This window comes from Cannabis sativa, chromosome 5 (genome assembly GCF_029168945.1).
Source record: "Cannabis sativa cultivar Pink pepper isolate KNU-18-1 chromosome 5, ASM2916894v1, whole genome shotgun sequence".
NCBI lineage: Eukaryota > Viridiplantae > Streptophyta > Magnoliopsida > Rosales > Cannabaceae > Cannabis > Cannabis sativa.
The window spans coordinates 71,292,368-71,364,456 of NC_083605.1; the positions used below are offsets into that span (position 1 = coordinate 71,292,368).

At 29.1% G+C, this 72,089-nt stretch overlaps 7 protein-coding genes, 1 long non-coding RNA gene and 1 pseudogene across 9 annotated transcripts in view; 6 read left to right on the forward strand and 3 right to left on the reverse strand.

Annotated features, from left to right (window-relative positions):
• The window catches only part of LOC115718053 (phosphoglycerate mutase-like protein 1), a 9,137-nt gene extending 7,048 nt beyond the window's left edge, over positions 1–2,089 (reverse strand). The window contains exons 1-4 of the mRNA XM_061116650.1: positions 1,899–2,089; positions 1,661–1,743; positions 1,471–1,566; positions 1,216–1,295 (exon numbers count right to left, since the gene is read on the reverse strand). Of these exons, the coding sequence (XP_060972633.1) occupies positions 1,216–1,295; positions 1,471–1,566; positions 1,661–1,732 (248 nt within the window). The 5' untranslated portion in view covers positions 1,733–1,743; positions 1,899–2,089. The remainder of the gene's footprint in view (positions 1–1,215; positions 1,296–1,470; positions 1,567–1,660; positions 1,744–1,898) is intronic.
• A 1,756-nt stretch (positions 2,090–3,845) lies between these two features.
• Positions 3,846–9,666, forward strand: LOC115716887 (NAD-capped RNA hydrolase DXO1-like). Its single transcript, XM_061115928.1, has 13 exons — positions 3,846–4,365; positions 4,835–5,127; positions 5,577–5,642; positions 5,779–5,857; positions 6,076–6,155; positions 6,259–6,282; positions 7,195–7,319; positions 7,642–7,858; positions 7,969–8,022; positions 8,124–8,170; positions 8,592–8,676; positions 8,910–8,973; positions 9,089–9,666. The coding sequence occupies exons 1-13, from the start codon at positions 3,993–3,995 to the stop codon at positions 9,190–9,192; spliced, it is 1,611 nt and encodes a 536-aa protein (XP_060971911.1). The 5' UTR covers positions 3,846–3,992; the 3' UTR covers positions 9,193–9,666.
• Positions 9,667–10,256: 590 nt separating this feature from the next.
• Positions 10,257–11,731, reverse strand: LOC133038011 (phosphoglycerate mutase-like protein). The gene is made up of 4 exons (XM_061115929.1): positions 11,441–11,731; positions 10,989–11,059; positions 10,604–10,711; positions 10,257–10,376 (listed from the first exon to the last, which is right to left on the reverse strand). Exons 1-4 carry the CDS (start codon positions 11,604–11,606, stop codon positions 10,287–10,289), a joined length of 435 nt encoding a protein of 144 aa, XP_060971912.1. The 5' UTR covers positions 11,607–11,731; the 3' UTR covers positions 10,257–10,286.
• Positions 11,732–17,913: 6,182 nt separating this feature from the next.
• LOC133038484 (uncharacterized) lies at positions 17,914–18,519 on the forward strand. Its single transcript, XM_061116651.1, has one exon. The coding sequence runs from the start codon at positions 17,914–17,916 to the stop codon at positions 18,517–18,519; it is 606 nt and encodes a 201-aa protein (XP_060972634.1).
• A 2,443-nt stretch (positions 18,520–20,962) lies between these two features.
• LOC115718051 (phosphoglycerate mutase-like protein 1) lies at positions 20,963–26,540 on the reverse strand (annotated as a pseudogene).
• A 1,748-nt stretch (positions 26,541–28,288) lies between these two features.
• Positions 28,289–34,005, forward strand: LOC115715817 (NAD-capped RNA hydrolase DXO1). The gene is made up of 13 exons (XM_030644488.2): positions 28,289–28,808; positions 29,278–29,570; positions 30,020–30,085; positions 30,222–30,300; positions 30,519–30,598; positions 30,702–30,725; positions 31,639–31,763; positions 32,086–32,302; positions 32,413–32,466; positions 32,568–32,614; positions 33,039–33,123; positions 33,343–33,406; positions 33,524–34,005. Exons 1-13 carry the CDS (start codon positions 28,436–28,438, stop codon positions 33,625–33,627), a joined length of 1,611 nt encoding a protein of 536 aa, XP_030500348.2. The 5' UTR covers positions 28,289–28,435; the 3' UTR covers positions 33,628–34,005.
• Positions 34,006–40,159: 6,154 nt separating this feature from the next.
• On the forward strand, positions 40,160–42,391 carry LOC115715818 (uncharacterized). Of its 2 annotated transcripts, XM_061115931.1 has the most exons (4): positions 40,160–40,474; positions 40,634–41,079; positions 41,113–41,175; positions 41,940–42,391. In XM_061115931.1, the coding sequence occupies exons 1-4, from the start codon at positions 40,336–40,338 to the stop codon at positions 42,195–42,197; spliced, it is 906 nt and encodes a 301-aa protein (XP_060971914.1). In that variant the 5' UTR covers positions 40,160–40,335; the 3' UTR covers positions 42,198–42,391. The 2 variants fall into 2 exon arrangements, with proteins under 2 accessions (XP_060971914.1, XP_030500349.2); XM_030644489.2 differs by having other exon boundaries at positions 40,634–41,175.
• A 1,950-nt stretch (positions 42,392–44,341) lies between these two features.
• LOC115715879 (casein kinase II subunit beta-2-like) lies at positions 44,342–48,467 on the forward strand. Its single transcript, XM_030644552.2, has 5 exons — positions 44,342–44,871; positions 46,134–46,355; positions 47,093–47,202; positions 47,299–47,464; positions 48,072–48,467. Exons 1-5 carry the CDS (start codon positions 44,646–44,648, stop codon positions 48,200–48,202), a joined length of 855 nt encoding a protein of 284 aa, XP_030500412.2. The 5' UTR covers positions 44,342–44,645; the 3' UTR covers positions 48,203–48,467.
• A 9,708-nt stretch (positions 48,468–58,175) lies between these two features.
• LOC115717177 (uncharacterized) lies at positions 58,176–59,756 on the forward strand. The gene is made up of 3 exons (XR_004011700.2): positions 58,176–58,655; positions 58,896–59,020; positions 59,169–59,756. It is a non-coding gene; the product is annotated as an uncharacterized LOC115717177 (long non-coding RNA).
• The last annotated feature ends 12,333 nt before the right edge of the window (positions 59,757–72,089 follow it).

Consider the following 72,089-nt stretch of genomic DNA (forward strand, 5'->3'; position numbering starts at 1 on the left):
AATTTGATTAATTAGAATAATAAAATAGAGAATGTTATTGTCAGGGCCGGTTTTCAGAGTAAGCGAACTAGGCGTGCGCTTCGGCCCTCGAACGCTAAAAATATTATTAATAATAGATAAAATATTAAATAAGTAAAAAAATATAACAAAAATTACTTAGTATAGTAGTAAAGGTCTTATTTTAAGCTAAGAGATTAAGGATCAATTCTCAACTTTTATTTTTCAATTTTTTTAAAAGAATATTTAATGAGTAGTTTTGAAGGATTGAACTTTGAAACTCTTAAGAATTTTTACCATTACACTAAATTACTAGAACTATCATTTTAATAATATATAGTTAAACTATAAATATAAGAGATCTAAAATTTAATTTCTTAGGTTCCATATACCTTAAGATCGGCTTTAGTTATTGTCTGAAAACTTATAATTGTTTTTTTTTTTTGACGTGGTGAAACAAAGTCACACATAATTAACAATACTGCAAACCACAATCAGCAGTAGAAGCTCATCGAACCAGGATAACTTATCCTGTATTTAGTTATACATAGTAATATCTAGTTATACATTAATTACATTATTTTGTTTAGTTAAATGTAGAAATTTAGTAAAATATTGTAAAATGTTGTATAAAAATATTAATATATTAAATTAGCTAATTAGTAATTTCTCCCTTGAACTTTGACATGTACTAAATCGTGCCCCTTAAACTTTTTTGGCCGTTAAAAATTCTCCCCGAACTATTGAGATTGTTAAATTTAAGGACTTTTGTCTAATTTTAGTAAAAAAATTCTAACATGGATGAAAGTTCAAGAGGCATGATTTAGTACATATCAAAGTTTGAGGGGCATGATTTGGTAGATATCAAAGTCTGAGGTGCATGATTTAGTACATAAACAATCACTGAAACAGTAAAATTGAATGAAATAATACAAAATTCCTTAAATTGAACAATCTCAATAGTTCGATGAGGATTTTTAACGGCCAAAAAAGTTCAGAGAGCACGATTTACTACATGTCAAAGTTCAGGGAGAAAAATTACTAATTAACCTATTAAATTTATGGCATTAAATTTATTTCTACAGTAATAATATTTCTATCTTTTGAGGAAAAATATTTCTATCCTTAAGAGAATCAAAAATCTCGTACTAAACACGAAAAATGTAAAAGATTTTCACATTAACTCAGACCAAACAACAAGTAGATTTGTAGTAGTACCTCATCAAAGGAGAAGTGACCACTAATTGAATTTTCTTGGAAAGTCCGCTCTTTTCAATTTGGTTTCGCAAATTTTCAACCTATAACAACACATATTTCCATTCCATGTATATAATAAACCAACTTTATTACAAACATAATTATGATTATATAAGCCTTAGTGGCAAAGAATATGTACTCAAGAAAGACAATACAAATAAAAATGAGTTAATAAGTTAAAAGATTTTACTACAAACAAAGCCTAAAATAAAATACCTGTTTCCAACCAAGAGGGGTAAGTTGTGCATCAAAATATTGCTTAGGATCTTTTCTTCTTATTGCCTCATTATGAACCCCTTCACCATGCCTCACCTTCATAACACCACACCACATATAATTTGGTAAGTAATAATTACTAATTAAAATTTATTTATATATTTAGGTATATATAATATAAAGTACAAACCAGATGAAGAGTTTTAGTACGGTGCAGTGGGTAGACACTTAGACCAATTCTGGCGGTGCTGCCTTCATCCATAACTGAATACTCTGTAATTAATTGTATTATCAAAAATTAAAATAAAAATGCACAAATTATAAGGGAAGAGATCTATTGACAAATATGGTCTTATTACATAACTTATATGGATCACAAATAAGAATATAATATGAGAAAATTAACCAATGAAATTAGTAATTCTTACTTTCAATGAAGGAATCTTCGACGAAACAATAAAAGGAAAGAAAGAGAAAGAAAACTTTGAGTTTTGGTGATTGACTTCTCTCTGTATTTTAATGGGGCTGTTGAACTTTATTATTTTTGTAGGAATATTAATTAACAATGACTTTAAGCTTTTCTCTGTCTTCAAAATTAGGTTGTATTGGAAAATTAAAAGTTTAATTGTATTATTGAAACTTTAAATTTTTGTTGTATTGTTTGGATTTAATGTTGTTTATGTTTCGTTATAATAATAATAATAATAATAATAATAATAATAAGAGCATTGTTATGGGGCACCAGTAATGTTAACACTTTTTATATGTGTCTTTTTATCATTATCATTGGTTGGGATATTTCTTAAAATTTATTTTTTTAAGTCATGTGAGATTGACTATTTAATTATACTAATAACGGTATGACACTAAAGAATGTGCTAGACACCAATAGTACTCTTTAGTAATTCTCTAATAATAATAATAATAATAATAATAATAATAAAAAATTATGTTGTTGGTAGTGTCATGAATATTACTAAAACATTTGACATTAGTTGTAAAGTAACCACATTGTGTATTATTATGCGATTTGAGGTCATATGTAGATGCAAATTGAAGTATGGCTCAAACTCCACATGTTAAAAATCACATTAAATTCAGCACAAAATATAACATAATTAAATTTAACACAAAATATATTATAATCAAATTTTACACTATAATAAATATTATTTTTATTATTATTTACCTTTTGCCATTGATGTATTATATTTTTAATTATATATTTAATATAGTTTTTATATACCTCAAATAAAAATTTAATATTTTTATTGACTTTTTTACACTTTTCTATCAAAATAAAATTTATTTTACTCTTAGTGTATTGAAACACAATTATAAAATTTGAGCCCAACATAATATTTATTCATTTTTTGAAGCAAATTTAGTACAAAATTTACCCAATCTATTAGAGATGGTGTAACACCACATAAAGAAAAGAGAGGAATTTTCAAACATTTTTTTTAGATAACATGTTAAACTCTTTCAATAGTGTTGTTTTTGTAATTCAATTTTTTTTTTTTTTTTTTTTTTTTTTTTTTTTTTATATATATATATATAATGGGCCTTTTTGGATTGGGGACAACGGGCCAGCCTTGTTAACTCTTGCAAAATGAAAAGGGATAATTATATATAAAGTACAATTTTTTTATCAAAAATTTATATTGTTACATTTAAAGATTTTTTTATATATTTTTACAGTTTTCTATAGACACAATACGAAAGCAACAAGAAAACTACATAAAAATAGCAGGAAAATAATATCCAAACAATATCAAAACAACAATAAAAAATTACTTACAAATAACAAAAAATAGCAACAAATTAATAAGAGTACAACATAAAAAAGACCGTATTTCAGTAAATAAAATCATAAAAATAGTAAAAAAATATTTAAAATCCCGTACAACCGTATTTTTGTATTTTTTTTGCTATTTTTGTGTATGTGAAATAATCCCAAATGAAAATTGGGGTAATTTGAAAAATACCCCTTTTATTAATCAATTAATCAAATTTACCTCTAATTTTATATTTATTTGAAACATACCTCTTTATATATGTATTGTACCCAAAATATTCTGACATAAGAGAGTCACATGGAGAGTATCTTGAAGTGATAAGGGCAAAATTGGTATAATGTTTTAAAAAAAAGGTAAAAATAATAGACTTTAAAAAAGAGGGTAAAAATAAAAGAGAACAATATAAAAAAGGTATAGAGTATAATTTCCTCAATTTTGAAAATTCGTCATTCCCCTCCAGTCGATAACCATTGGGTCATACATAAAGCCCATTAGAAAGAAGCGAGTTGGGCCGAATAAGAAACTCTGTTGGGCCTGATGATTAAAGAATAAAGATACTCTCAGATATGCTGCTCTTGGTTTCAAAAGCTTGAGAAACACATGGAAATGGAAGGAACATAAATATTCTGTGTTAAACTTTGTAGCCTCATTCACTGCTAATCATCACAAACCCAAGAACTCGAACCAAAACTCAGGGGAGGATTACAGATTACTCCTCCTCTAATGGATTTCTCAGAACAAGAGTTAGAAATCTTCGGAGAAGACGTAGAAGAAGAAGAAGAAGACCCTGACAAAGATACCCAACACCAGGGGAACCGATCCTCTTCACCTTCTTCACCGTCATCGTCATCCTCCTCTTCCTCTTCATCTTCAGCGGCTTCTTCGTCTTCTAACGCTACCGACGGAGGTGAGAGCAGTAGCGCCGCTAGCGGAAGCGCCAGCAGTGGCGGAGGAGGTGACGGTGAAGAGGAGAATGGCGAAGAGGCTGATAACCGTAGTAGTAGGGCATACTTTGGGGATGAAGATAAGGATCTGTTTGGGTCTGATAATGAAGAGTATATCAAAACCCCTGCCATTAGTGCTTTCTCAATTCCTGGTACGGATGCGCAAGTTTAATTATTATTTTTTTTATTTTTTTTCGATATTGGGTTTTATTTAATAGGTTTTAGTTTGTGCTTTTGAAAAATCTTATGTCTGTATCGATGAATTACTTGGTGGGATTTGACGTTTTGTTTTACTTAGCATCTTTCTGTTTTTGGCCGGATTTACTTTTTGAGCTAATGTATCTGTTAATATATGATGATAGTTGTGGTTTGCTTGCTTGGGTTTTATAGAATTGAAGGTATATATATGGATATATATATGTATGTATTCTTATTAACTGAATTAAGGAAGATGAACTACTGGGCTATTCCTGTTGAGATGACCTTAGTGATTGAAATGTTATGTTTGTATATTGATGGATTCTGCTCTGAAATTGCTTGCAAATTCCCATTTGAGCTGATTTTATTTTGTTTCTGGGTACTTGCAATACATTGACAAATGCATTTTCTGCATACTTGCAGTACTGCCGCCTTTGATACGTAATACAAACACAAACAATAACAACAACAGCAACAACAACCACCACCACCACCAGGGTGGTAGAGGGGGTTTCGGTCGCGGTCGATGGCAAGCTGGACATCATAATGATAGAGGAGCTGGCATACTGCCCCGACCTGGGCCTTATCCTCATAGACAGAACTTTGGTTACGGTCCCAAATTCTCCAATGGTCGTAACGATGAACGCTTTGTTTCGGATCTGAAGCTTTCAAAAAGTGAAGAAACACTATCAAGAAAATGTATCACTTTTCAAGAAGTAAGGCAAATGTTGCCGTATTTTATTTTGCTTTGATCAATTTTTTTATTTTCTTTGGTTTAGTTAATACAGTTTGATATAACTTGCTTTTCTAGTTATGGAGAAATATATGACTAAGTATTTACTCATTTAGTCTCCATATAGTTTTGCCTAAACAATTCGATGTTATAGCTGATGTTTACATTCTATTGTCTATAATTCAATGGCCATCGATGACTGATGCAAAGTATATTAGTATTCTGTGTGGGTAGTTCTATGTTGTATTTACATGGTTTGGTCAGGACCTTCTTTCTATGAAAGTTGCGTTGTCAAACCACCATAGTCACCCACATTTGTATTTTCTGTTTGGACACGATTTTTGTAAATTCAACATTTGCCTTGTGAACTTAGGATTGTTCCCTCGTTATTTACCTGAATCCTTTGCTGATAATGCTAATTTTGTCCAATAGCCATGTGAACTTGCCAACTATAGTCGCGTTGAAGGTGGAGAGGTTTTCTTTGATGATCGCAGCTTGGTAGGCTTATTCTTTCTTTGGTTCTTAATGAGGAACAGATAGAAAAAGAATATTTATTTAATTTACATTTACTGTGGGCCTGAAATTCTGTGTCGATTTGATCCCTTCTCCATGGTTGTTGGTTTCTTCATTTCAGAGGCTTTTCAAGCGGCTTATTTCCGAAGACATTGGAGCTGATCTTAATGATGGTTTTGATACTTTTATTGAGAAAAAAGGTAAAAGACTGAGAGTATTACAATGACCAATTAGATTGCTGACCACTTTAGTCTAGCTCAAGTGGCAAGATGTGTGTGTTGAGGGCTGGGGTTCGAATCCCATGTGTAACAGTTAAAAAAAATACTGAGAAGAATACTTACTCTTTATCAATATGTATGCATTTCTTTGGAGTTATACCCATGAGGCATTGATAGTCACAGGTCTGTTTTTTTAACAGATTTGGGATCTCAAGGCTTTGGTGACCTTCTTGGCTGCATACGAGACAAAAGTATACCACTCCAAAACATTCATTTTGTGGTGGGAAACCAATAAACTTTTATTTCTACCTTCCTTTAGTACTTAAATACATTTTATTGCTTAGTAGTGACTTCAAATTTCTGTCTGTGTTGTTTGTCTGCAGACATACCGTAACAACCTTAATAAGGTAACTGCTGGTTCCTTTGTCAGTGTAATTTTTTAGCATATTGTGGATAAATCATGAATATATTACTGCTAAAATTTCTCTGTTCTGCTATTAATGTAACTTAAACTGCAAGTTTTATTTCTTTTTCTTTTAATTTACTTTTAACTCTAAATCTAGTTCAATAATGGATCTTTGATTAGTTTATGGTTAGCGATATTACTTGAGTTATTTGTTAAAATGGTTAGCCATTTTTTCATGTTCGTGTTTTGCCAAGTTAGTGACTATAGGAGTAAAAAATAAATACAAATAAAGCAGATATAGCAGATTTTCTCTTTATAAAAATCTCTGAAAATGAGACACTAATAAGATGATACTCAGAACAATTCCTTGAGTGACTATTGTAAAACCTTAACACTGTTTTGTAGAGGAGAATGGGAAGAATGGAAAATGAGAGAGAAGTGGAGAAAAAAGGAAAGATCGTTTGGTAAGGAAGAAAATGAAAAAGAAAGGAAAAGGGAGTGGAACTTTTTTGGTGGATCCAAGCAAAATTTACTTCACTTGAAAATGGATAGAAGATAAGGAGAAACTCTCACTTTTTGAATTTACAAAACTAGCTGTAGTAATAAATAACATATAAATAGTTCAAAATTACTAATATAAGGATAAATAGTAAACTTATAATATCAGTGCATTCTTTCCACCACCAAAACATAGGAAAGGAAACATGTTCTCATTCGATTTTACAGAACTAGTATAAACTATAAACTACAAAGAAAAATGATTTCCTTTCCATCCAACACTTTTTTCTTTCTTCTCAAGTTTTTACGTCCTATTTTCTTTCCTCTCTGCCAAACCTAAAACTAGACTGTCCATTTATCTTTACAGATATAGTTAACAGCTCGTACTGAGCATCAACTTCTCCCTTTTCTGTAGATAATGGCTACTGCCTATATTCGGCATGAGCCTTGGGAAATGGGAGTGCACAAAAGGAATGGAGTTGTATATCTTGATGTTCATAAACTTCCAGAAAGGCCACAAAGTGATTTTGAACGTCGAAGGTACTAAACATTAATATCTTCTCAAGAATGGTTGCTATATCTTATGCTTTTGTTACTTAATAAACCTTTAAACTAAATAGTTCAGTATTTAGTTCCCATTAAATATTGTATCTTATAATCAGTTATGTTCCCGTTAAAAGATTGAAAGGAAAAGAAAAGTAATAGCTGAAGGAATTTTGATTGCTATATCTTAAAATCACTAAGTACTAGATGTTAAAGATGCAGCTTTTATTAAGCAAACGTTTTAGGAACTTTTAAGATTTCTACAGGTATCTAGTTAGAGATAAGTGATGAACTTTGTAATTTTGTCTTCTCGCTGCAGATGTTATTGGGGATATTGTTTTGAGAGCCTTGCCACTGAAGATCCAAGACGAACCGATGGAGAAGGAATTCATCATGTCGATGCCAATGTCGAATATTGTTCTGTGATTAAAACAAAGTTAGGGGCTCATCGAATTTTGATGGGTGCTGAAATGGATTGCTGTGATTCAACTGATGATGGAAGAAGGTTTTATGTGGAGCTAAAGACAAATCGTGAGGTTGTGATACATTTCTATTTTGTTTAACTTATTCGTTCCACATTTTGCTCTCTCATTTACGTCTCCAATCTCTTGACCATGTCGCAATCGCTCACTTACTTTCTTTGCAGTTGGATTATCAAACTGAGGAAAGATATGAGAGAGAAAAACTTTTGAAAGTCTGGGTATGTTCTCTTTTTTGGTGCTATGAATCCTTGCGCTTTGTGGACAACTTTTCAGACATTCCACCATGCAATAACTTAATATTTTGTATTTTTGTTAACAGATTCAATCATTTTTAGCTGGAGTCCCTTATATTGTCATTGGATTTAGGTATGTTTCAATTTCTTGATGGAGAGGCTAAATTCTGTACAGTTTGTATAGAGTGCATTGTATATGTTACATTCATTTCTCTTTTGTTTGTTACTAAGCTAATTGCAATACCTTTTTTTTTTATAAAAAAGCTAATTGCAACTTGCAATACAATATGATGGACTGTAACAAAGTTGAGGGAAAAGATAAGAACAAACAGTTACGTAGTTAAATAGTTTACAATGGAGATGGGGAAAATATATGTAATCTTAATATTGATTTTTGAAGTTGGCTATTAAATGAGTGCATTGGCCAATGTTATGGCTTACCCGGCCATGTTCTACCACACTGAAAAGCATATCCTTACTGAAGTGGCCTGGGTTTTTGTGAATTTGTTCCTTAATTTTAATTGTTAATTTGACATGTCTTTCTTACTGTACAGAGACGACAGAGGCAAACTTGTCCGCACAGAGAGACTTAGAACCAAAGACATAACACAGCGAGTGAAAATGAAGAACTACTGGCAGGTAATTTTCTGGCTGCCAAATTTATATGCTTTTCTTCAAAGTTAGATTTAGGATTATCAGCACACCCTATCCCAGATGTGATAGCAATTACAGATGATTGTGACAATCTCTCTTTGTAATCTTGATATTTTCTCAAATTGTAGAATCAGACTATTCTGTTGATGGTAAAATTTTTTTTGAAGTTCATGACTTGTATTGTAATGGCGAGTGAGTTCTGATAAACTGGTTTGCAGGGAGGAGTATGCCTAGCATTTGCCGACGAGGTGCTGTGCTGGCTCTATGGAACAGTTAAAGAAAGTAAGTTGTTTTAACCTCTAGAATCATACAACAGGACATGTTGAAAAACCTTTAAAGTGATTTAGAAGCGAAATTGGATTTCTTTTGATTACTGATTATGATTGTGTGGCCACAGATGAAGATTACATATTACAATTTGCTCATCCTTTCACCCGTTTAGAGCTTCTTCAAGCTCAATCTTGCCCTGAAGAGATCACTAACCATGTTGCACAATTGTAGAGTAGTGGCTCTCATACTTTTCTTTTTATACCTCAAATTGATTATGGATAAGAGGGGTTTTTGGTTATTTAATTTAAACCCCCTTTCTTTTATTTTCATAAAAAATTCTATAGCTAATAGCACCACTTTTAATTAGGTGATCGATCTTATCGAATAATGGAAATTTATATTGTAATTTCTTTTTTAGAGTACTCTACTTCTTTTTCAATAAAATGATGAAGAAAATAGTATAGGATTAATAGACAAAAATGTCAATGCCCACAAATGGAGAATGTTATTAGTTCAAGATTAACTCTCAATGCTCTTTACAAATTTATTTGTTTATTTATTAAATGGACTTAACAAATTCATTTGAATGTTAATGTAATTGGCATGTAATACGGTTGTACTTGTGTGATTTTAATTTTCGTTTCATTTGTATATTTTTTTAAACTATTAAATGAATCATTCTTAATTAATTAAATTGTTGGTGTATATTTTGTGTGATTTGTTATGGTTGGTTTGGTGTAATCGTAATCATAATGGAATTACCATTACAATTTTGCCGTTTTATTTTCAAAATATTGTAAGACTTTCACAGTGTAATCACTATTACACCTTTTTTAAATGATGAATATGGATTACAAGTGGACTATAATCACTATTACACTATTTGCATTAAAATGAATGGCTAATCAGAGTTTTTTCTTTTGGAATTTAGATATGCAAAGTGCTTTCTAAATTTTTAGGCCGTAAAATTATATTTTCGAACGGTTGAATTTAAAATTTTTTTGTTCAATTTTAAGTTTGATATAAATAGAAATTGAGAAGATACATTAGTATATGTCAAAAATAATGATTTTAAAAACAAATACAAATTACATATATATTTCAAAGCTATGTGTATAATAATGAATATATATTCTCTTAGCTTCATAGAGCTCTTATATTTTTGGTGGTGCTTTCTCAAGTTATTTTTTCAAAAATAATGAAATACATATTCTAAAATTAAACAATCGTGAAAACTTTAAGGTGGCGTTTGGTTGGGAGGAATAAAAACATAGAAATGGGAATGAGAATAGGATTAGGAAATTAAGAGCACTTGAACATAAGTATTAAGCATACCTTAACAAAGGAGAGACGATTACTAGTTCAACTTTCTTGTGAAGTCCACATGCTTGAACATGTTTGTTAAGATTATCAACCTGTTAATATCATACCACAAAACCAATCAGTAACATTAGCAGTTTAATGAGAAAAATTATTTCACTTCCCAATCTTGTAATTTCAACAAAGTCTCCCCTGAATTTTTCAACAAAATTCGTAAATTTTTCCCTCAAATGTTACACATTTCCCGGAAATTAGGAAACTCTGTCAGTGAACAATGATGAATAATTTATTAGTTTTAATGCAGAGTGACTAATATTTTTACCTGATTCCAGCCAAGAGGGGTAAGTTGCGCATCAAAATAGTCATAAGACATATAGTTGCTGTGATCTTTATCGCCTGCAACATTGTGAACTCCTTGAGCATGTCTTACCTAAATACATTGCCCAGTTAAGACCATATGAAGAAATTACAAAAATAATTTCAATTTTCTCTTGCTTAAGAATATTTTCTTAGATTAAGATTTAGAAGTTAAAACACTAAAAATATATTCAAGAAAAGATTTTTAAAAAAAAACCTTCTAAAGTTAAAAGAAAGAGATATTTTCCTCCCTATTCTTTCCCTCATAAAATCCACAACATATAAGACCCAAATCACTATAACCACAATTATATAAGTATATATAGATCCCTTAAAAAGTACCCACATACCAGATGAATAGTTTTGGAACGATGCAAAGGGTAAAGACTTTGACCAACTGTGGTGGCATCCATATCTGGCTCTGCAATTATCATAAACCATAACCCAAATATACATTATTAACAAATATAGACACACACACAGATATTATTATAGCCAAGTAAATCTCGTGTTAAGAAAAGTCGCATCAAACCAAAAATATTCTCTTTTAAGAATATACCAAAGCATATTGTTAAGAAAATCTGTTCAATAATTATTATCATGTTCAAAAAAAAAAAAAACTGCATTAAAAGAAAGAACAGAAAAACCGTTGCAGTTCAATATTTCATAAAAAAAAAAATAAGTAGAGATTTGACTCATTGATCTTCACAGGAACACAAAACAAGATAATAAGATCCACAGAAAGAAAGGAAGGAAAATGTGAAAAGACGGTTGGAGGAATTAATTGGAGAGACAAATTAACCTGAGATGAGAGTATTAGAGGAAGAAGATGATGATGATTTTGGGAGAGATATTTTGGACGTGGGAAACTTAATAGGGGCAAAATGGTAATTAAAAGGAAGAGATGTGGTGGTACTACTGGTATTGGTATATATAGTACTAGCAAGGCCAGGGGAAAGGGTAATCATTTCGGCTTTTCAATGGCGCCAGATCCAAAACAACACCTAAGCTAAGCTAAGCTAATCTCTCTCCACTTACGTACGCGCATGGTGTATTTTAGACCACCCTCTCTCCACCTGCCGCCTACCACTAATATGTTTTTTTTTAGCATTGCTATTATACACCGGTAGTACCTAGCACTTTCTTGACATGTCGCGTTGCGATTGGTTAGCTATACTCGCTAAAAGTTATTATATTAAATTATATAGAACCGATACTTAGTTGGACCAATATTGATATTAACACATAAGAGAATACTAGGCACCACTGGTGACCTTTAACATTTCTCCCTTTTTTTTAGCTTTTAACAGGAAAAAGGTTAAAAGTGACCATTGGTCTTTAATTGGTTAGCGGTTTTTTATAATTTTTATTAAAGTAAAGAGAAATGCTAAAAGGCACCAGGTGGTGTCTAGCACCCTCCTATGTGTCAGTATCGCTATTGGTCTAACTATGTATCGGGTCCCACATAGTTTAATATAATAATTTTTAGGGAGTATCGCTAGCCAATCGCAACGTAGCATGTCGAAAAGGTATTAGGCACCATTGGCGCCTAATAGCAATGCTCTAAAGTAAAATAAATAGAATGCGAATTAAATTATACTAATAGTAATATTACACTTCAGAAAAGTGTTTGGTACTATGGGTGCCCTTAAAATATGTGAAACTTATCCCATATTGGAATGAACGATTGCTGTGCTTTAGACACCTTAAGGTGCTTCTTTAAAAGTAAATATTTCATTTATTGTTTATGGGTAAGTTTATAGTACACTCCAAAAGAGATATTTTAGTAGATCTTTTATCTATTTCGGCATTCAGGATATTTCTTTAGTCTAATTTTTTTCATGGTCGTCTACGTTATAGTAATTTAGGACTACTTGTAAATTTTTATAAAATTCCAAATAGTTTACAATATCGAAAATATAGTTTAAATATTTTATTAAACCCACAACTATTTTTTTCTTATACGAATGGTAAGTAACTATAAATTATTTAGAATTTTTTGAAATTTACAAAATATCTTAAATAACTATAATATACGCAATTAAAAAAATTAAAGTAAAATTTTTTCTAGATACCAAAATAATTAGAAGATTTACTAGGACACCCCTTTTAAAAGGTGTATGTACTTTAAAAAAATTAGAATATCTTTAAAATTACATTTTTTTTATACATTTAATTGTATAAAAGTAGTATGTATCTACTTATCACAATTCTATTATGAAATAATGTAGTACAAAACACACACAATTTTTTTTTTTTAAAAAAAAAAACAAAATATTATCATAAAAAATTATAGAAATTGTGCACCTTAGACTCTAGTATATTTGGATTTTTAAAATTAAAAAAAAAAATAGATATAAATTTGTAAGATCTCACGTATATTTATAAAAGTAATTTTTAATATTTTATAATAATTATTAAATTAAAATATATAAGATCTGATATTTTATTGCACTAATACTTGTTGACGTAGAAATTTGACGCTAATGAAGCTAAGTCTACTTCAAATTTTTATTTCTTATGAGAATTACAAGAAATTGGCTGAGGCAAGACCTTCAATTTCTAGAGAGAGAAAGTAGAGAGACATGATCTAACCTTATGGGGACTTAGAAAAATGTGAAAAATAAACTAGAGGGCTCTCCTTTTATAGGGAGTGAGGTCTTATTAAAATATTAATAAACTATTACAAAAAATATGAAAAAATCACTTTGGGCAGATCTTTGCCATGGATGATGATCTAATGGTGAAAATTATCAATTTTCAGAGATTGAATCTCGTCCGTCAGATCATTCTCCGGTAATTTATGGAAAAAATTGTAACTATCTTAAGCACGAATTTTAGACTTAAAATCTTCAGAATTGCGATATGGATGTGAGACATGACTTGATAGATCTTTAAAATAGCTTCGAAAGACAAGTTCGATTACATCAATTAGATCAATATTGAGGGAGTTATGGTCATTTTTCTAAAGGTTGTTCAGCACTTAATGCCCAGGTTGACATCCTGGCGTCAACCTGAACGTTGGGTAAGTGAAAAAAGGTCTCAAACTTGTAATTTTTGATGCCTAAGTGATATCTTGACTTCACTTAGTTAGATTCTTTGTCCTGGTAAAGTTATTCTCCAATTCGCGAAGATGTCGCTTTTTGGTGAAATAGGGTAGACTCGAAACTTCCTGATTTTATTGATATTCCACCTTGTTGAAAATGTAAAATATTAAAGTGTAAATTTGACCTGTCACAAGTCGTAGCTCTCGTTTACTAAAAAAATAGTCAAATGGTCGAAACAAAATCAAATTCTGATAAGCAAAACCCAACACACCAGGTCACGCGTCAACCTGGGCATTGGGTGCTTCCCGGGGCTCGTTTTGATACTTCTAGGGCATTCAAGATTGTGAACGAGGTCTCCTACCCCATTTTTTTTTTACCAAAATAAGAAGGATACTCGGAGCAAAATTTGCGTTTGAGGAGCGAAAACATGTGAACCAAGTTGCATGTCAATCTGGGCGTTGGGTCAATGCCCATGTCAACCTAGGCGCTGGGTCCCTGTTTCGACCCCCAAAAATCTCGTTTGCTCCCCAAGATCACTTGTATCTTCATTATTCTTGAAGACAAAAAGGATGCCTATAACACATTTCATGAAAAATGACTGAAAATATCCTAGGTTGACAAAATGTCAACCTGGGTGCTGGGCCCAACTCCAGTGTCAAACTGGACGTTGGGTCTAACTTTTTACCACCAAATGGTTCTGTTTGATTTTTGGAAAATCTTGTATCTCAATTATTCACAAAAACAGAGAATATACCCAGTAGACTTCTTAGAAAAGTTTATTGAAAATGGCCCAAATTGACAATATGTAAACCTAGACGCTGGACCCAATGCCTAGGTCAACTTGGGCATTGGGTCCCAGCTCTATCTCCTACATGACTCTGCTTGTTTCCCGAAAATACCAAAATCCTAGTTGATGACAAAGGAGAATATTCTCGGAAGACTTCTTTTGAATTGTTGTTGGAAATGACCCAAATTGACAAAGTGTCAATTTAGGCGTTGGGCCCAACGCATAGGTCAACCTGGACACTAGGTCCTTGCTTTGCCTTCCATGGCGATCTGTTTCTTTCCCAAAAGTACTTGATTTTTTGTTTTGAATAGAGACGAATAAAATGCTCAGGATACTTCTTCAATATTGTGGTTGGAAATGCCCAATGTTGATAGTATGTCAACCTGGGCGCTGGGTGCCCTGAGCACCTAGTGTCTCGGGTGCTCAAAATTAAAAGTGTTTCGACTCTAATTTTGTCGCCTCAAATATGTTCGTGACATGTCTTATTTATGCCAAAGTACAAAGTTTGAGCCATTTGCACTAAGACGGACGCAAACACTAAAACCCTTGTTGGGATGTCAATCTGGGCGCTTGGTGAAAACTCTCGGCACCCGAGTTGACTTTCGGGGTGTTGTTTTGTCTCTTTTCAGTTTCCAGACATTGGACTTGAATTCTTTTTATTTTCTTGATTTAGAATACTGAAATATGGTGAATTGAAAACAACTTGACGGGATCCAAACACCCATTCCGGAGTTCTCGAAGGCAATCTGGGCGCAGGGTTATAGACCCCTCCTAATTCGATTGCTATGATACGAAACTACTCAAATCCGAGATTTTTTTTTTCTTGTCACGTGTTAAATATTGATGTCCACGTCACCATAGTCAATTTTCGGGTAAACAACATACTTATTAGAATAAATTATGAATATAGTTTTGGTTATTTAACTCATAATAAAAAATGCCAAGGGATACTTTAAAATGCCAAGTATCACAAAAGATGATATATTAATATTGATGAAATTTAATATTGAATTTTACATATTTTAATTTAATAAATAATATAAAAAATTATTAATTCACCAACAACTTACAACGTGCTATATTAATATAGTGTTAAATTAATATAGCGTTAAAAATTTTAAGTTGCCTTTATATATGTAGTTTTTTTTTTATATATTATATATATTTTGAAATGATATTTGTAGTTTCAAACACAACACAATTTAGCTTTGATAATGTTCCATTTTTTGGCTTAATAGGCGGTGAGCGTACGATTCGATTGGCCATTGGGGTTGGAAGTAGACTTTTTGGACCGATTGATGAGTTTGTTGGACTGTATTACGATTTACACCGAACACACGTGCTAAACTAAACCTTCACGTGTATAAGTCCTTCTCCTTCACTTTCCATTTTTTATAATAAAACTTTCACTTTCCATTTCATTTTTTCTTGAATGAATAGACGTCTATTAATAAGAAAAGAAATTAAATTTCATGGTTATTACAAAACAAATGTTTCGAAATTTGAGATACTAAAAAAAAGTTTGGCATATCATTTATTTGTTTCGGTAATTAAAGGATTTTTTTTTTTTTTTAATAATTATGCATGTTTTATTTATAATCGTCTAAAAATTTGAAAGTTTATAATTACATATTTTATTGCACATGTAATTATTTTTTTATACTTATAGTAAATAATTGTTTGGATATTATTTTTTAATATTTTAAACTATTTAGGATTTTTTTAAAAAATTACATATAGTCATGAATAGCTACAACATACACAATTATAAAAAAAATAAGATGAAAAAATTCTTCTAGACACTAAAATAGATTGAAGCATATTATAAACTAACCTTAAAGTTTTATTATTATTTTTGGAGTAATTTGCGGCATAAATACTTAAATTTAACTCTCATTTATAAATAAATATCTAGATTTAATTTTTGGTGGGTAGTATTACCTAAGTTATATTTCTAGAACTCTGTAAGTAGTTGACCGTTACATATCAAATCATTATGCACGCGTCATTTTTATATTGATATATTTAAATTAATTTTTTTAAAAGAATAAAAATTTAATGACATGGACCAATTAATGATTGTTATATAGTAATTTACTTAACACTTAGCAATCATGTACCTACAGAAGTTACAAAAATATAACTTAAATATTATTACCGTAAAGAAATAAACTTAAATATTTATCTACAACTGAGAGTTAAACTTAAATACTTATACTGCAAATTACTCTTATTTTTTTTTTATCTTTCATCATTATTTTATAATAATAATTTTACATAATTTTTTTTTTTTTTGATAATTAAGCAATGTTATATAAAGTTAAATGTTACAAGAGCACTACCCATAGAGTGTTTGAGAGGTTAGAAGAGTCAAAGGAAATAAGAGAAATAAACAAGTGATGAGTATGTGATAATAGATGTGAGAAATACTCACTAACCCGACTTCCTACCGCAGCCTCATTGGAAAATTGATATACCTCACAATCACGAGGCTTGATATTTCATACGCAGTTAACCACCTTAGTCAATTCTTATCTTGTCCACGGGTTCCCCATATGCATGCCACTCATAGAGTCCTACAATATCTTAAAAAGACTCCAGGTCAAGGCATTTTTTCCCTTAAAAAACTATCCCTAGCATCACTGCCTTTGCTGAAACTAGCTTGTCTTCAGCCAATGTTCAGTTTTCGTTTTTTACTGATGCATGATGCAGACTGGGGCAACTGCCAAGATACAAGGAGATCCGTTTCAAGTTACTGTATCTTCCTTGACAACTTTCTATCCTTGCTAAAAAACAAGTTGTCTCTCGATCCTCTGCTAAAGCTGAATACCGAGCCATGGAAAATGCAACATTTGAACTTACTTGAATCCTTGCTCTCCTTAAAGACTTTGGTGTATCTCCGATCACTCCTGCAAAGATGTATTGTGACAATATTACTGCCATCCACATTAGTAAAAACCATGTTTATCATGAGCGTACCAAACATGTAGAAATTGATTGCCATTTCATAAGAGAGAAGATCCAACAAGGCTTGCTACAATTGATGCACGTCTCCTCACAGCAGAATCTGGCTGATATATTTACCAAAGCCCTTCTACCTACTCATTTTTCTAATATTGTATTCAAGATGGGTGTACTCAATATTTATACTCCATCTTGAGGAAAGCTATTAGAATTAGTTTCTTTGGTTATACAATTAGGATTTTGTTATGTTAGTTTGTTAGCTTCTCTCCCTAAACTGACTATATCCAATTGCCTATACATAAGGCTCATGTAACTTTCAACAATTCAATTGGATCAATAAAACTTTATCTTCTCCATTCAATCACTCTGTTTCTCTCATATAGGGGTATTTGATATGGGCTTTCAATGAGAAATGTAAATTAAATTTAAATTTGGTATAATTTATATTTGTGTGGTCCCTCTTACTATCTCCCTACAATGGTCATGCTAATAACCAAGAGAGTAGATGTTAGTAGTCTATGCCCGATTTGTGAATCACATGATGAAACCATTCTCCATGCTCTTGTCACATGTTCTGTGGCAGCGACTTGCTGGGCAAAGGCTGGTGTGAACACAACTATCGCGACTGGTATGGATTTCTTAGACTGGTGTGCTACCACTTTCGATTCTGCTTCTAATGAAACCCAATGCTTGGTTGCTGTTCTTTGTTGGGCCATTTGGAAAGCTCAGAACGATAAGGTGTGGAATAACAAGCTGCCTAATGTTTATTCGACTATTGCTTTTGCTATTACTTACCTTGGCCAATGGAAGACCACTCAAACTCCTTTTGAGTCATCTCAGCTGGCTGCTGGTTATGGAGCCGAGCGGTGGAGCTCCCCTGTTTCAAATGGTGTCAAGGTTAATGTTGATGTTGTAGTTTTTGAAGGGTCACAAGGCTATGGCTTTGGTGTTGTTGCTAGGAATGAATTCGATTATCTAATTGAGGGTGTTGCACGCTCTTATTTGGGGGTGGTTAGACCTGAGTTAGCGGAGGCGATTGGGGTTCGTGAGGCAAGTTGGATCAAAGCCAATGGCTGGTACTAGCAGGTAACACTAGAATCTGACTGCTTGTTGGTCATACAAGCAATCCGAAGACCCTTGACCATGATTTCTAGCTTTGGTTGTAAAGCTTTACTTATGGAATTGGGTAATGTTTTAATTTATTTTGTAAAACGTTCAGCAAACTCAGTAGCTCATTCATTTGCAAGAGCTTTTAGTTTTTATCCTGATCGTACTTTCAGTACGGGGGATGTCTAACTGATTTGTTGCCTTGCTTGGTAGCAGAGTTTAAAATTTAATAAAGTTTTTGATTATTTTCTTAAAAAAAAAAAATATTGTGTGGTCCCATATTTAAATTTATTTGTGAGATAATTTCATACTCTTACATTAATCTCAATACCTCTAAATTAATGTCCATTAAATAAAACTCTTACATTACATTTAACACCCCATTAAATTTTGAATCCTATCTTTAATTTATTCTGCGTATAGAATTATATATTTGTTTGTCCTATTTAAAGTTTGATACCAGAATTTATGAAAATTTTGAATTAATTATAGAAATGGTTAGCTTAAATTTAGGTTCACCTTTTTGTGCATATTTTTCATCAAATTGACTTGGAAGATGAAGCTTCTGAGAAATTTCCTTAGGATTATTAGTAGTTGATGAGTAGAACGACCCTCTCAAGCTGCAAAATAATAATAATAATAAAAAAAACTTAGTATATGAAAGACTAAAATGCCAACTGTCTCCAATATAATATCTAAATATAGTACTAAGTTTAACAAACAAAAAAAAAAAAAAAGAAGACAAAATGTTATATTTCATTTCACACACATTGTGTTCTAATACTTGATAAAATATTATCATTTAATTAAAAAAAAATCATTAATAATTAATCAATTATATATATATTTAATTATTTTGCTGCGCTAGCACATGCCATTTTGTTTTTTTTTTTTGAACAAAGTGCATGTCATATTTAATTTATACCAAATTTAACTTAATTTTTAGCACATTATTAGAATATTCTTCTAAATATTAAACTACAACAGTACATTTTATTAAAGAGTGTACTATACACCTAACAAAAAAAATGAAAAGGTAAATTATAAAGTATTTTTGGACGTGAAATTATAAAGTATTAAATAAACATCATAAAAAATATAAAATACTAAATCTGCATTTTCAAAAAACACAAAATACCAAAAAAAAAAAATATATATTTTGGAGAATGCTTGATGAGGTGGAAAGCGCAAAATATAAAGATGTTATACCACTGGAGATAAATGAATGCTATTCTTAAAATTTGCATTGATGCCACACAATGACATTGGTGCTATGTCTTTTTTATACAATAAAATATTAAAAGTGCAATATATATATATATATAATAGTTTAATAAAGAAAAAAACTTATATATATAATAATATGTGATATCATAATTATAGCATTTTTAAAATGCATTATACTATTAGAGTGTTTTTAAAAGTAAATGTGCCAAAAATGATGTGGAAGAAAAATAAAATATAATATTATATTTTGGATGATGTGGAGATATAAAACATCTTCAAAGAATACTACCATTAGAGATGCTCTTAAACACTATATAAAAAATGCATTAAGAATATATTAATATACCTATATAAGGTCTCCTAAAGTAACATTCTCTTGTGACTCCCATAATTTTAAATCATTACCATAATAAGTCACACATTAATAATTATAACATGGCATGATTCTATAAAAAAGGAATTAAAATGATAAGTAATTAATTAGTTCAAGAATTTGGAGACAATAATCTCACCTCTTATCAACAATAATTAATGAACGAAGCTCACAGTTGTTGAACCTACAACCAGTATTTCATTTCATTATGAATTAGAAATCTCAATATGTTAAAAAATGTACTTTTGTGCCAGAAATTCACATCAAAATAGTTACTGTAAAGGCAGAGCAACCTAAGTTAATTTGGACTTTAGAAAAAATAAATTTTTTTAATCTTTTTTATAAAAATAAATAATATTTTTAAAAATTATTAAAAAAATATTAATATTTATTAAATATTTTTTTATTTGGACCTTGGGAAAAAAGCAAATAGTTGATTTAAGTATACATGTATATTTTTTTAAGGGAGAATCTTTTTACTTTTTGCTGTGATGATTCTACTTTTCTTTTCCCAATCTATTCTAGTGTATAAGTTATTTAAAAAATATCATATATATATTTTTTTTTATTTTGAGAAAACATATCATATTATCTAATCAAGCTGAAAAAAATATATCACTTCTCATTAATTAAGCTGAAAAAATATATCACTTCAAAGTTCAAACAAAATTTGCAGCATTAGGCAAATATTCAACATATTCATGTATAAAGTTATATTCACAATTAATTTGGAGTTGTAATTGTTTATAGAATTATGATTTGGATATTGAAAAGTATATTGTTTTTACATTAATTAGAATAAGTTTTTTTAAGAGGTTATTAAGAGTAATTTAAAGAAGTATACCTTGCACATGTTTCGGTTGTGACTAAAGGATGGCAGTGATGATTGGAAGTAAAGGCCTTTAAATTCTCAAACAAGAATATAAAGTGGGTAACAATTGCAATATGCTCCTCCTTTCTACTCCATAACCTGAATCAATTCAAGAATCTATCATCTTATTTTATATTAATTTTTTGTATAATAACTCATTATTGCAAAATAGATGTATATATATTTTCAATTCATAATTTTGAATGACTCACTATTAATTAGTGGAATCTTTGTAAAAAATTGTGTTATCAAATTATAACTATAAGAGTCAAATGAAGTATTAATTTATAACGTTGTTATTGAGTATTAGTAGTGTCTAACACCTTCTAGGTGATACCTTACGATTAATTATTGATATATTTTCTAAAAATTATTTTATTGACAAATGCTAAAGGGCACACATGGTGTCTAGTATCTTTGTTAGGTGTAATATCGCAGTTGGTATAACTTAATATCGGGTGAGCATTGCTACTCCCATCACCTTTCATAGATGACGCTCCATGATTGGTTAGCGATATTGCTTAAAAGCTATTTTCTTAAGTTATATGAGACCCGATACATAATTACACCAATAGCGGTATGACACCAAAGAGGGTGTTAGGCACCAATAGTGTCTTTTAGCGATTCTCATATCTAGTCACACTTGTTTTACTTCAATACATATTATAGAAAATCACTAACTAATTATAGGACAATATTTCATTGTGGTGTTAGGCACCATGGGTGCCTCATAGTAGTGCTCTATTTTCTTAAGTTATATGAGATTCGTTACTTAATTACACTAATAACAGTATGATATTAAAGAGATTACTAAGTACCAATAATAGTTTTTAGCAATTCTCATTAATTAAACCCTAAAATAAGCTAAATTCCTAAGTTAAAAAAAAAGGGAAACTCGTGATTAGCATGTAAATGTTGTGTATTTGCTTGATCTATTGGCTTGAAAATTGTTAAAATTTGGAAGCTAATAAATGTAAGGGTAAATATTATTTTGGATCTTGTGTTTTGCAAAAGTTATTAATTTGACATTTTGTTTTGTTAAATGACAAAATGGACCCTATATTTTTTTAAATGGTAAAAATAGGACTCTGAGTTTAATTTTTAACAATTTAATTTTTTTAATATAACCAACTTTAAGACAATTTCTAATACGAATAGATACAGAAAATATAACCAGTTTTGTGCTAACATCTCTATATCGGATTATTATATTAAGTTTTATTTTGACAAAAGATCAGTTCAGGGTCCTATTTGTACAGTTTTAGAAAATACATGATCCAGTTTGTCATTTAACAAAACAGATGGTCTAATTGGTAACTTTTGCAAAACACAATATTCAAAATAGTATATATCCTAAATGTAATATAAATTCCATAAATTATTTATACATGAACAATGTAATATATGACAATATATACACATTTTTTTTTTCTTTTTTAAATTAATCATACCAAAAGTATCTTTTAATATTTTTAAGGGTAACCATTACCTTGTACAATTTTTCTATATTTTTTTAATTTATTTCAAAAAAATCTATAAAATAACTTTTTTTTTTATTAAAAAAAAGCATGTTTTCCTAAACTTTTGCTTTGAAAACCATAAAATTAAAGATTTTCCAAACATTATTCATTGTCTAAATTTATTTTATTTTTCAATCTTTCACTCTCATACTCATTTATTTAAATAAACAAATAAATAAATAAATAATATATTTTTTTAAAAAAAAAGTATAAGATTTAAATAATATAAATAAAAAGTATGAAAAAATTTAAGGTCTAATATAATAATAATAAAATTTTGATGATGTATTTAAAAAATAAGATAGAAAAATTAATAATTACCAGTTAAAAAATTGTTGACCTCTGACTAATATTTCATCTTTAGTCTCTCTAATATCAGGCTTCCACAATATATCTTCATCACTTTCTACCTAAAAAAAGTTGATTAAATAGTAAGTTATGGTTTTAATTATTAGAGAAAATTACAACAAAAATGTCTATGCAATCATGTTTGTAATTTGTTAATAATGTCTATGTAATTACATAAACATTCAAATTGAAAAGAAAAACATATTTCATAAGAATTTTCTCCCTAATTATTATAATTATTATATTGATGTCTACTCATAATAATAAATATTGGAGAGGAATGAAAAATCAATTAGGACTTACTTACGAGTGAAAAATCAATAGTAGGAAAAAGAGATTGATACTCACTAACACTTCTTCTTTTCTCATGTAACTTAACTCCCTGTCCACATAATAATAAAGGGATTAACATCATTGCATTCATTTTCTTTAGAACCCATATTGTAATATATATTAGTATAATTAATTTTTAAAAATATGAGCATGGATATTATATATATATATATTTATAGAAATGGTTTTTTAAAGACCTACTAAAAGTTCTCGGCAAAGCTCTACAGCAATAAATGGTGGCCTATTTTGATTTTCAATTGTAGACCAATCACCTGATCCGAACACTCCCATTGCTGTTTGCATAGTCCTACAAATTATTATTACATAAACAAACATGCATGGTATATTCACATGGTAAATAATTAATCTTTACTTGGATAATTTTACTCCAAGCCATGAATATCTTTTGTGTTTTTGAATTGAATAGAATGTACTACAAATATATAAGAAAATTAGATTGATGAAGTATTTAGTACGATGTGTTCAAAATATATATATATATAATTTAATTAATTAGAATAATAAATTAGAGAATGTTATTGTTTGAAAACTTATAACTGTATTTAATTGGTTATGCATAGTACTATTAATTGAATTATATTGTTTTATTTAATTAAATGTAGAAAGTTGATAAATTGTTATAAAAAGTTATGTAAAAATATTAATCCATTAAATTTATGGCATTAAAATTCAAAATATTTGAAACCCACCTTATTTCTATCTCGTACTAAACATGAAAAATGTAAAAGATTTTCACATTATCTCACATACCAAACAACAAGTAGATTATTAGTAGTAGTACCTCATCAAAGGAGAAGTGACCACTAATTGAATTTTCTTGAAAGTCCGCTCTTTTCAATATCGTTTCGCAAATTTTCAACCTATAACAACACGTATTTTTTATGTTTACATTTAGTTAAAAAAAAAATTCTAAACAAATAATAACTAATATTTGTAAGATATGACAATTTTTATGATATCCCTAAAATACCCCTATTTACATCATCCCATTTACACTATCGGACCACCCATCGGGCCACCCCCATCGGACTACATCGGACCAAATCTGCTACCAATTTTTTTTTTATGTTTTTTACATACAAAAGTAGCATCAGGTGACCATCGGACCACCATCGGACCCCATCGGACTACTAATTTTTTTTTATTTATTTTTTTTATGTTTTTGCACTAAAAAAAAGTATGAAAAATTTGAGAAGGGTATTTTTGGGTTTTAGATAAAGTGGTCATATATTTTCAATAGTGATATGTATTAGTTTAAAAATAAAATATTAAATAGATATAAATATAGAAAATCAAATTTCCCTTTCCATTTCATGTATATAATAAACCAACTTTATTACAAACACAATTATGATTATATTATATAAGCCTTAGTGGCAAGGAATATAATCAAGAAATACAATACAGATAAAAAATGAGTTAAAAGTTAAAAGATTTTACTATAAACAAAGCCTAAAATAAAATACCTGTTTCCAACCAAGAGGCAGGGCCGGCCCTGAAAATTTATGGGCCCAAGACGAATTAAATTTTGGAGCCTTCAAAAATATATAAAAAAAATAATCAAAAGAAGAGTGTTATGGGATTAGAACCCATGACCTTAGACATTATGCCATCCACCTCAACCAACTAAGCTATGAATATTTGTTGCTTGTAATACACTTAGGTAGCGTTTGGTTGGAGGTAATGAAATGGAATGGAATGGAAAGGAAACAATTTTCATTCCATTCCTTTGTCTGGTTGCATTTTAAAGTATTGGAATGGCATTCCAATGGAATGCTCTTTCCACCATTTTGGTGGAATGGCTATTCCATTTTAAAAAGGAAGGAATGACCATTCCAATGTAACAAGAAAAAAAATTTAATTATTTTTTTATCAATTTTTTTTTATGCATTTTAAATTTTATTCCATTCCATTCCTATTCCCATTCCCATTCCCATTCCTATTCCTATATTTTCATTCCTCTCAACCAAACGCCTCCGGAAAGTGTGGGCCCTAGGCGCGGGCCTAGCCCGCCTATGCCTAGGGCCGGCCCTGCCAAGAGGGGTAAGTTGTGCATCAAAATATTGCTTAGGATCTTTTCTTCTTATTGCCTCATTATGAACCCCTTCAGCATGCCTCACCTTCATAACACCACACCACATATAATTTGGTAAGTAATAATTACTAATTAAAATTTATTTATATATTTAGGTATATCTTTATATATTAAAAGTACCTATCTAACGGCATTTCTTGGTTTAACAGAATATACTTAAATTTTTAAAAGAATATCCTGTTAAATTTAACGATTAGGTTTGATCTACCGTTAACAAATAAACCCAATAATTAAACCAAAAAATTAAACAATCTTTTAAATATTAATAATCTTTTTTTAAATTAAAAAAATCATCTTAGCCACATATCTCTCTAACAAACCTATTTGGGAGAATATTAATAATTTTTTTTATTTATTTTTTAAAAAAGAAAAATCTTTATATATTAAAGTTAAACTCACTTTATCTAATGTTTTCTCTGGATAAGCATAGGAAGCAGAAATACCACTTCTATCTTTGTGTGATTGCAGATATACCAATTCTGTCATTGACCCATTTTTTAGCTTTATAAATAGAGATGTTCATATAATATTAATACTTTACAGAATATTTATAGATATAAACTTACATCACAATGCTATGTTAAAAAAAGAACTAAATAAAATAATCTACTACTCCAATAATAAATTTATTTACAATTTTATAATTACACTAATATTATTTTTAATACATTATTAAATAATATTTTAAATATAAATATTTAATTTTTTCAAACAAAAAATTTGTAATCTTTAAAAATAAAATACATTCAAAATCTTAAAAAGACCAAAATCTTAAATGAAACTAGCAATACGTGGCTCGACACGTACATTCACCTAGTATAATATAAAGTACAAACCAGATGAAGAGTTTTAGTACGGTGCAGTGGGTAGACACTTAGACCAATTCTGGCGGTGCTGCCTTCATCCATAACTGAATACTCTGTAATTAATTGTATTATCAAAAATAAAAAAATGCACAAATTATAAGGGAAGAGATCTATTGACAAACTGGGTCTTATATAACTTATTGGATCATAAATAAGAATATAATTTGAGAAAATCAACCAATGAAATTAGTAATTCTTACTTTCAATGAAGGAAGAATCAATAGAAGGAAAGAAACAAAGAAAGCTTTGAGTTTTGATGATTGACTTCTCTCTCTGTATTTTAATGGGGCTGTTGAACTTTATTATTTTTTGTAGGAATATTAATTAACAATGACTTTAAGCTTTTCTCTGTTTTCAAAATTAGGTTGTATTGGAAAATTAAAAGTTTAATTGTATTATTGAAACTTTAAATTTTTGTTGTATTGTTTGGATTTAATGTTGTTTATGTTTTATAATAATAATAATAATAATAATAATAATAATAATAATAATAATAATAAGAGCATTGTTATGGGGTACCAGTAATGTTCAATACTTTTTATATGTATCTTCTTATCATTATCATTGGTTGGCGATATTTCTTAAAATTTATTTTTTTTAAGTCATATGAAATTGGCTATTTAATTATACTAATAACGTTATGACACTAAAGAATGTGACACAATAGAACTCTTTAGTAATTCTCTAATAATAATAATAAATTATGTTGTTTATGTTTAAATATTGTTGGTAGTGTCATGAATATTACTAAAACATTTGACATTAGTTGTAAAGTAACCACATTGTGTATTATTATGCGATTTGAGGTCATATGTAGATGCAAATTGAAGTATGGCTCAAACTCCACATGTTAAAAATCGCATTAATATAACATAATTAAATTTAATACAAAATATATTATAATTAAATTTTACACTATAATAATTTTTTTTTTTTTTATTTACCTTTTGCCATTGATGTATTATATTTTTAATTATATATTTAATATAGTTTTTATATACCTCAAATAAAAATTTAATATTTTTATTGACTTTTTTACACTTTTCTATCAAAATAAAATTTATTTTACTCTTAGTGTATTGAAACACAATTATAAAATTTGAGCCCAACATAATATTTATTCATTTTTTGAAACAAATTTAGTACAAAATTTACCCAATCTATTAGAGATGGTGTAACACCACATAAAGAAAAGAGAGGAATTTTCAAACATTTTTTTTTAGATAACATGTTAAACTCTTTCAGTAGTGTTGTTTTTGTAATTCAATTTTCTTTTTTTTTTATATATATAATGGGCCTTTTTGGATTGGGGACAACGGGCCAGCCTTGTTAACTCTTGCAAAATGAAAAGGGTTTTTTATCAAAAATTTATATTGTTACATTTAAAGATTTTTTTTATATATTTTTACAGTTTTCTATAGAAACAATACGAAAGCAACAAGAAAACTACATAAAAATAAAAATAGCAGGAAAATAATATCTAAACAATATCAAAACAACAATAAAAAATTACATACAAATAACAAAAAATAGCAACAAATTAATAAGAGTACAACATAAAAAAGACCGTATTTCAGTAAATAAAATCATAAAAATAGTAAAAAAATATTTAAAATCCCGTACAACCGTATTTTTGTATTTTTTTTGCTATTTTTGTGTATGTGAAATAATCCCAAATGAAAATTGGGGTAAGTTGAAAAATACCCCTTTTATTAATCAATTAATCAAATTTACCTCTAATCTTATATTTATTTGAAACATACCTCTTTTTATATGTATTGTATCCAAAATATCCTGACATAAGAGAGTCACATAGAGAGTATCTTGAAGTGACAAGGGCAAAATTGGTATAATGTTTTAAAAAAAAGGTAAAAATAATAGACTTTAAAAAAGAGGGTAAAAATAAAAGAGAACAATATAAAAAAGGTATAGAGTATAATTTCCTCAATTTTGAAAATTCGTCATTCCCCTCCAGTCCATAACCATTGGGTCATACATAAAGCCCATTAGAAAAAAGCGAGTTGGGCCGAATAAGAAACTCTGTTGGGCCTGATGATTAAAGAATAAAGATACTCTCAGATATGCTGCTCTTGGTTTCAAAAGCTTGAGAAACACACGGAAATGGAAGGAACATAAATATTCTGTGTTAAACTTTGTAGCCTCATTCACTACTAATCATCACAAACCCAAGAACTCGAACCAAAACTCAGGGGAGGATTACAGATTACTCCTCCTCTAATGGATTTCTCAGAACAAGAGTTAGAAATCTTCGGAGAAGACGTAGAAGAAGAAGAAGAAGACCCTGACAAAGATACCCAACACCAGGGGAACCGATCCTCTTCACCTTCTTCACCGTCATCGTCATCCTCCTCTTCCTCTTCATCTTCAGCGGCTTCTTCGTCTTCTAACGCTACCGACGGAGGTGAGAGCAGTAGCGCCGCTAGCGGAAGCGCCAGCAGTGGCGGAGGAGGTGACGGTGAAGAGGAGAATGGCGAAGAGGCTGATAACCGTAGTAGTAGGGCATACTTTGGGGATGAAGATAAGGATCTGTTTGGGTCTGATAATGAAGAGTATATCAAAACCCCTGCTATTAGTGCTTTCTCAATTCCTGGTACGGATGCGCAAGTTTAATTATTATTTTTTTTATTTTTTTTCGATATTGGGTTTTATTTAATAGGTTTTAGTTTGTGCTTTTGAAAAATCTTATGTCTGTATCGATGAATTACTTGGTGGGATTTGACGTTTTGTTTTACTTAGCATCTTTCTGTTTTTGGCCGGATTTACTTTTTGAGCTAATGTATCTGTTAATATATGATGATAGTTGTGGTTTGCTTGCTTGGGTTTTATAGAATTGAAGGTATATATATGTATATATATATGTATGTATTCTTATTAACTGAATTAAGGAAGATGAACTACTGGGCTATTCCTGTTGAGATGACCTTAGTGATTGAAATGTTATGTTTGTATATTGATGGATTCTGCTCTGAAATTGCTTGCAAATTCCCATTTGAGCTGATTTTATTTTGTTTCTGGGTACTTGCAATACATTGACAAATGCATTTTCTGCATACTTGCAGTACTGCCGCCTTTGATACGTAATACAAACACAAACAATAACAACAACAGCAACAACAACCACCACCACCACCAGGGTGGTAGAGGGGGTTTCGGTCGCGGTCGATGGCAAGCTGGACATCATAATGATAGAGGAGCTGGCATACTGCCCCGACCTGGGCCTTATCCTCATAGACAGAACTTTGGTTACGGTCCCAAATTCTCCAATGGTCGTAACGATGAACGCTTTGTTTCGGATCTGAAGCTTTCAAAAAGTGAAGAAACACTATCAAGAAAATGTATCACTTTTCAAGAAGTAAGGCAAATGTTGCCGTATTTTATTTTGCTTTGATCAATTTTTTTATTTTCTTTGGTTTAGTTAATACAGTTTGATATAACTTGCTTTTCTAGTTATGGAGAAATATATGACTAAGTATTTACTCATTTAGTCTCCATATAGTTTTGCCTAAACAATTCGATGTTATAGCTGATGTTTACATTCTATTGTCTATAATTCAATGGCCATCGATGACTGATGCAAAGTATATTAGTATTCTGTGTGGGTAGTTCTATGTTGTATTTACATGGTTTGGTCAGGACCTTCTTTCTATGAAAGTTGCGTTGTCAAACCACCATAGTCACCCACATTTGTATTTTCTGTTTGGACACGATTTTTGTAAATTCAACATTTGCCTTGTGAACTTAGGATTGTTCCCTCGTTATTTACCTGAATCCTTTGCTGATAATGCTAATTTTGTCCAATAGCCATGTGAACTTGCCAACTATAGTCGCGTTGAAGGTGGAGAGGTTTTCTTTGATGATCGCAGCTTGGTAGGCTTATTCTTTCTTTGGTTCTTAATGAGGAACAGATAGAAAAAGAATATTTATTTAATTTACATTTACTGTGGGCCTGAAATTCTGTGTCGATTTGATCCCTTCTCCATGGTTGTTGGTTTCTTCATTTCAGAGGCTTTTCAAGCGGCTTATTTCCGAAGACATTGGAGCTGATCTTAATGATGGTTTTGATACTTTTATTGAGAAAAAAGGTAAAAGACTGAGAGTATTACAATGACCAATTAGATTGCTGACCACTTTAGTCTAGCTCAAGTGGCAAGATGTGTGTGTTGAGGGCTGGGGTTCGAATCCCATGTGTAACAGTTAAAAAAAATACTGAGAAGAATACTTACTCTTTATCAATATGTATGCATTTCTTTGGAGTTATACCCATGAGGCATTGATAGTCACAGGTCTGTTTTTTTAACAGATTTGGGATCTCAAGGCTTTGGTGACCTTCTTGGCTGCATACGAGACAAAAGTATACCACTCCAAAACATTCATTTTGTGGTGGGAAACCAATAAACTTTTATTTCTACCTTCCTTTAGTACTTAAATACATTTTATTGCTTAGTAGTGACTTCAAATTTCTGTCTGTGTTGTTTGTCTGCAGACATACCGTAACAACCTTAATAAGGTAACTGCTGGTTCCTTTGTCAGTGTAATTTTTTTAGCATATTGTGGATAAATCATGAATATATTACTGCTAAAATTTCTCTGTTCTGCTATTAATGTAACTTAAACTGCAAGTTTTATTTCTTTTTCTTTTAATTTACTTTTAACTCTAAATCTAGTTCAATAATGGATCTTTGATTAGTTTATGGTTAGCGATATTACTTGAGTTATTTGTTAAAATGGTTAGCCATTTTTTCATGTTCGTGTTTTGCCAAGTTAGTGACTATAGGAGTAAAAAATAAATACAAATAAAGCAGATATAGCAGATTTTCTCTTTATAAAAATCTCTGAAAATGAGACACTAATAAGATGATACTCAGAACAATTCCTTGAGTGACTATTGTAAAACCTTAACACTGTTTTGTAGAGGAGAATGGGAAGAATGGAAAATGAGAGAGAAGTGGAGAAAAAAGGAAAGATCGTTTGGTAAGGAAGAAAATGAAAAAGAAAGGAAAAGGGAGTGGAACTTTTTTGGTGGATCCAAGCAAAATTTACTTCACTTGAAAATGGATAGAAGATAAGGAGAAACTCTCACTTTTTGAATTTACAAAACTAGCTGTAGTAATAAATAACATATAAATAGTTCAAAATTACTAATATAAGGATAAATAGTAAACTTATAATATCAGTGCATTCTTTCCACCACCAAAACATAGGAAAGGAAACATGTTCTCATTCGATTTTACAGAACTAGTATAAACTATAAACTACAAAGAAAAATGATTTCCTTTCCATCCAACACTTTTTTCTTTCTTCTCAAGTTTTTACGTCCTATTTTCTTTCCTCTCTGCCAAACCTAAAACTAGACTGTCCATTTATCTTTACAGATATAGTTAACAGCTCGTACTGAGCATCAACTTCTCCCTTTTCTGTAGATAATGGCTACTGCCTATATTCGGCATGAGCCTTGGGAAATGGGAGTGCACAAAAGGAATGGAGTTGTATATCTTGATGTTCATAAACTTCCAGAAAGGCCACAAAGTGATTTTGAACGTCGAAGGTACTAAACATTAATATCTTCTCAAGAATGGTTGCTATATCTTATGCTTTTGTTACTTAATAAACCTTTAAACTAAATAGTTCAGTATTTAGTTCCCATTAAATATTGTATCTTATAATCAGTTATGTTCCCGTTAAAAGATTGAAAGGAAAAGAAAAGTAATAGCTGAAGGAATTTTGATTGCTATATCTTAAAATCACTAAGTACTAGATGTTAAAGATGCAGCTTTTATTAAGCAAACGTTTTAGGAACTTTTAAGATTTCTACAGGTATCTAGTTAGAGATAAGTGATGAACTTTGTAATTTTGTCTTCTCGCTGCAGATGTTATTGGGGATATTGTTTTGAGAGCCTTGCCACTGAAGATCCAAGACGAACCGATGGAGAAGGAATTCATCATGTCGATGCCAATGTCGAATATTGTTCTGTGATTAAAACAAAGTTAGGGGCTCATCGAATTTTGATGGGTGCTGAAATGGATTGCTGTGATTCAACTGATGATGGAAGAAGGTTTTATGTGGAGCTAAAGACAAATCGTGAGGTTGTGATACATTTCTATTTTGTTTAACTTATTCGTTCCACATTTTGCTCTCTCATTTACGTCTCCAATCTCTTGACCATGTCGCAATCGCTCACTTACTTTCTTTGCAGTTGGATTATCAAACTGAGGAAAGATATGAGAGAGAAAAACTTTTGAAAGTCTGGGTATGTTCTCTTTTTTGGTGCTATGAATCCTTGCGCTTTGTGGACAACTTTTCAGACATTCCACCATGCAATAACTTAATATTTTGTATTTTTGGTAACAGATTCAATCATTTTTAGCTGGAGTCCCTTATATTGTCATTGGATTTAGGTATGTTTCAATTTCTTGATGGAGAGGCTAAATTCTGTACAGTTTGTATAGAGTGCATTGTATATGTTACATTCATTTCTCTTTTGTTTGTTACTAAGCTAATTGCAATACCTTTTTTTTTATATATAAAAAAGCTAATTGCAACTTGCAATACAATATGATGGACTGTAACAAAGTTGAGGGAAAAGATAAGAACAAACAGTTACGTAGTTAAATAGTTTACAATGGAGATGGCGAAAATATATGTAATCTTAATATTGATTTTTGAAGTTGGCTATAAAATGAGTGCATTGGCCAATGTAATGGCTTACCCGGCCATGTTCTACCACACTGAAAAGCATATCCTTACTGAAGTGGCCTGGGTTTTGGTGAATTTGTTCCTTAATTTTAATTGTTAATTTGACATGTCTTTCTTACTGTACAGAGACGACAGAGGCAAACTTGTCCGCACAGAGAGACTTAGAACCAAAGACATAACACAGCGAGTGAAAATGAAGAACTACTGGCAGGTAATTTTCTGGCTGCCAAATTTATTTGCTTTTCTTCAATTTTAGATTCAGGATTATCAGCACATCCTTTTGCAGATGTGATGGCAAATGCAGATAATTCTTGATATTTTCTCATATTATAGAATGTGACTTTTCTGTTAATAGAGTAAAAAAGTTTTTGAAGTTCATCACTTGTATTATATTGTAATGGCGAGTGAGTACCGATAAACTGGTTTGCAGGGAGGAGTGTGCCTAGCATTTGCCGACGAGGTGCTGTGCTGGCTCTATGGAACAGTTAAAGAAAGTAAGTTGTTTTAACCTCTAGAATCATACAACAGGACATGTTGAAAAACCTTTAAAAAGTGATTTAGAAGCGAAATTGGATTTCTTTTGATTACTGATTATGATTGTGTGGCCACAGATGAAGATTACATATTACAATTTGCTCATCCTTTCACCCGTTTAGAGCTTCTTCAAGCTCAATCTTGCCCTGAAGAGATCACTAACCATGTTGCACAATTGTAGAGTAGTGGCTCTCATACTTTTCTTTTTATACCTCAAATTGATTATGGATAAGAGGGGTTTTTGGTTATTTAATTTAAACCCCCTTTCTTTTATTTTGATAAAAAATTCTATAGCTAATAGCACCACTTTTAATTAGGTGATCGATCTTATCGAATAATGGAAATTTATATTGTAATTTCTTTTTTAGAGTACTCTACTTCTTTTTCAATAAAATGATGAAGAAAATAGTATAGGATTAATAGACAAAAATGTCAATGCCCACAAATGGAGAATGTTATTAGTTCAAGATTAACTCTCAATGCTCTTTACAAATTTATTTGTTTATTTATTAAATGGACTTAACAAATTCATTTGAATGTTAATGTAATTGGCATGTAATACGGTTGTACTTGTGTGATTTTAATTTTCGTTTCATTTGTATATTTTTTTAAACTATTAAATGAATCATTCTTAATTAATTAAATTGTTGGTGTATATTTTGTGTGATTTGTTATGGTTGGTTTGGTGTAATCGTGATCATAATGGAATTATTATTACAATTTTGCAGTTTCGTTTTATTTTGAAAATATTGCAAGACTTTCATAGTGCATTCACTATTACACCTTTTTTAAATGAATATGGATTTTTTTAAATGAATATGGATTACAAGTGGACTATAATCACTATTACACTATTTGCATTAAAATGAATGGCTAATCAGAGTTTTTTCTTTTGGAATTTAGATATGCATAGTGCTTTCTAAATTTTTAGGCTGTAAAATTATATTTTCGAACGGTTGAATTTAAAAAAATTTTGTTCAATTTTAAGTTTGATATAAATAGAAATTGAGAAGATACATTAGTATATGTCAAAAATAATGATTTTAAAAACAAAATCAAATTACATATACATTTCAAAGCTATGTGTATAATAATGAATATATATTCTCTTAGCTCCATAGAGCTCTTTTATTTTTGGTGGTGCTTTCTCAAGTTATTTTTTCAAAAATAATGAAATACATATTCTAAAATTAAACAATCGTGAAAACTTTAAGGTGGCGTTTGGTTGGGAGGAATAAAAACATAGAAATGGGAATGAGAATAGGATTAGGAATGGAATAAAATTTAAAATACATAAAAAAATAAATGATAAAAAAGTTATTAAATTTTTTCTTTATTGGAATAGTCTTTCCTTCTATTTCAAAATGAAATTGTCATTCCACCAAAATGATGCAATGGTCATTCCATAATTTCTATTAGAATAACATTTCAACACTTTAATATACAACCAAACAAAAGAATGGAATTGAGATTGTTTCATTTCCATTCCATTGTATTTCATTACTGTGAAGAAATGAAGGATACTGCAGCAATTGCTCTGCAATATCTTGTGGTCCATTCAATCTGCCATGTGTCAATCGGCTGCTATAGGAAAATCATGAGAGTATAAAGGTTGTTATTTTGTAATGATTAGTGTATCATTGTTGAGGGAATATTCATTGATTCTGTTAGGATTTGCCAGCTGTAATTGAGCATGTGCTCTTTGTATGTAACGGCTCCTTTGAGCCTTTCTCTCTATAAATAGAAAACCTGAATCTCAGCATTGATTGAGCTGAGTTTTACAATTGCATTTACACCTAAAATTTGACTTGGTATCAGAGCCATTACTGCCCCACAAATGTCGACTGACAACCAATCATCTCCACAAGATCCAGCCGCAGATGGAGGAAACACTACTGCACCAGCAAATCTTATCCCTGTCGTCGCGCAAGATTTCTTATCGCAAAGAAGCTCCGCAATACCGCCTTCACCAACCCATATCTCACCACTTCAGTACACTAAATCAACCCTTCTCCCTCAAACTCGACAGAAACAACTATGGTCTGTGGAAAACAATGGTTTCAACCATTGTTAGAGGCCATCGGCTTGATGGATTAAATGGAACCACTATCTGTCCTCCAGAGTTTATCATTGCAGAAAACTCATCCGAAGTCACCAGATCTACAAATCCAGATTATGAAAACTGGGTCATCAATGACCAGCTCCTCATGGGGTGGTTGTACAGCTCCATGACAGAAACCATAGCCTTGGAAGTCATGGGAGTTGCTACTGCTGCCAGCTTATGGCAAGCACTTGAACAACTTTATGGTGCTCACTCAAAATCTAAGATGGATGAGACTAGAACATTGATTCAAGTCACTCAAAAAGGAAATACTCCTATGACTGAATATCTCAGACAAAAGAAAAATTGGTCTGACCTTCTCTCTCTTGCAGGAGAACCCTATTCCGAGTCACAACTGGTTACTAATGTTCTGTCTGGTTTAGATTTCAGTTATCTCTCTATTGTGCTGCAGATAGAGGCTAGACCAAAAACTACATGGCAGGAGCTCCAGAAATTGCTGCTGAGTTTTGACAGCAAGATTGAGAGACTCCATGCTCGATCCAACATCAACACCAAAAAGTAACAGCAGCCTCACAGATCCATAAGCTAATCTAGCTCAAACACCTCAAACTGGAGGACATGGGAGAGGTTCCAATCACTATCCCCAACATCCAGGAGGAAGAAATCCCAACAGAGGAGGAGGAAACAGAGGGAGTCGTGGAAGAGGCAGATTTGGTGGTAGGTCAACTGGATCTAAACCAACATGTCAGGTATGTGGCAAATATGGCCACTCAGCTGCCATTTGTTACAATAGATTTGATGAAAACTACATGGGAACAGACCCGAATGGTGGTGGTGGTGGCACTCAGAACAAACACACTCCATCTGCCTATGTTGCTGCACCAGAAACTTTGGAGAGTGATGCTTGGTTTGCTGACAGTGGGGCCAACAACCATATCACTTTTGACTCCTCTTCAATGACACAAAAGCAAGAATATGGTGGTAACGAAAAGGTCACAGTTGGAAATGGTAATAAATTGTTAATTTCTCATCTTGGAAATGGAGTTTTACATACTGTTACTGGTCAAAATCTGGTGCTAAAAGAAATGTTATTAGTGCCTGAAATTGCCAAAAATTTACTAAGTATTTCCAAGTTGACTCATGACAATAATGTTCTTATTGAATTTTATTCTGATTGTTGTGTTGTGAAGGACAAAGCAACAAGGAAGGTTCTTCTTCAAGGGATGCTTAAGGATGGCCTCTATCAACTTCAAGCACCATACTCCAAACCCGATCCTAGAAGCTCCAAGAAAATCGAGTCAATAAAAACCAGTATGTTTTCTGGTGTTGCTGTCAAGTCTAAATCCAGTAGTAGTCAGTCCAATGTCTCTAAATGTGATGTTTGGCATAGGAGATTAGGCCATCCATCACTTAAAGTATTGAGTCAAGTCTTAAATTCATGTCAAATTAAACTATCAAAGAATGAAATTAATCATTTTTGTGATGCTTGTCAGTTTGGAAAATCTCATTCTTTACCATTTAAAAACTCCACCAGCAAAGCTAATCACGTTCTTGACTTAATTCATAGTGACTTATGGGGGGCCTCACCAATCATGGCTAATAATGGTTATAGGTTTTACATACATTTTATTGATGATTGCACTAGGTTTACATGGATTTATCCATTAAAAACAAAAGCTGAAGCCAATGATGCTTTCATCCAATTTAAAACCTTTGCTGAAACACAATTTGACAGAAAAATTAAAAGCCTTAGAACTGATTGGGGAGGTGAATATCAAGCCTTCAAAGAAACAGTTATTACACATGGGATTGATTTTCACCATTCTTGTCCTCACACCTCAGCTCAAAATGGTAGAGCTGAGAGAAAGCATAGACACATAGTTGAAATGGGTCTCACTCTCCTAGCTCAAGCTCACATGCCTCTAAAATATTGGTGGGAAGCTTTTCAAACTGCTGTCTATCTCATAAATAGACTTCCTACACCAATTTTAAATAATAAGTCACCTTTTGAAGCTTTGTACACAAAGAAACCCGATTATGCCTTTTTAAAAGTTTTTGGTGTCGCTTGCTTTCCTTGTCTAAGGCCTTACCAAGTCCATAAATTTCAATTTCACTCTCTCAAGTGTGTTAATTTAGGATATAGTGAGTCTCATAAGGGTTATAGATGTCTCACACCAACTGGAAAAATTTACATATCAAGAAATGTGGTCTTCAATGAACTAGAATTTCCCTTTGAATCTGGTTTCTTGAATAATTATCAAGCTGAAAAACCAGTTATCATCAATAGCTCATCATGGTCTGTTTACCCTTCTGTCTCTCTACCTATTGGCCATGTTGCTGTTGCTGATATACCATCTTTAAGCACTCATGAAGAACAACCATCCTCACCAACACACTCTCAGGTAAGTTCTTATGAACCTGTCACCCCGGTACACTCACCTGTTGCTTCAGCACCTATTTCAGCTCCAGGCAGTGAGAGGGGAACTCATAGCTCTTCTAGCTCTTCTTCTCATAGCTCTTCTTCAATAGGGTCTGCTACTTCTATTGATGCACACACGGGTAACCCTGTAACTGATCCTCCTATTATTGAAATTCCTCGAACCAGTGGGCATCCAATGATAACTCGTGCCAAAGCTGGTATTTTTAAACCCAAGGTCTTTATGGGACAAGCCAAGTGGGCATCTATTTTCTCTGAACCAGCCACTATTGAAGAAGCTCTTGCACACCCCGGCTGGAACAAGGCAATGAACACAGAATACCATGCTCTCACACGCAACAACACATGGGTTCTTGTCCCTGCTGCTTCAAATCAAAACTTAATAGGCAATAAGTGGGTGCTTCGAATCAAGTACAATCCTGATGGGACAGTTCAACGACTCAAAGCACGCCTAGTTGCTAAAGGATTCCATCAAAGGCCTGGGATCGACTTTGGTGAGACATACAGCCCATTGATCAAAGCCACGACTGTTAGAATCGTTCTAACTATTGCCGTATCTCGGGGTTGGGATATTTGACAATTGGACATAAACAATGCTTTCTTGAATGCAACACTGGAAGAGGATGTATACATGGTACATCCACAAGGTTTTGAGGAGAAAGGCAAGGAGAATTTTGTTTGCAAATTAAACAAATCTTTGTATGGACTTAAGCAAGCCCCGAGGGCCTGGTTTGACAAGGTTAAAAGTACTCTAATCAGCTGGAATTTCAAGAACTCCAAGTCAGATTCATCCTTGTTCTTCTATCAACAAGGTACGGTTATCATTTTGGTGTTGATTTATGTAGACGATATCATAATAACTGGGAATGACAGCAGCAAAGTACAAAGTTTCATTGCTGAATTAAACAAGAAATTCACTCTAAAAGATCTTGGTCCATTACACTACTTTCTTGGTATAGAAGTGTATAGGGATCACACGGGATTGTACCTAACACAAAGCAAATACATCGAAGATCTACTCAAAAGAACAGGTTTTGAAAATCTGAAACCATGTCCCACACCAGCAACTGCAGGGAAACCCATGTCCTTGACTGATGGAGAATTTTTAATAAATCCCACGACATACAGAAGCATTATTGGAGGACTCCAATACCTATGCCATACACGACCTGACATTTCATATGCCGTTAACAAGCTTAGGCAATTCCTAAAGGCTCCAACAACAACTCATTGGAGTGGTGCAAAAAGGGTCTTAAGGTATCTAAAAGGCACTATTACCAAAGGATTACACATCAGCTGTGATGACAGATTAACCATTAGTGGGTACTCTGATGCGGACTGGGCATGTTGCCCCGATGACAGACGTTCTATAGCAGGTTACTGTGTATACTTCGGCAACACCTTGGTGCCTTGGTCATCGAAGAAGCAAGTTGTTGTTGCTAGATCAAGTACCGAGTCTGAATACAGAGCCTTAGCGCAAGTGGCAGCAGAGATTACATGGATAGAATCACTCTTGAAGGAGCTTAATTTTCCAATTCCCACAGCAGTAACTTGGTGTGACAACATGGGAGCGAATGCACTAGCCACAAACCCTGTATTCCACGCTCGTACCAAACATATAGAAGTGGACGTTCATTTCATCAGAGACAGAGTATTAAATAAGCAGCTGGAGGTCAGGTATATACCATCATCGGATCAAGTAGCAGATTGTCTAACAAAAGGCTTGTCTAGCTCAAGATTTTATTTCTTAATTGACAAACTTGGGATGGCTGAATCACCCCTGCGTTTGAGAGGGGATGTGAAGAAATGAAGGATACTGCAGCAATTGCTCTGTAATATCTTGTGGTCCATTCAATCTGCCATGTGTCAATCAGCTGCTATAGGAAAATCATGAGAGTATAAAGGTTGTTATTTTGTAATGATTAGTGTATCATTGTTAAGGGAATATTCATTGATTCTGTTAGGATTTTCCAGCTGTAATTGAGCATGTGCTCTTTGTATGTAACGGCTCCTTTGAGCCTTTCTCTCTATAAATAGAAAACCTGAATCTCAGCATTGATTGAGCTGAGTTTTACAATTGCATTTACACCTAAAATTTGACTATTACCTCCAATCAAACACCACCTAAAAGAAATACAATATTCTAAAAAAAAAAATTGCCCCACGATTAAAAAAAAAAAAAAAATTTAAAAATATATAAACAAATTTTAATGAGCAAATAAGAATGGAGAATAAGCGAGCAAGTAACAATGGAGGTGGAGGGTGAATGATTGGTAAAAGCATAGGTCGGTGCAGTGCAGGTCTTCCATTCTAATATATTTATTCACTATAGAAAGAAACCATAGATTTGTTAGTTTGAGGAGAGTAGCGGGGAATGAATTGTAAGCGCCATGGAAAGCATAGCGGACAGACTATCAGCAATGGACGACCTTTACTTCCCTCGTGCTATTCAACCCACCGCCATTAATCCTTCTCAGCGAAAGCTCATCCTCCTCGACCTTCTCTCTCGCGACGTCCCCGTTTTCTTAGGTAAATTTTATAACCATAAATAAACCCTTTTTCGTTCTGATTTGATGATCAGAAAATTGAGACTGAATTCTAAATTAGAGCGAAAACTTGAAAATACGATTTCTTTTTGTTACGAAACTTAGTGTTTGTTTTGTTTCTGCTTTGGCTTGATTTAATTAGAACGCTATGGACCAAAACTAACACATGAAGAGCTTCGACAATTTGATGCTTTGAAAAACAATTATGAGATCAATTGGCACTTAAATCATCTTAGGAGCGTAATGAATCCAACATCAGATGAGTTGAGGTCGAAATCTGTTACAGTGAAGAACAGAAGGCGTGCTTATCTGGATAAACTGATTTGTGATGGGCACTACTTTTCTGAGGATTCAATGAGGGAGAGAGAACCTTACTTGCATCATGAGTATTTGGGTAAGTTTCAGGATCTAAGTGGTAGGAGCATGGCACGACCCGGGGAGAGGTGGTCAGAAACTTTGTTAAGAAGGGCGGAGGAAGCGATTTTGGTTGCAAAGATTAGAGGGGAGCAGCAGAGATTGGGTGTGGCTGAGAGAGATTGGGTTGGTGTTGAAAGAAATCTACAGGAGGAAGAAGAAGAAGAAGAAGAAGAGGAAGAGGAAGAGGAGGAGGAGGAGGAGGAGGAGGAAGAGGAAGAGGAAGACGAAGAGGAGGCGAAAGAGAAAAGAGGTGCAGATTCTGCAGAGGTACATTTCTTTATTAATACACTAAACTTGTGTTGAATATCTCTACTTATCAGTGTCAAGACTTTATAGGTACATGGGGATGAGAATCCCATGCTCTTTGAATGTATGGGAATCTAGTCTGTTCGTTTAAATTCAAGTGTTCTTATTTACCAAATAGAATCTAAGAACCAGAACAAAGTAGTGACCCTGTACAAGAACAGAAAATCATGGAAACCGAACACACATGATTTTACTATAACGTCTACATGCACCAGCAAGACCAGGAGAAGATATTTCACTATGAAAATTAGACTTCTTTTCTCAAATGCAGAACATAGATTTTACCTAGAACAAACTCTCCAAGACTCGCTTAACTATTCTCTATTCTTTATGGAGTCCCTAATGCCTTCTAGAATCCAATCTTGCAAACCCAATCAGTAGCTGACATAACTGTTTCAATTAACTTGAAGGAAGGTTTCAGTAGTCTTAAAAAATGGCATTCATTTGTTCCTATACAGCCAGGAACATTGCTATAGCTAGATCTTGATTTTTCTGTACAAAAGTAGATGGACATAATTCAGTAGCTATATTAAGTTTGTGGGTTGTGGCATTCGTTTATCTGCGGTACTTTATGAACTTATTTTTGCTGCTTGTGTGATTTATCAGATCTCTAACTATGCATGATTCTCTTTAAATGCTTTTTATTTTTCAATTTTATGTTATGATATAGATATTCCCTCCTTAGAGCCAGGTCTAACATATCAAAATTTGACAATCACTGGCAGATTCCTGTGGATAATCACAAATCAACAAACGGTGCTCAAACCACCACAGTAGGGCATAGTGAGCGGCCCTCTTTATTGCCTGCTGAGATGCAAGATCAGATGGAGCAATTTACTTTCATCATGCAGCAAAAGTTTCTCTTAGGGGAAGATCACGAGTACTTAGACTACACAAAGATAGACAACGATGAAACGTTGGATGATCATTGGCAGAGGGAAGCCAATCATGATGCCGAGGAGAAGTACTTTGCTGAAGTTTAAAATGCACCAAAGCTACCCTTTTCATACATGTACTATTAACTCTTACTCCTCTATGTTTTCGCCTTAGTTTATGACTGTAGTTACACTTAGTTAGCCTCTCTGTACATGCCATCATCCAGCACTTTGTTTTAGTTTTCCTGCTGTGAACAAGTTGATCAATATGAACTACACTAATCTATTTCTTCTTTTTCTGATTTCGAACCGATTATGCTTTCTATAATCTGTGAAAAATCTTCACCCCGAATAAGAAGAATTTGGGATGATAAGTGTGATGATCTATTTGTGGTATATGATTTGCTTATAAAACATGTAGGTGACTTTTCATGGAGTTTTGTTTGCCTGTTAATGGCTTTATTTCATTTCTTTTCTCATTTTTTTCTTTAATTGTAATTATAACAAGTTGCACTGAAGTGGTCTCACAGTTTCAATCTTGTTTTTTCTTTTTTCTTTTGTAAATAATCTCAATTCTCAAATCTGAAATAAAATTTAGTTGATGATGGGCCTTTATTGAGATTGTTTTCTTTAAATTACCTCATCGCATTTTTTAAGAGAGTTTAAATTATTTATTTATATCTACTTTTTGTGTGCACGTTTTAACATTCTCACACAAATTCTAATTGCATTTGTCTGTGATTATTGTTGCTTTTTTGTGGTTGTGTTTGGTACTTTTCATTGCAAGTTGTTCTGTTCTGATACTATTTCCTTTCATTAATGTACTGAAAAACGTGTTGTTGTTAGAATTTTTAATGCAGGAACTTCCATAATCGTTTAAAGTGTTTCTTTTTATATGTACTATATGGAAATAATTCAATAAAAAAAAGGGTCAATGAAAACCTTGTTAAATTCTTTTAACTATAATTAGGTTAGAAATTATCTTTATTCTTGTTTTTTTTAATGAAGTCATGATTATTTCATAGATATAAAATATATAATTAGTTTGAATATGATTTATATATATTTTTTAAGAGGGTTATTGTTAATTTTACATGTAGAAATATATTTTTTATGACAATATTTATTATAGTTACAATATTAAGTTTATGAATTTAAATTTTTTTTCAAATAATTTACAATATCTTACACCAAAATTCATAATATTTTAATTTATTAATTTATTTTTTGTACGATAAATTATTTAGAATTATTATGGCTTTTCTATATCATTTATTAAGAATTTTGTATATTAGAATATCTTTAATGGTAAAAAATTTTTATATCACTTAAAATATATTATTTTATTTTATCTTTTTTTCACATTATTTTTAGGATTTTTTGTTCTAAAATAATCTAAAATATCTCTAAAAATTATTAAAATAATATTATATTATTATTTAATATATATTAAATAAACAAATTTTTTTACTTTATGATAATAATAATATAAAAAATGTTATGTTATAACATTTTTTTTTTCGTATTCTAATACTAAGTATTGATTAAAAAAATACTAAAAATTTATCTATATCTATCCTTCGTAGCATCACGTTCAAGTAAATTTAGCCCCAAAAATCAAAATTGGCAAAAACTTAAAACTTCAAATTGAAAAGATAACTTTCAAATCTACAATTTCAACTACAAGTCTACTCATACGACGACAATCCCACTGCCCAAGTATAAAACTAACAAATATTAAATATTAAAAAAATATAATAGATCAATCAACACACATGCTTGCTTGCCACGTGTCATCATATGGTGACGTGGATGGACCCCACTTTCAGAAGAGAATGTAGTGAAGCACTATTATCGTGGTGTGGTCCCACCCTCTTTCCTTTAATTTTAATTCATTATTGTACTTTCAAAATTTCACTCTCATAAATTCTCTTTGGATTTCTTTTCGCCTACATCATAAACTCTCATAAGATTTTTTTTTTTAATTTACTTTTTTCCTATATACACAAATAAAATGAAATAATAATAATAATTAAAAAAAAAAAAACTTAGGAAAATAAGGCATTAATTTTATCCTTAACAAAAAAGACACGAATTTTAGGTGTTAATAAGTTAAAATATTTAATTGTAAAAAAAGAAAAATATTATTATTGTGGAAGTACCGAAAGGTGTGTGATCACGTGCCAGCCAAGAACCTCTGTCTCCTGTCCAACCAATAAGAAGTTGCCACGTCAGCACAAGCTCACTGCAGAAAAATACGATCGACTACAGGCAAGTCAATTGGAGAAACTTAAAATGAAATGTCTTCCTTCTTCTGTTTAGTTTTGTTTTTTTTTTTAGGCTAAGCCAAAAAAAAAAAAATCGATTTTTTAGAGAAAGAGAGAATGAGTTAAACTTAGTTATATAGCTCTCTGTACATCAAAACCCTCTGTTAGGGTTTCATATTTACAGTATTTTTCATAAAGGTTGAGTCTTTTAGGGGAAGAAGAAGAAGAAGAAGAGGTTACGGTGGTTGGTTGTGGTGGTGTTGGTGGTTTTGGTTAAAAAGGGGGGAAAATGTACAGAGAGCGAGGGTTTAAGTCGGAGGTGAACTCGGTTGATCGGAAGCAGCGAATCAACGAAGTCTTGGATAAGCAGTTGGAGAGATCGTCGCCGTCTACGTCTTCTAGGGCTGTGGGAATGAACGAGAGGGTACAGTCTATACTTATGGGGAAGACTGTTACTCCATCTGATCAGAGGGACTCTCGCTCTGCTTCTCTCTCTAAAACTAATTGCTCCGATGGTTCGTCTCCTCTTCCATCCTTTTCTTTATACCTAACTCATTCATTTCTTTATTGTTATTGATAATCTTTTTGAGATTACAAAAGGGTCGTAGAAATGCAAAATGTTAAGTTATTGTATGAAGCGAATCTGTGATTTTTGTTTTGATATTAGAGGATTTCATTAAATATTTGATTCGTGGGTCCTTTGAATCTGTTTCATTTCTCCTCTTTCATTCTCATAATTGAAGTTTTAATTCTTTTTAATGGTATGTTGAGAATGTGTAACGGAAAGATCTGTTTTCTGTTTTAAAGTTCCGAACTTGCATATGAAAAGTGAAGTGAAGGAAAAAAGTAAATACATTTCTTGGAGTAGTCAGAAGATATTATTTCCTTTTATTGGAGACCCTTTGTCCTAAAATAATTGACTTTCAAAGCCTCATTAAATTGTATATTTATGATTAAGCTTCTGGGGTTTGACCGATTGTGTTATAAAATATACTTTTTCGTTCATTGATGATTTTCCTTAAACGAATATATATGCTTAGTCATAGTATTCTCGTGTTTAAATCCTTATGCCTGAGAAAATTAAACCTGGGCTTAACGAATTTTCAGAGTGAGTCAGGTACACTAGTTCATCTGATCAATGGGTGTCTGTGAAGTACACTAGAATTTTGTAAAAGATATAGTTAATGCATTTTTATGCAAGAGCATTAAAGTGTCCTTAAATGGTTGGATAGTTATATAAATATTTGGAATGCTATAAGCATGTAATTTCTGTCTGCACTATCTTTTCTAATCACATAATTCATAACTATGATTTGATTTACAGGTGGTGAAATTTTTTGCCTGTGTATCTCTAAACAAATGAACATGGTCCCAAAAACAATCAAGGGATAAGATAGTACTATAGGATGTTAAATTGTGTTGACTTGAAGCAACTAATATGTGCTCATTTTAAATCAAAATATCATTTCCTCTTGAAGGAAAATAGTGGGGTTTCAGTTTATAATTTCAATTTTCACTTGTTCATCTTTTGTTGCATAACGAATGACCTAGTGAAATTGCGGAGTTCTTTTTATCTATCACTTTATTGATTTCTGTTTCGAAGTTAAAGTGCGAATGTAAAAAAAATATACATATGAATATAACAGCTGGATTTTACCTGCTTGATTTTACTTTGTTGTCTTTGCAAAATAGAATGGTTGTACTTTATTTAGTGTATAAATTTCTTCTTAGTGCTATCTGTTTGCCTACTCATAAACTTAATTTATGACACCAACAGTTGAGGAATCTGAAACAGACAGTGAAGAATCTGATGTCAGTGGTTCTGATGTGGAAGACACTTCTTGGATTTCATGGTTTTGCAACCTTCGAGGAAATGAGTTTTTTTGTGAAGTTGATGATGACTACATTCAAGATGATTTTAACCTCTGTGGCTTAAGCAGCCAAGTTCCTTATTATGATTATGCTCTTGATTTGATCTTGGATGTCGAGTCTTCTCATGGTAAGTTTGTATGTTTGTTACTTCATTTCATATCCTTGTGTTAATTGTGCATAGAATTTTTCTAATATTATCTCTTGGAATATTTATGCTATCTTCTTGGGAGTTACTTGTGACACCTTTTTTAAGGTTTCAAGTCATATGTTGGAATGTTCGTTATTATTCTCTTCTGTACAATATTACGTAAACAGTGTTTGAAAATGTTCCCACTTCCCGTACTCACTCTAGTTGAAAGCTTTTTCGAGAGAAGCATGGATCCTGTACTAGTTTTTCAAGGAAGTCAGGCTGTTTTTAAGTTCTAATGAAATCTTAATATTTTCTCTGGCGAAAGATTTCTTATTTTCTACTTCTATTCATTTAAAATATTCATTTTCTTCCTTATTTGTTTCATTTTATGGTATTCACACCTCTAATTATAATATATTTTTTCACCTGAATTTTATTGTTAAGGATTAAGAAATAAAAGAAAAGGAAGCTTATGGAATGATATATTTGTTATCAAAATGAATTTCAAAACAAATATATTCTTACAATAATATCTTTTTTTAAAAAAATTCTCCAAATTATTTACAATAAGAAATTAATTAAAATGAAAAACTCATTTGAAATAGACATATACTGTCCTTGCATTAAAAGTAGACTTTTGCCTCTTATTCTACTGTCTGGAAATAAAAGCAAAAGCTATCTAAAATAACAGCACATTAGGTCACTCAGTTGAATACTCATACCAAAATGTGCAGGCGACATGTTTACCGAGGAACAAAATGAATTAGTCGAGTCAGCAGCAGAGATGCTTTATGGTCTAATTCACGCTCGATACATTTTGACCAGCAAAGGCATGGCTGCTATGGTAAGGTTTAATTCTTTATTCTGTAATTAAAGGTTCTTGTGTCTTCCCTTTTTTTTGGTGGAGCGGGTAGAATGACATTGTTGTAAACTTATTCAGTTAGACAAGTACAAAAACTATGATTTTGGGAGGTGTCCCAGAGTTTACTGTTGTGGACAACCCTGCCTCCCAGTTGGCCAATCAGACGTTCCACGAGCAACCACAGTTAAAATATACTGCCCTAAATGTGAAGATGTCTACTACCCTCGCTCGAAGTATCAAGGCAGTATCCTTATCTTTTCATAACACTTATATGCTTTTGCGTCGCAGTATGTAGCAACTTGCTAACATCCATGCCATCTCATCTCAAGTCTTTTGTGATATTCTAAATCATCACAATTATCTTTCTTAATGGATTGGTTTGCAATTTCAATATTCTTACAATATATACTTGGTAAATGTTCAGGCTTTCATTAGGATATAGACAATGTATTGTATACCATGATGGCTTTTGATGGCCTAAAATTTGGTTTCAAGTCTGTCTGTTTCTCAGTTTCTGAACATATTCAAATACTTTGCTGCTACGTATGTTATTGAACCGCTCCAGAAATGTTGCGAGAGAAAGATATTAGCTCTGTTTCTAAGTACTCTAGAATGATTAATTACTCTAGCGAGCCCATGCAGAATTATGTTTGTTCTTATGTCAATACTTGCTCTGCTTTCACCCTAGTCCTTCGTAAATTTTATTTGAAGTTTGTGCATTCGGGTCTGATTATCCCAACTGCTGCATATTTTACTTTTTATCGTAATTGCAGCGATATATTAGTTTTGACTTAGTATTGATATGGCTGGACTCTGGTATTAATTTTTGAAGCTTCTTTAACCGAATCTAGACATCGATGGAGCTTATTTCGGAACAACATTTCCTCATTTGTTCCTGATGACATACGGGCACTTAAAGCAACAAAAGGCATCCCAGAATTATGTTCCCAGGGTGTTCGGATTCAAGCTTCACAAGCCATAATGCTGAAGTTTCAACCTTCATTTTTGTCAAAGAGTTTACTGAAGAGGACTTGAAATTGAAGTTGCATTTGCAACAAGCAAGATGATGCATTTGGGAATCCAGTGAAGCTTGAAAACCCTTTTCCTATTTGTCATCATAATATAGAATTTGGTTGTGTTGTGGAAAAATTGATATTTTATCATTGCATATTTACAGTCAAGTCAAGAATCTATCTAATTTTCAATATTAGCTTAGCTTAAATAGCTTGCCCTTTTAGGCCAGCTTCTTCTTGGTGTCTTCCCTTTCATAGAGCGCTTTTGCTTATGTAGTGCCTCCTGCCCTTTTAATTTTTTTACTTGATTTTGTTTTTGTTGCCTGCCCTTCAGAATGAGATTGTTATTGCCAAAGCAAATTTTTGACTTTTGGTGGTATCTTGAGTTGCCAAAGTTTTTGCTAAAATCCTCATTATCATTGCCTCTTCTTGAATCTCTTTGATCTTGCAAAAATGTTATAAGCATTCATCAAAAAAAATGTTATAAGCACTTTTAATAGAAAAGTTACTTGAGCGTTACCAACGATCAAAATTGGCCGAATGGCTCAAGGGAATGAGGAAATTATATTCTGTACTTATTTTTTATTTCTTATTTTAATTTTTACAGGTCATATCCAATTTATTAGGAACTCTAAATTTGATAAGTTTACGTGAGGTTATATTGGAAACTTACAAAAATACTAAAATTTGGGTTAATTTTTACAAAAATATTACATTTTTTCAAAAATACTGTGTTTTTATAAAACACCAGTAAAACACAAAGCAATATAACTCAAAACAACAGTAAAACACCAGTAGAACATCAGTGAAACTTAACACACTATACTGCAGTATGAAACTTATAAAAAAACACAGTAAAAAAGTAAAAAATACCGCCTGGCAGTATTTTTGTAAAAAATTGACAAAAGTTAGTATACCATGTAAATTTTCCTAATAAAAAAAGGGATAGTTTTCAATTTATAATCCTCTCTATTTTTTTTAAGTATTAGTCCTATGTTTTGGGGTAAGTTGAAAAGTACTACTTTTATAAATCAATTAAACAAATTGACCTCTAATTTTATATTTAATTGAAACATACTTCTTTTTATGTGTATTGTACCCAAAATACCCTGACATAAGAGAGTCACATGGAGAGTATTGTGAAGTGACAGGGGCAAAATTAGTACAATGTTTAAAAAAAGAGGTAAAAATGATAAACTTTAAAAAAAAAGGGTAAAAATAAAAAGGACAATATAAAAAAAGAATAGAGTGTAATTTTCCCCTATGTTTTTGGGAAATTTACATGGTATACTAACTTTTGCCATTTTTTTACAAAAATACTGTCAGGCGGTATTTTTTACTTTTTTACTGTGTTAAGTTTTTACTGGTGTTCTACTAGTGTTTTACTGGTATTCTACTGTTGTTTTGAGTTCTGCTTTGTGTTTTACTGGTGTTTTATAAAAACATGGTATTTTTGAAAAGATTTCCGTGTGACAGTATTTTTGTAAAAGTTAACCCAAATTCCAGTATTTTTGTAAGTTTTCCATGTTTTTTCAAGTAAGAACGGGCTCAGCCCAGCACAGCCCATTTCGTGTTTCATACACATGCAATTTTGTGACTTTTTATCCGGTGACAAAGAAAGGACATTAAGACAAAAAAAGTTTTGTTTTAATTTTACATATGTATTAACTCACACACTTATAATTATTGTCTTTGAAGTTTTATTGTTTATTAAACATAATTTGTTTTAAATTTGTAAAGAAAAATAAAATTTAAGAATTGTCACAAAAAAAAAAGTTATAAGGAGATTTCGCCTGCAAATGTAATAGTACAAGTAACAAGTAAATTGTAACATTTTTCTTTTATTATTCTACTATTTATCATTAAAAAGAGAGATAATTACATAAGACATTATTTTTTGTAAAAAAATTATATTTTTATATTTAAATATATATATATTTTTTTACATTTTTACGGTTTTTTATAGAAATAACACGAAAATAATAAAAAAAATATATAAAAGTAACATGAAAATAACATCTAAATAACAGCAAAACAACAATAAAAAATAACATACAGATAACAAAAAATCAATAATAAATTAACAAGAGTACAACATAAAAAGACAATATTTTCTGTAAATAAAATAAAAAAATTGTAAAAATATTTAAAATTCCGTAAAATCGTATTTTTGTAATTTTTTTTTTTGTTTGTTAATTTTACGTATTTGTGAAATAATCCTCTAAAAAAATGTATATTTTTTTAAATAGTACAAGTAATAAGTAAATTGTAAAATTTTATTGGCCCATGGAAGGGCAATAATTTAGTGTAGTTAATATTTTGTTTATTGGTGATGCAAAATGTGCATAAACATTAAACATCAATCCCTTGCTTGCTACTAATGACTAGTGATGAGTACAATTTAATGAAATAAATTCAATTTTGAATTTGGACAATCATGGAGGTTCATAATTTTTTGTTTTTTGAATTTTATTTTGTTATATACTTTAACAAAATACATATAAAATACACCTAAGAGCCGTTGACCCCAATTATTATATGGCTTCTTCATCAATTCCCTATCTTTAACTTCTCTATTATTAGCCATCTATCTATCCATACAAATCATAAAACAAATATAAATATATAATAATTATGCATTGAAAGTGATACATATATATAAATAAAGGGATATGATTTTGTCTCGTTATTGTACTTTCACGGATTGTAATCCGTGATGTACGGCAGCCGTCAGATGAGAGAGTTATTTGATCTGACGGCTGAGATTGATCTAGGAATAGTTAGGGTTAAAAAATAGAAACGTACCCTAACACTCATTTAATGTACCCTGAGACCCATCTAATGTACCACGGAATACATTCCGTGAAAGTACATCACGGGACAAAATCATATCCCTATAAATAAATATATATATTATATAACTAGTATTTCATATGGTTTGAGTCTGGTTTTAACTCTATTTTACAATTTTTTTTTTTTTTTTTGCATAAATTTAAATATGTTTATGTTGTAAAAACATTGTAAAATATAATTTAGTACTAAAATCCACGTAGCTAAAAGAAAATGAGATGTAAAATTTGGTTTGTATTTGTACTCCTCTACTCAATTAATTATAATATGCAATAATGGAAGCAAAAGGCAGACAAGAAAATAGATAGCATTATTTTAATTATTATCTCTTATTTTTATTTTCCTAGATTCCTGTGAAATTGTTGTTGTTGTTGTACTAAATTAAAGATCATGTAAAATAATACGTTGAAACACGTGCCATATCACGTGCCTTTGTTGTAGTAATTAGTTAGAATTAATAACATTTCATTCCCCCTTTCTTAATCCACGAAATTGGTGTGTTTTGAGTTAGTGTCTTGTATTGTTGCTCAATTTTATGCCACAATATTTTTGTTTTCATCCCATTCAATCTCTTCTCATTTCATTTTTACACTAAAATATATGAACTAAGGTGGTGTTTAGTTGGGAGGAATGAAAATATAGAATTAAGAATGAAATAGAATAAAATTTAAAATGTATAAAAAAATTGATAAAAAATTACTAAATTTTTTCAAATCTTGCATTAGAATGGTATTTCCTTCCATTTTAAAATAGAATAGTCATTCTACCAAAAATGACGGAAAGACGATTCCATCAGAATAGTATTCCAATAATTTTAAATACAATCAAACAAATGAATGAAATGAAAATTATTTTTTTTTTTCTATTTTATTCTTATTTTATTACCTCCAACCAAACGCCACTTTTATTTTTTAATTCGATCATAATTTAGTTGATTTAACGGTTATTAATTATTAAAACTTATAGCTTACATTAATCCGAGCTTAGAGTATCTACATTCAACATAAAATATAGTTTTATAACATCACAAAAGAATATTTCATACCAAAATTCATTCAATATATATTTACATGATGTATGTCACATGTTTATAGGCGTTATAGGAAGAGCAAGATTTAGGAGCAATAAATTTAAAAAGATAGTGGAGCCATAATACATATATGTATATATAATATCTTTCTCTATTGGATTGAGAAAGATATGTATAACAAATTTCCCATATGATATGCTAAATAGAAATTAAATTAATTATATAGGTTGACTTATTTTACTTAAGAGGGAAATAAAAGGGGAGAGAAAAGAAAGAGCTTCTACTCTAGCTACCATTTTAAAATATAAGTGAATTACTTTATATATTAATTTTTTAAAAAAAAAATTACGGTTTGAGTTTTTAAAATAGTTTCTCTAATAATTTTTATGTAGATTGCTTGATTTTTAATTGTGATTTAGGTTACTACGTTATTTGCAATAGGAATTTCTATGTAGAATTCTGTAAAAATGTAACAAAAAAACTATTTTAAAGTGTAAAAATAAAAAAGCCCCTAAAATATATAATTAATTTTTTTTTATTTTATTTTAAATTTTTACATTACACCATACATTATTTTTTTTTCTCCACATTATAAATATTATCTTTTAATATATATATTTATTCATTTTAAATATATAATATTTATTATTATATTAAATGTGACTGTATAACAAAAATATTGTTCTTTTTCTAAAACATTACAATTTAAATTTAAATCCACTATACATATTTTTTTCATCTTTTATTAAATGTACTTATATAATATAATTTTTTTAATATTGCAATTTAAATTTAAACTTATTACACATATTAAAAATATCTTTTTATTATTATTTTTCTTACCAACAAAATATATTTCTATTATTATTATTTAAAAAAAAATACAAAAAGTGTATGATATTTCAAAAACAATGAAAAGTATTAGAGTAATTAAACTACAATTATAATTAATAACAAATTTTGAATATTATTATATTTGTTTTATAAAAAAATAATTTTATTTATTGTGATAAAAATATAATAATATACCTAAAAATATATATAATTATCAATCTATATATCTATATATCTATATATCTATATATCTATATATCTATATATATAATATAAAGGAAAGCACAAGAAGAGTTTATGTGTCATTTTATAAAATTTTCTTCCTATTTTTCTTAATTTCTAACACATTTTCTTATTTTGTTTGAAAACTAGACCACACAAACAAACTAAAAGTCCCACATTGTTTAAAAACTGTTTAGGTTTTATCTATGTAGGTTATAAATAATATTCTTATTACAATACTTTCTTTTATCTAAAAAATATTATCTTTTTTATGGGTGATTGATTAATTTCTTACTCAAGTTTTTATTTTGCCTAATTAGTCTCAATTTTTTAATTTTTTTTTTTTTTGAAAAGAATACAAAATATATTTTTGTACTTCTCAATATTTGTCAAGTTTAAAATAATTATAAAAAAAGATCTTTAATTAACTTTTTCATATAAAAAATATAGTAATTATTTTCTATGTGGGTGATTGGTGAACTTAATCTTGCCCATTGTAATTTTTTTAAAGTGAATGCAGAATATATTTTTGCATTTTTCAATCTTTGTTAATTTTAAAATAATTATAAAAAAAATCATTTAATTATTTTTTCGTATAAAAATTATTTTCTTATAATTATTTATTTTCATTTTATTTAATAATTAAAACTATATTAATATTAAAACTATATTAATATATTAATAAATGATATTTATTAGTATAATAAGACACCTTAAATATATCTTTTTTTATATATACTTCTTTGATATGAGACTATTATGAATGTTAAACTTTTAAATTATATATATTTCATCAAATATGTAAATGATAGATATTATTTATTTACACATATTTTTACATTTTTCAATCTTTGCAAAATATTTAAAATTAAAAAAAAAAAATCAGTTTTTAACAAATAAATCAATATGTATATAAAAGAAAACACTAAAGAAAATGAGGTGGCATCCTACAATATTTTAATCCATTTTTACTATAAAAAGAATTTTAGTAAATTTAGTTTATTTTATTTATATCTATATCTATATATAATATAAAGGAAAACACAAGAAGAGTTTATGTGTCATTTTATAAAATTTTCTTCCTATTTTTCTTAATTTCTAACACATTTTCTTATTTTGTTTGAAAACTAAACCACACAAACAAGCTAAAAGTCCCACATTGTTTAAAAACTGTTTAGGTTTTATCTATGTAGGTTATAAATAATATTCTTATTACAATACTTTCTTTTATCTAAAAAATATTATCTTTTTAATGGGTGATTGATTAATTTCTTACTCAAGTTTTTATTTTTTTTTCTGAAAAGAATACAAAATATATTTTTGTACTTCTCAATATTTGTCAAGTTTAAAATAATTATAAAAAAAGATCTTTAATTAACTTTTTCATATAAAAAATATAGTAATTATTTTCTATGTGGGTGATTGGTGAACTAATCTTGCCCATTGTAATTTTTTTAAAGTGAATGCAGAATATATTTTTGCATTTTTCAATCTTTGTTAATTTTAAAATAATTATAAAAAAAATCATTTAATTATTTTTTCGTATAAAAATTATTTTCTTATAATTCTTTATTTTAATTTTATTTAATAATTAAAACTATATTAATATATTAATAAATGATATTTATTAGTATAATAAGACACCTTAAATATATCTTTTTTATATATACCTCTTTGATATGAGACTATTATGAATGTTAAACTTTTAAGTTATATATATTTCATCAAATATGTAAATGATAGATATTATTTATTTACACATATTTTTACATTTTTCAATCTTTGCAAAATATTTAAAATTAAAAAAAAAAATCAGTTTTTAACAAATAAATCAATATGTATATAAAAGAAAACACTAAAGAAAATGAGGTGGCATCCTACAATATTTTAATCCATTTTTACTATAAAAAGAATTTTAGTAAATTTAGTTTATTTATATATTTATAGATATTGAGAAATATGACTTCTTAGTAATTTATTATTATTATTATTATTATTATTATTATTATTATTATTATTTGTGAAAATCTCACATGAATTAAGAACTACATAATTAATATACTTCTAAACTATAAACAAAGTATTCTTACACTAACTTCTATTCAAAAAAATATGGACAGAAAATATATAAATTATTTTAACAAAAGAAAGCACAATAAGAGTTTATGTGTCATTTTATAATTTTTTCTTCCTATTTTTCTTATTTTCTAACATATTTTCCTATTTTTTTTTAAAAACCAAACCACACAAACAAACTAAAAGTCCCACATTGTTTCAAAACTATTTAAGTTTTATCTATGTAGGTTATAAATAATTATAAAAAAATCATTTAATTTTGTTTTTCACATAAAAATTAATCTCTTATAATTATTTATTTTAATTTTATTTAAATAGTTAAAACTATAATGATTTATTAATATATGATATTTATTAGAATAATAAGACACCTTAAATATATATTTTTTATATATACTTCTGTGATGTGATATGAGACTTTGTGAATGTTAACTTTTAAGTTATATATATTTCATCAAATATGTGAATAACAGATATTATTTATTTACACATATTTTTTCATTTTTTAATCTTTGTAAAATATTTTAAATTGAAAAAAATCATTTTTTTAATAAATAAATCATCTATATCTATATATAAATATAAAAGAAAATACTAAAGAAAATGAGGTGACATCCTTCTATATTTTGATCCATTTTTACTATTAAAAGAATTTTAGTTAATTTAGTTTATTTTATATATTTGTAGATGTTGAAAAATATGACTTCTTAGTAAAATTTATTATTATTATTATTTGTAAAAATCCTATATGGATTAAGAACTACATAATTAATATATTTCTAAACTATAAATAAAGTATTCTTACACTAACTTTTGTTCGAAAATATATGGTCAGAAAAATGTGAGGCATCATCCTATTATTTATTATTTTTTTTAAACGCAACATCCTATTATTTTAAAATTCTTTTTTCTTTATTATTATTTTTTTTTACATATTTTTTATAAATTTCTTTTCTAAGTGACGTTTGATATACTTACTAAAAAAATTATGTACAACTATAAAGTATAAATAATGATATAATAGATCTAATTATAATTAAATTAATTAATATATAATCAACTTTTTTTTATAGTAATTAAATGAATCAATAAGAAAATTAAGGTGATAGAATAAGAATTTAAAAATTATTTTATTTAAATTTAAAAATAATTAGAAAATAACAAATGATCATAATTTTTAATATTTTTACTCATTTAGTAAAAATATTAACAACTATTAATTAGAATATAAATTTATGAAATAAAAAATATGAAAAAATAATCATAAAATAAATTTTATTTTTTTTTAATAATTATAACGATAATATTTGTCACAAAATCTTCACTTTTTTTTATATATTTTAAAATAGCAAATTATATTTTTACTTTCAACACTATTAATTTGTTTATATAATATACACGTGAAAATGTTATATTTTAAATTATATCATTTAATATAATATATATACATAAAAATTATAAAAGTTGGACAACACCGCGCGAAGCGCGGCTTAGTTCCCTAGTATATATATAAAGGAAAGCACAAGAAGAGTTTATGTGTCATTTTATAAATTTTTCTTCATATTTTTCTTAATTTCTAACACATTCTCTTATTTTGTTTGAAAACTAAACCACACAAATAAACTAAAAGTCTCACATTGTTTAAAAACCGTTTAGGTTTTATCTATGTAGGTTATAAATAATATTCTTATTACATTACTTTTTTTTGTCTAAAAAATATTGTTTTTTTTATGGGTGATTGATTAATTTTGTACTCAAGTTTTTATTTTGCCTAATTTGTTTCAATTTTTTTTTTTAAAAGAATATAAAATATATTTGTGTACTTTTCAATATTTGTCAAGTTTAAGATAATTATAAAAAAAAGCCCTTTAATTATTTTTTAATATAAAAAGTATTTTACTTATTTTCTATGTGGGTGATTGGTGAACTTAATCTTGCCCATTACAATTTTTTTTAAAGTGAATGCAGAATATAATTTTGCATTTTTCAATTTTTATTAAGTTTAAAATAATTATAAAAAACCATTTAATTGTTTTTTCATATAAAAATTATTTTCTTATAATTCTTTATTTTAATTTTATTTAAATAATTAAAATTATATTGATTTATTAATATATGATATTTATTAGAATAATAAGATACCTTAAATGTATATTTTTTTATATATACTTCTTTGATAAGAGACTATTGTAGATGTTAAATTTTTAAGTTATATATATTTCATCAAATATGTGAATGATAGATATTATTTATTTACACATATTTTTGCATTTTTCAATTTTTGCAAAATATTTAAAATTAAAAAAATCAATTTTCAACAAATAAATCAATATGTATATCTATATATAAATATAAAAGAAAACACTAAAGAAAAAGAAAGCACAATAAGAGTTTATGTGTCATTTTATAAATTTTTCTTCATATTTTTCCTAATTTCTAACACATTTTCTTATTTTAATTGAAAACCAAACCACACAAACAAACTAAAAGTCTCACATTGTTTAAAAACTATTTAAATTTTATCTATGTAGGTTATAAATAATATTTTTATTACATTTCTTTCATTTGTCTAAAAATATATTTCTCTGATATAAGACTATTGTGAATGTTAAACTTTTAAATTATATATATATTTCATTAAATATGTAAATGATAGATATTATTTATTTACACATGTTTTTACATTTTTTAATCTTTGTAAAATATTTTAGATTAAAAAAAATCAATTTTTAATAAATAAATCATCTATATCTATTCTATATAAAGTGTGGCTATATAACAGAAGGTTTATGAGAAATTCATGGGTGAGTGACTTTTTATTTATATATAATAAAATAAAAATAAAATAAATCTTATTAAATAAAAAAAATACGATTAAATCATAAAAAAGGACTTTTTAAGTTTTTATATTTGTTCAGGTATCAGAACCAACATCAATAGCATAAATTTTTATGATTGCATTAACTATTTTTTTTAAAAAAAAAACCAATGCCTCGACCTCTCTCACGATTTTCTCTCAGACCTCACTTGCAATTTTTTTTTAAAGATATTTGAATATTATTAATACAATTGACAGCCGTAGGGTATACGATTGAAGCCTCCCTCTACTGCAATTCATCTTCTCTTCCTCTGTTTTCTATCTACTAAATAATAAATAAGCTGCTTTTTTTTTTCCAAGTTTCTAATGTAAATTTGAAGGAACAGTAAATATATGTGTTGGATCTTTTGTTTTTTTTTGAACTGATATATGTTGGATCTTAAATATAAATATATATATATAATATTTTTTTGATATACAAAGGAAATTTTGAAATTATTTTTTTTGGTGGAAATCGATTTTCAGAATAGGAAAGTTAGCGAAAGTTAGCAGGAGGCACAAAGCTCATGACGAAATTGTGACTCTATACAAGGTATATATTAATTTGAATTAAAAGCTTTCTTTCTTTGTTTTTTATTCATTTTCTTTAGTACGTTGTTATTGCTAGGGGTCAAATTGTTCTTCTATTTTTTTTCCCTTTCGTATTAGTGGATTGCATGAAAAGTCTGCCATAAACTTTCATAAATAATTCTCATTGATGAAAATATTTTTGACTAATTTCTATTTGAAATATGGAAATAATTCTGAGACAATGCCCACTATGTGTTTGCAGAAGTTAGCAGTTGAAATAGGTTTTGCATTAATGCTAGAATAGAGTATGTGCATTCCAAAGGGTTCTTGCATAGAGATGTCAAACCAGATAACTTCCTAATGGGTCTTGGCAGGAAAGCAAATCAGGTAGTTTTCTTTTTATTTCTATTGTTTTCTGTATATGCATATGTAGATTTCCATCCACTTTGATTTCAATCTTATGCATTCTTTTATAAACCTCTACTTTTACTTTTTTCGATCTCTAATATATATATATCATTGTATTTGTGATTAGGTTTACATTATAGATTTTGGTCTTGCAAAAAGATACCGGGATCCCACCTCAAACAGACACAATCCTTACAAGTCAATTATGTGACCCAATTAGAAGCTATATTCACTTTTGAATTTGGCATTCGTGCTGCTCTTTTCTTGAGAGAGTTTTATTTGTACTCATATCAATTTAATATTTGGAGTCACCAAAACTTTAAATATTATGTGGTTTCACAACTATTAAGGGTCAGTTTTGGAAAGGAATACAATACAATAGTATATACATAGGATACTAAAGAGAATTGGAGAGTACTCAATGTATTGAGTGAATGGAATCTCTATTTGCCTAGGGTCAGTTTTGTACTTTCTTGTCACTGAGTTCATATTGAAAAAGTAGTTAAATAATTATACTAATATTATTTTTTTTGAAAAAAATTACTATTATGTTTTCTTTTTTATAAAATTTTAATCTGTTTTCTTTTATTCTTTTTTAAATTATATATTTCTTTTCATATAATAAACATTTTTTTTAAACAGTATATTTTTAAATAAATTATATATAATGTTGTCATCAAAAATAAATATTCAAAATTATAAAATATTATTTAAAAAGAATTAACTATACAACTAAGTATACGTGCATTGCACGTAACTTTTAGACATTTGTTATCTTTACCTATCAACAATTTAGAGATTAAATTTTAATATCTTTTTTATTTAACTTAAATTTAAATTGTGTACGCTTTATTTTTTGAACATTGATTTTTGATTTATTTTTAGATTAACTTAAGAACAAATTGCAGTTAGATTATCAAAATTTCTTAAATATTCATATATTGTATTCAGTATTTACTTTTAATTATTAACAATATTATTTATGAATATACATATATTAATAATCTCAAACAATAATTAATAATATATTTTTTTTAATTATTTATTGTTAGGGTTGTTCATCCGATCCAATCCACACTTTTTTTGTCAAACAACATCCAATCCGCACTAAGTGCGGATTTCATTTTTTGGATCCAATCCAATCCGCACAATAGCTCAAATCCAATCCAATCCAATCCGCAAAAGTACGGATTGGATCGGTTACTTTGGATTGGTTACTTTTTAATATTAAATTATTTAATATTTATATAAAAAAAATATTTTTTTTCACATAACTAGCAACAAAATAAAATAAATTATAGTTATTTTATGTCTACAACAACACATTAAATTAATAAAATAACAAATAACAAATTTAAAGGAAAAAAAATTGTATATATAAAAAAATATTTAATTTTATTTTAAATTGTATGTAGAAAAAAAAAATATATAAGAATAGAATATACATTTTATTTATTAAGTTTTACAATATAATTGTATTATATGTATTACTTTTAAATTACTATTTTCTTTACATTAAAATGTTATTTGTATAAATAATTTTTTAAATTTGTTATAAATATGTGTGGATTGGATTAGATCGGTTACTTTTACATGTGAATCAACATCCGCACAAGTGCGGATTTTGAATTTTCCAATCCAATCCAATCCACACAAGTGCGGATATCCGCACTTTGCGAATTGAATTGGATTGGTTCGTGCGGATTGGATTGGATCGGCTATTTTATGAACACCCCTATTTATTGTATTATTTTTTAAATAAAGCGAAACACATCTAGCATAAAACTTTGTATATATACGTGCCTTGCACGTAGCATTCTACTAGTCTATATATAAATATAAAGGAAAGCACAAAAGAAAATGAGGTAACACCCTACAATATTTTGGTCCATTTTTACTATTAAAAGAAATTTAATAAATTTAGTTTATTTTATATATTTGTAGATGTTGAGAAATATGACTTCTTAGTAAAATTTATTATTATTCTTATTATTATTATTATTATTATTATTATTATTATTATTATTATTATTGGTAAAAATCCCATATGGATTAAGAACTATATAATTGATATATTTCTAAACTATAAATAAAGTATTCTTACACTAATTTTTGTTCGAAAATATATGGCCAAAAAATGTGAGGCATCATCCTATTATTTATTATTTTTTTAAATGCAGCATCCTATTATTTTAGTATTCTTTTTTCTTTATTATTTTTTCTCTTTTACATATTTTTTATAAATTTCTTTTCTAAGTGATGTTTGATATACTTACTAAAAAAATTATATACAACTATAAAGTATAAATAACGATATAATAGATCTAATTATGATTAAATTAATGAATATGTAATCAATTTTTTTTTAGTAATTAATAATAATTTCTTATAATAATTAAATGAATCAATAAAAAAATTAAGGTGATAGAATAGGAATTAAAAAATTATTTCATTTAAATTTAAAAATAATTAGAAAATAACAAACGATCATGATTTATAATATTTTTACTCATTTAGTAAAAATATTTGCAACTATTTAGTAGAATATAAATTTATGAAATAAAAAATTCGAAAAACTAATTATAAAATAAATTTTATTTTTTTTTTAATAATTATAACAATAATATTTGTCACAAAATCTTCATTTTTTTTATATATTTTAAAATAGCAAATTATATTTTTAGTTTCAACACTATTAATTTGTTTATAATATACACGTTAAAATATTATTTTTTTAAAATTATATCATTTAATATAAATATGATATATATATATAAAAATTATAAAAATTGGACAACACTGCGTGAAGCGCGGCTTAGTTCCCTAGTTAATCATATAACTGAGCAGGGCTGGCCCTGAACATAGACGGGCTAGGCCTGTGCCTAGGGCCCACCTAGCTCAGGGGCCCAAAAAAAATTATTCCCTTTTAAAATTACATATTTGTTTTTTATTAATTTTGAAAAAAATTATATTTTTTTCTAAATGAGGGCCTAAATATATTTTTTTTCTCGGCCCAATAAAGTTTAGGACTGACCCTATAACTGAGTATACGTGCATTGCACATAATATTAATTTAGTTTATTTATACATACATATAAAATAAATAAAATATTAATAAAGTAAGTTTTGAGGAATCAACTCTTCTCACATATGAAGAAACACTTTCCATTACTTTAAAAATAAATGTAAAATACATTGTTTGATGTATGACATATTTTAATAATTCTTTTTTCAATTTTTAAGTATATGCCACTTAGAAAAAGTTAATATGAGTGCTTTAATTTTGATCTCAAATTGATTATATGCATAATCATATGTATATATACAATATTAAAAAAGAAAAGTCAAATAAAAAAATTCAAATGTAAAGTTGTCCCCCTCATATCATATAATAACTACACACAAAAAAGGACATGACATTACATCGTTAAATTTGTGTTAATTAGTATAAAATGTTGAAGATCACATTAATTAATATTAGCATATTGCTACATAGTCTATGGTAGTTGTTGTACTTGTTGATTTTTGTACAAAATTACATAATTAAATTCATAATGTTAACTTTTTCCAATTTGTACTTTTTGATATCACAACATGATATATCATCATCAAATTTACCAAAATTATACGACACGTATATAATCCCTTAAAACATGATTTAGATATTTATTATATAATTCTCTCCTGATTTTTATTCAAATTTATTTATTTATTTATCTTTATTACTGAAAGCAAAAGATACTTCGTATAGTCCATGTGAGATGAATGTTAATTACAACCTCCTATTACAATCTCTTAATGAATCTTCATATAACGTCCCCGCTTCAAGTCTTCATTGGGCCCTTACACCCACGGAATGAATGGCTCTTATACACGAGTACGTCACTCTGGCTGCTTCATGGACTGACGTCTGGCCCTACAGACCAACACGAGTGTTTTCAGCGTGCTTTGTCCTCACTCACACGCATCCTGGGAAAACTTCCCAGGAGGTCACCCATCCTTAAATTGCTCCAGGCCAAGCACGCTTAACTACGGAGTTCTTTCGAGATGGGCTACCGAAAAACAAGATGCACCTTGTTGACATAGGTAGTACCAATCAATTCATTTAAGCCCTCTTCAACTATGTAGTCCCATACCTACACAGTCTCAGAATCATCCCACCGACCTTCCCAGTGCGGTGTGGGATTGCACAGCCTTACCCGTGTTTCCCCTTACGGATCACGGGACTGCGGCTGTCACGATCACCCCGCCACGGGGTCCGACGTCCTCGTCAACCACACTTCCGGCTGGGTCAAGGCTCTGATACCATTTGTAACGTCCCCGCTTCAAGCCTCCATTGGGCCCTTACACCCACGGAATGAATGGCTCTTATACACGAGTACGTCACTCTGGCTGCTTCATGGACTGACGTCTGGCCCTACAGACCAACACGAGTGTTTTCAGCGTGCTTTGTCCTCACTCACACGCATCCTGGGAAAACTTCCCAGGAGGTCACCCATCCTTAAATTGCTCCAGGCCAAGCACGCTTAACTACGGAGTTCTTTCGAGATGGGCTACCGAAAAACAAGATGCACCTTGTTGACATAGGTAGTACCAATCAATTTATTTAAGCCCTCTTCAACTGTGTAGTCTCATACCTACACAGTCTCAGAATCATCCCAGTTGACCTTCCCCAGGCGGTGTGGGATTGCACAGCTTACCCGGTGTTTCCCCTTACGGATCACGGGACTACTGACTGTCACACTTCACGTCCTAAATTACATGCCGAAATATTTTTTTTCAATTTTTTTTATAGCGGTATTCGTTATAGTTACAGTATCATAAATTTTTGAAAACTTCCAAATAGTTTACAACTGAAAACAGAGTTCCTGATATTCCAGTTTACCACGCCCGTTTAAAAAATTTCAAACGTATTTTTGGTACTGTAAACTATTCAAAAAATTTTAAAAATTTACAGGGATGATGTTGTCAGCATAACGAACAACCCCGTGAAAAAAAAAATGAAAAAAAATATTCCGATATGTGTTTTCGAGCGTAGAAGTTGACTAAGAGATTGTAACAGGAGGTTGACGGTAGCACTTCTCTAATACATGAATATATCTAGATTCAATCTCCCATCATTTTCTGTTTAGCAAAAAGAAAAAAAAAAAAGTTTATATATATAATCCATCCAAAACATGAATATGTACAAAAACAGTCACTAACATTTCAAGAGAGAAAGTCTTTTATTTTTCCTTCTTTTATTTTTCTGAGGAACCAAACAATATATAGGAAGAGTTTGAAAGATGGGGTTGTGTTGTAATGTCGTTTTAAGGGATTAGAGGGACAACAAAAATAGATATAATATTTATTTGAAAAGGACACACAAATGGGGTATCAATCATGATTATGTTCTTTATATAAATATATGGGACCATGAAAAAGAGGAGCAAAGTATGGAGAGATAAGAACAATATATAATGCAGACTCATCCATACAAATTTCATTATCAGATCTATGTGGAGACTGTACGGTGTGTGTTCTATATATTTTAATTTATTTATCTTATTTTTTCTCTATTTATATATATTGTTTAATATTTTAAATAAATGTATATATATATAGATATAGATATGTATGGCCCCATATGGGGAGGATCAATTGATCCATCGTGTTGGGACAAGTACTAACTACCATATATTATTGGATAATTATAAAAGGAATATGAGTCAGCTAATACTCAATTTGGTCTCAACTTCCCTAATCAAAATTGAGATAAATATTATTATTATTAATTAAAAGAAATGTATATGCAAAATGCAATTTAAGTTTTAATTTGGCTGTCAAATTTGATGGCTGGAGATGTTAACTTATGGTTTTCATTCATTAATTACATAAACACTTTTCAAAGCAAAAACAAACACACTTTTTTCAGTAAATAAGAAAAAATGGTCAATGAGATAAGATAGCTATAAATAACACTTCAATTAATGGTCAAATTCTTATATATTTTATTATTCTAACATAACACTGCATTTAAAAAATTGTTAAAAAAAAAAAAAAAGAAAAAGAAAAGGTATCTTGTCTGAAAACGAATCCATCTCATTTTAAGTAGGTTTAGTAAGTTTTATTGTTTAAAAAAACGTTAAAAAATGGGCTCATAATTTAAATATTTTGCCACCTTATGTAAAATAATTGCGTGAAATTTTAGAGAGTGTCAATTATCTCTATCAGTAAAAGCATCTCTATTTTTAATACTTACAATATTATGAATAATTTTTTTATATGATTTTGTACATTGTAGTCATAGTAAGAAAACATTTGTAGAAATAACATTCAAACATTCAATTACATGCACACATATGTTTATATTATATAATTGAATATTTTTAATTTTATTTTTAAAATAATAAATGTTATAAGTTTTCTAAAAAATGCCCTAGAAACAAAAATAACACTCTTACTATACTGCTCAATAATTATACAGTAGAACCTCTATCCAAGAATACACTTGAGACCAAGAAAATAATATTTTAATGGAGAGGTTATAACTCAATAAAGTTACACTTGAAAAAAAAAAATCAAAATATCAAAAAATATCAATGTAACAAAAATACTAATAAATAATTCTTAATACTATATTATATTAAAATTATTTTGGAGTACATATAATATTTATACATGTACTATAATTTGAAATAAAATTATTAATTCTACATAAGTAAATTTATAAAATATATGTATATATTTTTTTAAAATGTAATTATTCTTATATAGAGGTGTATTTTATTAATACGGGACTTAAAAACTGTATAACTAATTACAATATAGAGGTTATTCTTATTTATAACTGGCCCAAATTGGGACTTCATTTTTTTTATAACAAATTAAAGGTTATTCTTGAATAGAGTATTCTTAAATAGAGGTTCTACTGTAATACATAATCAGGTCTATAGGCCGGCTGCACACTAAAATTAAAATAGAATTTTTACATCAGAGATTGAAATTTGTAATTTTTTTACTTTTTTATTGTAGGGTAAATTTTTTTTCAAAAATACTGTGTACTGTGTAAAGTTTTTACGGTTGTTTTAGTTGTTCCATTGTTGTTTTAATTGTTTTATTTTGTTGTTTAAGGTTGTTTTATAAAAAGACAGTATTTTTGTAAAATATTCTGTGTGACAGTAAAATTGTAAACTTTTGTCCAAAATCTAGTATTTTTATAAAAACCCCAGTTCAATTTTATGAAAATATTATTGTAATTTTAAAATAAGTAATTGGTAACAAAATTTCCTTATGTTTAATTTTTATACATTGAATCCCCTTATTTTGGTTTTCTTTTTTTTTTTTCTGGTAAAATTCTTTTAAATTTATTTTTCTTTATAAATTTGGGGCATTAGTAAAATATTACCGTTAAATACCAACTAGATGACTACTGTGTATATTTGTGTATATGCGAAAGTAAAACTTCGAAGTCAATACATTAACAATCTAGTTGATATTTAACAGTAGTATACAACTGAAAACTAAAATTTGTAAAAGAAAATAAATATAATGATGTTTTGTCAAAAAAAAAAAGAAAATAATAGAATTAAGTGTATAAAATCAAAAAATAAGAGAGTTTGGCCACATAATTGTTTTAAGAAATAACTAAAAAATAGTCAATATCTTTGTGCATAAATAATTAATTAAAAAAAATGAGATTCTCGATCTTAAAAGAATCGAATATACATAACATAAAAAAAAAAAAAAAAAAAAATAGATATATAAGGTGTATTTTAGAAGAATGATATGTTTGCTAATTAATTTTTTAAATGTATACCCAATGCAAAATATTTTTGCTTAGTATGAAAGATTAACAAATTGTGATTTGCCATTACATACATATAAATATTACTTTTTTAGCATTTATATTAACTTGATTATATTTATATGTGTACACTTGTATATTATATATATTATTTATATATACTTCTAAAACCTTATTAGAGACAGAGAGTGTCTTATTTAAGCTACAATCATAGTTAAGGTATGAATCACTGATAAGTTGACAAATGAAATAATATAATGATAATATAATTTAATTATTATATTATAATAATATTATTATATGGTATATAATCTTTTTCACTATCTAATATATTTTTAATTTAATCAAAACTTGAATTTGGATTGATTCTCTTATTGCATCTGCAAATGTTGACTCTCTACAGGTTGTAAGTGTAGACTTTTTTTAGCCCTTGAGCTAATTTTAAATCAAGAAAAAAAGAATATATATAATTATTAAAGCACTAAGACCCATTATTTCTTACCTACTATATACTTACCATACCACAAAGTCCTCATTATAGCTTAACTATAAGATTTGAGTGTGCTAACTATTTAAATTCAAAACTTTTATATAATTGTTAGCAAAGAGTAAAAAATTAATAATTAAGATAATCTCAAATAAAGGACAAAATAATGAAAAAGAAGAACCTATTTGGTACCTTGGTCCCACCATGCAATAGATGAAGATGATTAAGGCTGAAGAATGTCTAGAAAAGGCACTTAAGTGGGCCCCACTTCAAGACTTATGTGGGGACTCTACTTCATATTGTTTGCAAATTGCATATACAAAATTGTTTAAAGTAATTAATTAGTTTTTTGTTTTTTTAATTAAAAAAGTAAATGTATTATCTAAAAGTATGTTCCATAAAATTGTTTTTATTTTTTATTTTTTTAATTAAAAGTTAAATTTTAAAAACAAAAAAATCAATTTTAAAATTTTTTAAATAGTTTTTTTTTTAATTAGTATTTTAGATTTCGATCCCAACTTAGACCTTGGGACACGGACTCTGGCCCCGGCTCCAATCCTGGACTCGAACCATGGCCCCGACCTTAGATCCGAATCTAGACTCGACTTAAATAAAAATAAAAATGAAAGTTATGGAACACATTTATTTTATATTTTTAAAATTAAAAAATAAAAATAGTTATAGAACATATTTTTATTTTTTGCAAAAATTAAAAACACAAATTTTATTTTTATTTTTATAATTAAAAAATTAAAAAACAAAAATATTATTACTAAATGACCCCTTAGCTATTTGTAATATCAATTTTTTATTATAATTATTTAATTAAAATACATGACACTTGATATTAAATTATAATGATAATGATATAGTATTAGTATTTTTTTAAATATTTTTTAAAGGTGATAATATGTACAATAAAAATATATACCAAACTACTATACTAATTGATATAATAATATTTTTTTTAAGAAAATAAAGTTGTGATTATTAACTAAAAAATATTATACACTACAAAAGGTTATACTTTTAGTTACAGTGACAAAAAGTAAAAAAAAATTGACTAATTATAAATCATTATTTCTATGTTGTGACTAAAAGACCTATAGTTAAATGTATTGGTCACAAAAATCACAATTTGTTATGACTAAATGTAATTTTAGTTACAATATTTATTGTGATTAAAAGTAAATTAGTGATTACTTGTATTTAATACTATGTTTAATTATAAGTAATTTTTTTATTGTGACTAAAAATCACATTGAATCATAAAAATTTTATATTATAATTAAAAAATTATGTATTTTGTAGTGATACTTGCAATATTTTGTTAACTGAAAAATATAGTATTTTAGCATATATATATATATATTTGAGAGAATATTTTAGTATATATTTTGTATGTAGATATTTTTTTTTTTTTTGATAATGAACTTTCATTAAATATAATTAGAATTTTGTATGTAGATATTATTGCTTATTGTTTATAGTTATTTTTCATCTAAATTTTGTATCTTTATTTATTAAACCACTTTTCATCTTTAATTTCACAAATATCACTCCCTAAACCTTGTAGTTTTCACTTTTTATTTATTAATTAATATAGTTTTTTTTAAAAAAATGTATTACTAATATAGTTTAAGTGGATAATTTCATCACTGTATATTATATTTTAATTTGTCAATTGGAGTATAATGCTCAGTTTCCTTAGTTCAAAAAAGGCTAATTAAGATTTTTGCCCTCTGAATTTTTAAGGTCATTGAAAATACTCATGAACTATTGAGATTATTGGATTTAAGAATTTTTTTCTAATTTTAGTAAAAAAGTCTAACATGGATGAAAATTCAGGGGCATAATTTAGTGCATGTCAAAGTTCAAAAGGCATGATTTGGTAGATATTAAAGTCTGGGGAACATGGTTTAAACATAAACAATCATTGAAATAGTAAAATTGAATATAATTAGACAAAAGTCCTTAAATCCAATAATCTCAATAGTTCAGACGACATTTCAATGGCTTTAAAAATTCAGGGAGATGATTTGGTACATATTTAGTAAAAATCCTAATTAGCCTTAAAAAAACAAAAGTTGTTTGACCGTTACTAGAGGAGGAGTGAGTGTAGACGACTTAAGTTAAGAGCTTTATCCACACGGCAATCCAGGAAAAAGCCACGTGGCAAAAGCAACCGTAACCGTTAAGTAGAGGTTCCGTTATTGAACCGGTCATTTTTTGTCGTTTAGTGGCGGAGTGTGCGATGAGCCAAAGCGACCTCTGATTTGATAAAAGTGGGTCAGGTCAACTCCCTCTTATTATTACCCTTCTTCTTCATTATATTTACTATACTGCCACGCCTATCATTATTACTCTCATTTTTTTAAAAAAAAAATTATTATTATTATTCTGGATTTTTTTAATTAAAAAAAGAGAAATTTTATGCTGCACTATCATGCAAATTTTCCAATTTTTTTTTTTAAAAAAAACATTAAAACCACCCAGAACAAGTTTTAAATTGTCTGTTGTTGTGTTTACATGGTTATTGTTTTTTTATTATTATTTTTTTTTTTGGTAAATACTATTCTAGAGCCCGTATTTTATAAAAGCTATTAATTAGACCATTTGTTTTATTAAATGATAAAATGAACATTACATTTTTTAAAATAGTACAAATAAGACCCTAAACTTAAAGGTGTTATGACAAAACTGTTTCATTTTTTGTCTCTGTTCGTGTTAGGAATTGTCTTCAAGTAGATTATATTTAAAAAGTTGTCCAAAATTAAGCTCAAGGTCCTATTTTTATCATTTTGGAAAATACAAAATCTATTTTGTCATTTAACAAACAGAGAGTCCAAACAGTAACTTTTACAAAACACATGATCCAAAATAGTATTTACTTTTTTTATTTAATTTGTGTAAAATAGATTTTATGAACCATATTTTTTATATAGTAAATTATTCTAATATTTTTAAAATTTTACACGATATCTTAAATAACTACAACAACATGTATTATTATATAAAAATATTACACCATCCATATATTAAAAACATGACCAAAAAAATATTGAGTATTATAGGAAATTTTATGGTGCACTCTCAAAATAGATGTATATGTGCTTTTTTTTTTTTTATGTTTTCAAAATTCAGATAGTTTTAATTTTAATTTTTTTAATATGATAGTGACATAGTGTACATTATAATTATTTAAGATATTCTATAAAAATTTTAAAATTCATAATAATTTAACATCCCAAAAATAAAATTTAAATAGTTTGTAGTATTAGAGTTGTAAATATGAGTTGAACTTTTTGGCACGGCACGAAACTGTCAGGACCCTAGGAGGCACGAGCACGACCCAACACGAAAAAATATAGATTTGGTCACGAAACGACACAATACAGCAAATTGGCACGGCCTAGCGCGACACAAAACGAATAAGCTTAAGCATGACACAACACGTAAGCACAAATATACTAACCCGAAAGCACAACATGTTAAAAATTCTAATAATTTAATAATGATAACGATAATAATAATACATATATATTTATTATTAACTATTTAAATTTAATCATTCTAATCAATTTTTTATATGATTATGTTTAAAATATTGTTGAAAAGTTATATAAAAATAATTAAAATTATATAAAAAAAAATACATATAATTTAATAATTAACTCATTAATTATATAAAACAATAGTGAAAAAGTGAAGCTTGAGTTCCACTCGTATAAGATAATGAACTGACCTATTTATGAAAAATGGGTCGACTCGAGTAAAGTACAGCACAAGTCTAAGCACGACATGAAAATGTGAGCTTACAGGTTGTGCTGGGCTTACCTTTCAAAATATTGGCATGAACATCACAAGCCATATCCTTTTATGAGTCGACACTGTACAAACCATATTACTGAAGGCTTTTCAAAATATGGGTCGGGCTGGCACGACACGCACGTATTCACAACTATAGTTGTATGTGTGTTTCGATTATTTTATACGCCTGATTGAATCTTAATTTTTGTATTGTAAATTATTCTGAATTTCTTAAAATTTTATAAAATTTCTTAAATATATACAACATACACTCATATAAAAGAATTATAAAATTATAGTTATTCGAGCATTGAAATTAAGTAAGGGAAGTTTACCCACTTCCAAAGAGTGACCATAGAAGCACTTAGTTACCTAAAATATTTGTAAATAGATACCCTAGATTTGGCAAAGTGGGAATATGAAATAATTTATAGTAGGGATGTACGTCAATTGGTTTGGTCGATTTACGTTACATTTTATTCAACCCAACGTAAAGATCGTGCTGGGTTTGTGGTCCTCAGTGGCTACAATGCTCTTGATGGTGCAGATGTGGTTGCCTAAAGAAGGGAATGGGGCCTCGGGTTCGGGGGTTGGGAGAATTAGGTTAGGGCTTTTTCTATTTTAGATTTAGTGGGTGAGTGGAATAATTAAAATAAAATAAAATAATAATTTTATGTTTTTACTAGGTATCGGATGGGTCTGAGTTATACCTGCACTCGAATATGACCCGACCCAACTACCAATATATTTAAAACCTAATTTTTTTTCGGGTTTTTTGAGTTTGGGTCGATCAGATCATTTGGATTAAATAGTTTTCGAGTATAAATGTTTAGCCTTACTAAAAATAACCAAAGAACATATCCACTCAAGAAAAGGCAACTACCGTTATGTTAATCGTCACCGTGAAATGTTGAGGAAGTAGGAAAAAAGAACAGGTGTGCGCTGTGAAAGAAAAATGGAAGAAA

Bases quoted from the DNA above. Each gene is read 5' to 3' on its own strand.
- LOC115716887 (XM_061115928.1), top strand. From the start codon at position 3,993: ATGGATTTCTCAGAACAAGAGTTAGAAATCTTCGGAGAAGACGTAGAA. The intron at 5,128-5,576 runs GTAAGGCAAATG...TTTGTCCAATAG, and splicing joins AATGTATCACTTTTCAAGAA to CCATGTGAACTTGCCAACTA. The intron at 6,156-6,258 runs GTGGGAAACCAA...GTTTGTCTGCAG, and splicing joins TCCAAAACATTCATTTTGTG to ACATACCGTAACAACCTTAA.
- LOC133038011 (XM_061115929.1), bottom strand. From the start codon at position 11,606: ATGATTACCCTTTCCCCTGGCCTTGCTAGTACTATATATACCAATACC. The intron at 11,060-11,440 runs GTTAATTTGTCT...TGATAATTGCAG, and splicing joins CTCTAATACTCTCATCTCAG to AGCCAGATATGGATGCCACC. The intron at 10,377-10,603 runs GTAAAAATATTA...TGATATTAACAG, and splicing joins CCCCTCTTGGCTGGAATCAG to GTTGATAATCTTAACAAACA.
- LOC133038484 (XM_061116651.1), top strand. From the start codon at position 17,914: ATGGTCATGCTAATAACCAAGAGAGTAGATGTTAGTAGTCTATGCCCG.
- LOC115715817 (XM_030644488.2), top strand. From the start codon at position 28,436: ATGGATTTCTCAGAACAAGAGTTAGAAATCTTCGGAGAAGACGTAGAA. The intron at 30,301-30,518 runs GTAAAAGACTGA...TTTTTTTAACAG, and splicing joins TACTTTTATTGAGAAAAAAG to ATTTGGGATCTCAAGGCTTT. The intron at 30,599-30,701 runs GTGGGAAACCAA...GTTTGTCTGCAG, and splicing joins TCCAAAACATTCATTTTGTG to ACATACCGTAACAACCTTAA.
- LOC115715818 (XM_030644489.2), top strand. From the start codon at position 40,336: ATGGAAAGCATAGCGGACAGACTATCAGCAATGGACGACCTTTACTTC. The intron at 40,475-40,633 runs GTAAATTTTATA...TGATTTAATTAG, and splicing joins CGACGTCCCCGTTTTCTTAG to AACGCTATGGACCAAAACTA. The intron at 41,176-41,939 runs GTACATTTCTTT...AATCACTGGCAG, and splicing joins GAGGTGCAGATTCTGCAGAG to ATTCCTGTGGATAATCACAA.
- LOC115715879 (XM_030644552.2), top strand. From the start codon at position 44,646: ATGTACAGAGAGCGAGGGTTTAAGTCGGAGGTGAACTCGGTTGATCGG. The intron at 46,356-47,092 runs GTAAGTTTGTAT...CAAAATGTGCAG, and splicing joins GGATGTCGAGTCTTCTCATG to GCGACATGTTTACCGAGGAA. The intron at 47,203-47,298 runs GTAAGGTTTAAT...AAACTTATTCAG, and splicing joins GCAAAGGCATGGCTGCTATG to TTAGACAAGTACAAAAACTA.